A 70,457-nucleotide genomic window follows, 5' to 3' on the forward strand; every position below is an offset into this window, starting at 1 on the left:
TCAGTTTTAGAAATTGATTCTTAATATCTAACCTACATCTCTTGTTGCAATTTAAAGTTGTTACTTTTTATCTGATCTCCTGTGAACAAAGGTGGTATGTTTGGAGTGTTGTAGCCCTGGCAGCTCAGGAAATATGCAAGAGTAAAGGGATTATTTCACAATACCTTTTAATGTAAATGGAGTTAAGCATAAGTTATTGCTTTATCTAATATTTACTTTAGAGGGGATCTGCTGCTCTCCCAGACCTGCATAAGAACATTCTATGCCCAATAGCTTGTCTAACCTGTCTCTATAACTTACATTTGATCCAATAAAGAATATTAAAGACTAAAGCTTAAAGATTTTTAAAACTTTCTTTATTATGCATTTCACCAGAAAAATACAGCTGTAAAATGTCTGGAAAAGTTTATGTTTTGTTTGCAAAGTGTTGGGTATTTTACTAAACAGAATTGTAAACAACTGAGAAAGAAGTAATGTTGAGGACATATTGAGCAGGAGATAGTAATCCTTTTCCTCCCCACTGGTAACCTAAAATAACAAAAAAGATTATTTTAGAAAATTGTGAGCTACATCAAAGTGTTATGAGAAGTATTAAACCACTTATGTTGAAAATAATTTGGTATGTCTACAGGTGTGCTTTATTGCAAAGTAGACTCATTTGCTCCACAGTAAAACATCACCATCTACAGGTACACTACAACTAGGGCACAATAGACTAATTTACTCCAGCATAGGATAGTCCCGTCAGACAGAAATACTATTGTATGCTAGAGTAAATTAATGCACTTAAACACACGTGTAAATGGTAACATACAGATTAGTTTACTCTGGTTCAAATTGTGCTGGAATTTATTTAGTCACATTAATTACAGGTGTAGACATGTCCACTAGGCACATCTACATGAGATGCTACATTGCCACAGCAACAAGCTACTGTGCCATAGCTCATTGCTATAGTGATATAGCATCACCAGGCATGAACCATGACATGGATGCTACTGAGCAGTAGCAGCTAAAAATAACCATGGGGCAATGGCACTACGCAGTAACACTGGTTACTGCACATTCTAAAGCAAGTGATAAATGATTGCACAGTAACAACTGCACAGTTGGCCACAGTTTGATGCCTATTCTCAGGATCTCACTCACTTGAAAAAACAGCTCACAGGATTGACCTTATAGGCTCTTATGCTGCAAAGACTCAGGACCAGAGTCACCTTTACCCCATATGGCACATCCTCTTCAGGATTGGGACCAGAGGATTTTCAGGTTTTAAGTCACAAGCTTTCTTTGTCAGCTCTGTGATCAAAACATCCACATATAGCTACAGCTGTCCCAGGAGGTCAAGTTGCAGAAGAGATGTCCCCAAGTGCATCACAGTTATACCTCACTTGGTCCTAACACAGGCTTTCTCTCCACTCATGGTGCAGGGTGAAGATTCCAATTAGGCATGTTGCAGATTAATCTAAGAAAGCTATTGTATGACTATTGTATGGGCAGGTCTAGCATAGTGGTGCACAGCTTCTTTGCCTGGTGGGCCAGACTGGCAGTGCTCAGTTTGTCCGTGGGCCACATCCAGACAGTGCTCCCAATCTGGTGCCCAGGCAGGCGTGGCTGGCACCATCTGGCCATGTGGGGTGGACGGGCCAGGCCAGGCCCAGTGCAACCCTGAAGAAGAAAGGAGCTTGAACCAGCCCCATGGAGAGGGAAGGGGGCATGGCCAGGCCCAAACCCAGTCCTGTAGAGAGGGAAAGGAGCATGGCCTGGCCCTAGGGGGTCAGGGGGTGTAACCAGGTCCCAACCTGGCCCCACAGAGGAAAGGGGACATGGCCCAGCCCCAGAGAGAGGGAAGGGGGCATGGCCAGGCCCTGCAGGGTAAGAGGGCATGGTCAGTCCCCAACCCAGCCCTCCAGGGAGGGAAGAGAACGTGGCCTGGCCCCAATCCAGAAGCAGTTGGGTGTGGCCTAGCCCCATAGGAGAAGGGGGAATAGCTTGGTTCAAACTGGCCACACAGGGAACAGGATTTGGGGATTTGGCAGGGAGAAGGGTGCCTGTATGAATAGTCACTGCTCCCCCAGTGCTAAATTTCCAGACCCATGGGGAGATTCACAAGCTAGACACAATGGTTCCACAGGCTGCATTTGACCTGTGGATTTGAAGGTTGAGCACTCCTGGTCTAGCATGTTATGGATTGCATGAGGCAATCACCTCTGTAACATGTAACAGGTCTCCAGAAAAAAAAACATTGTAAAACACAACCTAGAAGGGGATGTGCTGTCTTTTGTAACCAAGGATCCCAGACTCCAAGATAAAAACAGTTCTAGGAAGGAACCAGTGCTACATCAAGCCATGATCCCATTTGCTCTGAGGAATTAAATGCATAGTCCATAAATAGTGGTGCTCCTACCTGCCATGCTTTAGCCTTCAATTCCTAAGATAGCTCTACTTTTCTCAATGAGGCATACACCCTGGGAAAAGAGAAGACAAATATTTGAGACAGACTATCAATGCTAGTAAATGACACAGGGCATTAGTACACATTCATGTGCTGCAGCACTGAGCACTTTTAAAAGTGCCCGGCACTGAAGCACATGCATTTGTATAAATGGCAAAATGCACATCAGTGCTGAGAAAATGGCAGCAGCACACTTTTGAACTAAAACACATTGAACGTGTCTTAATTCAAAAGCACACTGCTGCTATTTTCTGTGCGCTGACATGCATTTCGCCATTTATACAAATGGATGTGATGCAGCTAGCGCTGCATCAGCTCACATGCTCTGCAGACTCAATTTATCGAGTCTTCTACGACACATTGGATTTCTGGTGCATCAGAGCAGACAAAGATATGTGTATACATGCCCACAGTGTTTAGTTAAGAAGCTTCTATGTTCTCTAACTGTTGGAGTCTTGATGGCACACAAGGCCAAACCAGATGGTTCTAATGGTTCATGTACAAGAAGGTGCCTCACGTGTACATTAGTACACAGAGAAATAGAATCACTTTGTGGTAGCTGAACCCTTTCAATTAAATGCAGATATTGACATGTCCATGCATGCTTTCTTTGATCAAGACTAGGCCCTGTATTCATGAAAAAAGAAGAAATACCTCTTCTCCAAAGCAGGTATCATGGTCTTCTGCCTTGCAGCATTTATCCACCATACCAGAAAAACCTGCGGTGATTTTCTGCAGTTGTTCATCTGTTATCGTGGGCTTGCGTTTAACAAGGTTGATAAGCAAACTGGAATGAAAGCAAAACATAATGATATAGTTAATACCAGTTAGTCTGACTTGACTTGCTGGGATTCAGTGTCACATTTCCCTGAGGCCTGTGTTGATCCTGGATCTGACTCAAGTTATGAGAAATGCCTACAAGTGCATGTGGTCTTGGGTTTGAAAGTGAGTTTCCCCCTTGCTCAACATAGACGTGATCTATTGTCCAGTCAAGCTTATGGGATTTTTCTATTGACTGCAGTGAGACTTGGATGAGGCCCTGCATGTCAAATATGAGAAAACACAGAAACAGCTCAAAATAATCCTTGCTTTGTTGCTTCAGCTCTTATGGGCGTGTGTAGATGAAATGAGGGGCATATGTGCACAACACTTTAAAGTGGGTTAAATGATTTTGCACCACTTTAATGGCATTGGTATTTGCAGGTGTCAGTGATATATTGCGCATTAATTCCAGCCACTGTAGCACATTCAGTGGCGTAATGTGCTTTAAATGACTTTGGGACTCAGAAAACTAAAACACTTCCAAGGAGTTTTAGTTTGCTGCCCTACATCCACGGAGTGAAGCACCGGGCTCCGTGTGGCTCAGGGGCTGTGCAGGCAGCCTGGGAAGACAGGCTCCACAGAAGAAAAAAAAAAGCAGCAATCCTGATCTTTTTTTTTTCCCCTGGAGCCTGCCTGCCTGCATGAGCTGCTCAGGGACCCAGTCCTTCCCTCTGCAGCTGTGGTGTCCCCCCAGGACCGCCTGAGACGGGTGCCTGTGGGTGGATGCCACCTGAGGAGGGACACTGCTACCATGGAGGAAAGCACCAGCCTCCCCCCACCTTCCGCAGCCCAGGGACTGCTCCACCTGCCGGCAGCTCGCCCTCCCCTCCTCACCACCAGAGGCAGGTAAGACACAGGTGTGCATGACACAGGGGGTTACTTCACCCTAAATTGAAGCAGTGTGTTTTTAAAAACCCATCACTTCAATTTAGGGTGAAGTAAATCCCCGTTTCATCTACAAATACCTACAATTTCAGCCACACTGTTCAGTCTGCCACTTCTCCTGTTCACCTTCACTCACCCCTCCCCTCACCTTATTCTAGGTACAAAAGATACTCCTTGCATGGTTCTGTAAAGTCTCCATGGTTTTTAATTATTAAGAATGCATCCTATAAGCCACATTCCTGGGATGCCAGTAGAAAAATGGCTTGCTAAGAACCCCCTCTCTTTTTCCTATCTGCCTTGTACCATGCACTGGCTCAGACTGAGTCACTATGCCATTGTACTGAATGCTCTCTGCAGTAAAGTTCCTAACAGGCTGCAGGAGGCTAGAAAAGCAAACTTTTCACATCATATCTTCCCTACAAAGTGATCAGGGTTGCCAGAGTTGGCTATGGAAAAGAAAGCCTGAACATCTGGGAACAGCTCAGTGTAAACCAGCATTGTCTATGGATTACATCAACTGAAGATGTGAAATACTGAATGTTTACAACCATAGTGACAGTAGTTTCCAAGCAAATGCTTGTAATTACCTGCAAATGCTTCCTTGGTTTATCTAATACATTAGGGTTGTGCTCCTCCATTTCAGGATGTTAATTCTCACAAGATCTATAATGAATTAGAAAACAAAGGTCTTACCTATAGTCGTTTTTTTGCTTTACATCTTCAGGAGCAGAGCATAATTTCTCATCAAAGTTGAACACATTTGGGTTGAATGGTGGAGGTATATACTTTTCATCCACTCCCAGTTTGGTGAGGCACGGTCTCCTTTTAGAATAGGAGTCATCACAGCAATGTGCAACTTGGTCATTTATATGTGTTGTTTCCTGTTTCTTGCACATTTCCTGAATCAGAATGCTAAGCTGAATAGAGAAAAGAAAATCAACAAAGTAAGAGTCAAAACATTTTTTTATGGAAATAGGAATACCTGATCCCCACAGCCGAGTGGTATTCCACTTCCAAACACAGAAAGCATCAGTCTAGATTTCATTTGGTTTTGATTATGGAGAATGAAGGAAACAAGTAAGTTTTTTTTTTAAATGATATTGAAGTAATCTGCTGAAGAGCTCAACTTCATTGAAAACAGAGGTGGCTTCTGCTAATGGATGCAGGGGGCTAACTTAAGGCTTCTAGCTTTGAAAACAATGGTCCAGGTTCCAATGAAAAGTCTCAGGATTAATCTCCTCTTTAAGACAGAGGCAACTTTGAGGATAAAATGGCTGCTGTCTATGGGTTCAGCAGGTTTCATGGAAACTTGCAGGTGCAGTACAAAGAAAAAAACATCAAAAAGAAGGGAAAAAAGGAAGAAATCTACTCACAAGCCCCTCAGAACAAGGCATGTATTTGTCTTCAGGTTTCTGGCAGCACTTGACACCAATAGCTGTCATCCTGTGTCCAAGTTCAAGCATTGTTTCTGTGGATACTTGAGGCATTTTCTTGGTGTAGTGGAAAAGAAGCCTGAAATCACAAGATTCCACACTGAATGATTACTGTTGAACAAATTATTGGCAACAAGTTATGTAGCAAGGCTAGTTTCACCAAGTACAAAACAGTCTGTCCAAAGCTGTGCTAACTTTCCTCTGTTTCAGCAGGGAGAGCAGCAGCAATGAATCCCTTCTTAACAGGGTTTTTTTCTCTGCACCACCTCTTTTGTCCCAGTAGTGCAGTGTTGGTGCTTTCTAAAGTACCAGCTGAACATGTCTTCTGCCTTTTTCTGATCATCTGTGTCTGGAAAATGTCACCCTTACCAAATTGAACACATTCCCTTCTTATACACAAGGACACTTTTCAGAAACAACATACATTACTGTGAAGTTAAATTCTCCATCATGTGCAAGACGGTCACAGCGTGCCTTTATAAGGTCTTTAGTCTCCTGGATGTGTTCTTGGATAGCCGCTTCCTGCAAATAAACATATTCCTTATTAGCAGCATGTAACATAATGTGTCCCTGACAGCAGCACACCCAGGTCCTATGCAAACAAATATGCATCTAGTGTAGCCACTTATCTCTTCTATTTGTTCCGAAGTACAGTTCCAGCCCCCATAACTGCAGTAATTGAGAATCCTATCATATTTGAACATATTCATTTTTGGAACATCCCTGATTACACTAAGAACACAAGAAGAGCTACACTGGATTATTCCAATGGTCCGTTTAGCCCAATATCCTGCCCCTGACAGAAGAACAAATGGATGCTTTAGAAGGAGAGTCTTGAAGCAGGTATATCTAGAGTGGTCTACCCCCGTTCATCACCCTCCCTGGCATCCACCATCATTAGCTTAGAGATGCTAGAAGGAACATTTCTGACTGTTGTGCTCTGTCCTAGCCACTGAACCATTCTCCCTCTCAGGAACTGGCTTCTTCATTACTCAACAGTGCTTCACTTGTGTGTAGAGGAGCAATGCCAAAGTGAATCCTTTTTTACTTAAGATGTTACAGCATGCTGTTTTCTGTCTCTCTGAACATTCTCCTGAAGAAAATATTAGGTGCAAAAATATTTGTGAAAAGTTAGCAGGGCAGTCCCTGGAAGGGGGTGGGGGTGGGGAGTGTGAATCGGGGAGACAGCCCTGGGCCCCGCACTTTGGGGGGCCCCATGGTCAATGCCACATAGGCCCCACTGTGGCCACACACCACCACTGCTGAGTGCTGCTGGCTCTGCCACTGCCGCTGAGCACTTCCAGCTCCAGCCGCTCGCCAACCCCCCACCCATGGGCTCCACACAGGCTGGTATGCCCCAGGCCCCGCACCCCTAGAGATGGCTCTGAGAGTAAGCATAAGGTTCATAAATGTGACTGATACAAGCTGATGGGCTTCACCTGAATAAATCTTTTTTAAACCTTTTTTTCCCCAGAATTTCCCAGCACTAAGTAAAATCCAGGTTTGTTTTCTCTTGCAAAACCAATTACTTCTGTTAGCCTCTAAAGGACTGAAATGCTTTGATTTCAGGGCCAGATCCTGTTCCATCTGTTAGGTGCCTAATTTTGATCCTATTTAAGCTTATTCAATGTACATGTATCAGTCAAAAAAATCCAGAAAGAACCTACACACATTTTCTTTAAGTCTTTCAGAGACTCAAGGGTGAAGTACAATCACATGTTGGCAGCTAAGTTCATTTACATGCCTAAGAGGCAGAATAGGTGTTAAACCAAAATTGCTTTGTGCCCCTAACAGACAACACAATAGACTGAAGTGTCACGCCTGCCAAGGCCCCTGCTGTAGCAGGGAACTGATTAAGTAAGGTTAGTGTCACAAATTCAACTTAAAACTTGGGTTGAAGTTGCATGTTGCACTTAGACCATACTAAGGGCAACTAAAATGTGAGCATCTGGACATTAAGGCTTGTTAGCTCATTCTAAGTGCTCTCCAAGCATCTCAAAGTTACCTCACTACAGGTGAGGGTTAACTCTGAGCCAAGCTACCTAGTTGAGAGTAGGCTCACTTCAGTCTGCTCCATGGAGATAAAATGATTAATATGCAGTCCACCAGCATCCCAGGACACACCACTCCCAGCTCTCTCCTCTTACCCCACCCTTCACCCCCCCCACACACACAACAGTGACAGAGCCAAGGCATCCTGGCTCCTAGCCACACCCCTGTTTGCTAGTCCTCTAGTAGCAAGAAACAGCACTAACACTTAATGTGCAACTGTTCACAACATGTTCTTAACTTTAACACTATTTAACATCCCACAGATTTAGTAAGGTCAAAGTATAAACTTCACCCTTATTACTAAGTGCAGTTAAAATATGAGCAGATGCATGCTCAAGCAGTTTAGCATATGTTCAATGTTCTTTTGGCATTGCAAAGATGTTACCTTTCAGAAGAGGGTTATCTCCTAACACAGACTAACTTTAATACGTCATTACATTCCAATGATCTGCAACTCTTACAAGTGAATGTAGGGCGCCATCAAAACACATCCTAGCTTTAATACATCACAACATTCCAAGGAATGGGTGATACCACCCTGAGAGATGCCAAAATGATCCTTGTAAAATGTTGCAATCAAAGTTTAAAAAAACCCCAAGATTCCTGCATCAGACATCATGTTACACACTTTTATGCAGGACCTCATACGTATGAGTCCTGAATTTTGCCAGGGCCTGCATTTGCCAACACAATGGAATTATTGGATGTAGTATGACTTCTCTATCTCTGGGTCAAAAGATAGTTCTTTCTCCATAGTCAATGAATCTTTGTCCTTTGTCCTCAGTAACAAAGATGGCAATGGTACCTCTTCCATGGGAATCCCAGCTTTTCCCATAGATTAATACACAATAGATTCTTTAAAAATGGAATCTCATTAAAATTCCCCTGATCTGACTCCATTCATCATAACTCAAGACATTTCAACACTCTATTATACTATATGTGGAGAAACAGTGGAACCTACCACTTTAGCATAACATTCAGAAGGATTTTCAGTTTTGCAGCACTTTTCCAGGGTGTCTTCATATAGCTTAGCAATCCTCAGACATGTCTGAGTAGAGAACTCTGGGTGCCTTCTTGAATATTCATAGAGAAACCTGCAACGATTGAATACTGCCAGCATTAGAGCTGAAGAATAAAATTGCCATGGCTTCCCTAATGAATAACATAGCAATGAGCATAGAGACAAATCATGACTGTTGTTCTGATGGAAACAGGTCAGGTAAACCCTGAGGTTTGGAATGGGTTTCCTTGCCTTAGTAGGACATCTTTACCATTGCAGAGCCTATAAATGATTGATTGCAGGAGGGGCAACAACCAAAGAAAAAAAACACTTCCTAAATAGGATGTTATAGCACAAGCACATAGCAGCCCTGAATATAATGCTATCTCATACCAGTGGCAAGTGGCGGAAAGCCACTGATGTGCTACCTGCCATACTCCACTAGAAAGATATGAGGAGTTAACACTGGGAATTAGAGTATAGGAAAAGGAAGGAAACAAAACAGAGGAGATCTTGACCTCTCCACGGGCAGGTCTAAAAAAATCTTCCCAAGATGTACTCTACTGGCCAGATTCTCCTCTGGCATAAAATGGCATCACTACATAGAGGATACCAGGCGATTTACAGCAGCAGAATATTAGTCAGATAAAATTAATCTACTTGCTGTCTGTCTTTAAAATCTATTATTACAACAAGAGCAACAACAGCAACAATAACAAGTACAAGAATAACAATAACATGAAGAATAATAATAATAACAACAATAACAGTAACAATAATAAATCTACTTATTATATTACATACTCTGCCAGGAAGGCATCATGTCCTGCCTCCAAGCATTTGCACACGTCTGGGTTGTGTATGTACTTGTCACCTATCGGGGGTAAGTCTGCAGGTTTGTCATCAAAATCTGCTTCAATGATACACTGGCTTCGCTCTACCACTGGTTTCTCACAGCAGTGATGTATTTTACTGGAGATCGCCTCTTCTTTGGAGCAGATGTAAGTCATGAGTTCAGCCTGCAGAAGATGCAATGAAGCACCAGTTAAAAGGTGTTGATTGGCCATCCCCCCCTATTATTTTTGCTATATTTTGGAAGCATGAGTCAGTGCTGCTCTTCACCCATTTTCTAGAGAACTGGCTGACTGCCTAAAGAAAGAAAGGGTTTTTTCAGGATGTTGTAATCAGCACTCCACTAGACAGAAAGCAGCCTAAAATAGGCAGAGCCAAAGCAATGCCAGTCTTCCTCCCAGCAGTAGGCCCTTTGGTCTATCAGAGCCATGGCACTTCTGTCATTCTTCATGGCCCAACCTGGGGAAGGTTGTCCCCATTCCTTAGTTTTAGCATGTTAGTGAGGGGTGACTAGAAAACCTCAAATTCCCTGTCTTTGTCACAGCCACATTCCCCTGACAGCCCCTGATTTCTCTGCACTGCAGAATGTGGCCAGATGCAAAAGCCCCACAAGAACAGAAAGGCAGTCTTGGACACTGCATGCAAGTGGACAGACATCTTGAGAGTACCCTTGTGGTCAGTACTGCAGTCCTTAACCTGGTGAGTTGTTCCATCGAGCTGAAGGGCACCTATTTTGTGATAATTTTTAGTTCAGTCCTGGGAGACCTCTTGAGGATTTGGGCAAACCAGGGTTTGCATTATGTGGGAGCTTGAAGGGGGGACTGAGCCCCTCCATAAGAGATGAGAGTCCCTCTGTAAGATTTGAAAATCATAACCTGGGGAGGATCTCCAATTTTATTAGGGCATTGTGATAATCAGCATGATATTTTTGCAGACCACTCCCCCACCCTACCCAAGAGTCAAAGTGTAATTCAAAACCTGGGGCTAAGGAATTTTGTTTTCTCTATATCTGACATTCAAAAAATAGCAGAGCACTCCTAAATCCCCTTCCTCCCTATCTGCATGACTGAATCTGAAGTGCAGCACTGCAAAACAGAGGTTAGGGTCAAGAATTTTCTGCTACTGGCTGGCTAGAAACTCCAAATACATTGCAGCATTGCAAAACATTTGTGTGGTTTCCATTTATGCCTGTTTCTGTTTTGAGGTCCATTTGTGTGTGTCTGTGGCTTTAATTTTTAACCTACATGGTCTACCTATTACCCTAATTAATATGGTGATTTTGAGCTTCGAAAAAAACCTTAAGCAAGCAAATAAATTCGAAGTCATAATGAATGTGTCATAATTCCTTAAGGGCTATATTTCTAGTTGGTACTTGAGAAATATCCCCAACCAGTCCCTGTGGGAAACATTTAGGCTTAGGAGGCTGTGAAGAAAACTATAATGACCTGTAGATTACTATAAAACTGGAATGTATAACCCATAATTTTTTGCTATAAGTGATGGAATGCCTCTGGAAACCTGGATTCTAGAGCTGGCTTTGTTTCTCTTTGCTCTCTGTGGTCAGCTTTTACTAACATTCACCATCAACAAAGAATGTATATTTTGGAGCGGGGGGGAAAAGGTTGCATAGGGCAGTACGCCTAAACTACACCACAGTTTTATTACATACTGATGCAACCATTTGATGCATTCCCATGTGGCACTTCTACCTCCCACTTTTAAAACACCTAAAAATAAGTTTGTCCATATCTGATATTTCTTTGATGTTTCTTCAGGTTTTAGAACTACCAGCCCATTTTGTTAAAAAAAAAAATAATGGCAAAAACACTTACTCTGCATGGAAAACCAAACTTTGTGGGTCTGAAAAACCATCCAAGTTTATAGGCATCTTGAAATAAATTACTAAGTGCTGACTTCTGGCTGGTACCATGCTCCTTGCCCCCACCTTCCCCCATGAGTTGCTTCATCAAGCTGAAGGGTACATATTGGATGCATCTACATGTGCACATTTAATGTGCATTAACCTGATTTAAGGCACATTAAGGGCATGCATCTACACACGTGAACCTTAAAAATGGTGATTTAAGACTATTTAAACCTAAATTTGATACCTGCATAAAGCAGGCATCAAATTTATGCACAAACAGTTAAATCACATTAGCAAATGGGATGACACACTAATGGACAATAATGCAGTGTGTGCCCATTGACTTGAGACTAACTTTAGTCCCAAGTCAATCCACACACCCTCGTTAATGCTCAATAGCATGTCTACACATTCGCTAATGTGATTTAACTGTTCGTGCATAAATTTGATACTTGCTTTATGCAAGTGCATATCAACATGTGCCAATATCACATAATGCACATTAGGCAAATGAAAATGAAAGGTGTATAAAAGCATGTGTAGACATTCCCATTGAGTATGTGTGTAAAAGCATGTGTAGACATTCCCACTGAGTGAGGAATTTAGAATCAGTGCTAGGCAGCTGTTGAGAATTAGGGCTGAGAAATTATGATTTGATTCTTGAATATGAAGTATAGCACTGCATAGAGAGATATGGGGCAAGAGTTTTCTGCTATTGGCTTTTGAAAACCTCCCAGCACACTGCAACATCACAAGACACGTCTGTGAACTGCATGCCTACCTACTTCAGTTCCAGGATCAACTTTTGCATACCTATCACAGCCTTCATTTCCACCTGTTTCCCTAATCAATCCCTGTTTCCCTAATCATTGTCCACCTGTTTCCCTAATCAATATGATGATTTTGAGCTTCAAAAACCTAGGCAGATAGGTTATACTCCAAGTCATAACTAACATCTAACCATTCCTAAAGACTATATCCTAAGTTAGTGCTTAAGAAATATTTCCAACCACGTTTCCTGGGGAATGTGTAGGCATTAAGCTGTGAGAGTAGAGTGTGTGATAGAAAATATAACTCTTCTGAGTTCTTTCTCAAATATACGAATGCCAAGAAAATATATAATTTACCCTGTCATCCATGCACTCCACCATGTCACCATCGCAGCACTCTTTGTAGATTCCCTTGAGATCTTGTACAATTTTGTGAACCTCTGCAAATGGAGCCTTTGGATATTTTTGGCTAATGAAGGCTAGCCGCCTAGAAAGAAGGGAAGAAGAAGGGAAAAGAGTATTTGTGAAGCTTAGTAAAAAAAATCTGACATTTAGGCTAGTCTGTAATACTCAGGAACAGGCAATTTTTTCATTAGTTGGACTCTTGAAAGCTGTCAGTCTCTCTCAAAAAGATGCTCTAGATACATCTTACTATGTTGGGCTACTCACTAGATAAAATCAATGTCTTGCATTTATGCAGGGGATCAGACAAGAAAACTGTACTGATCAGTTCTTAATGTATAACAGGCAAGGGCTGTAGCTGAACTATTATTATCCAAGGAACATGCCTCTGAAGCATTGATTCTGGAATAAATGATACAATCACATGTATTACTGCAACCTAGTATCTAGAGCTGGCTTCATCTGTCTTTACTCCCAGTGGTCAGCTTTGTACTAATGATCACCATCAACCAACAAAGATTATGCATGTTTACCTTTGCATAGTGCAGTGCACAAAAACAAAGCCACAAATAAAAGCAAAGCCACAAATAAAGATCTTGCCCATATTTGGCAAAGCCTGGAATGGCCTAATCCTTATGCAGGGTTTGAGAAGGCTTCTGGCCGTTATGTACTCTGCCAGGAAGTTACCATGTCCTGCCTCAAAGTGTTTGCACACTTCTTGCAATTTTTGCAATTCCTTGGGCAAAAAACCAGGTCACTTTTAAATATGAGGCTGATCTTCAAACCCTGTGGATGCAAGTGACTGACTTATATAGACAGAGGTAAACATTTTGTCAGTGCCCAGGGATACTGATGTAAATTGTTATGCTACAAGTTCTATGTTTTCTGTAGCAATAGAAATGTAGCAAAACCACTCCAACTTTTCATTCCGGGTCTAAGTTAGGGCAGCTCAGTTTACTTTACAATGCCAAGGTCATGTGGCTGTAACTAGTTACAGGATAACATCTGAGGTGTGCTCCCATGTGGTGCTTCCTCCTCCCAGTTTTAAAGCACTTAAGAGGTATATTTGTCCATAACCTGACACTCTGATGTATCTTCAGGCTTTAGGACTAACAGCCTACAGGTTTCCCTCACTTTATGCAGGTTCTGTATGTGCAAATACACTCTTATTCCATGACACTTTTTATACCAAAAATTCATTATATGCAAGGTAAATTCACTCTTATGAGATCAGTGTGGTGGAAGCCCACAGTCAGCTCCTTTGTGTGGTACATTGTGGGAGTGATGCACATCAAAATATAGTCTCCTGTGTGGATCTGTGCTTCTCATCCATTGTCTGCGACATGTGTTTGTGTAGTTGCCATCCTCATTATGGTAACATTCACAACCACCCTGTGCTTGTGTGTAATGTCTGCTGTTGGTGAGCTCCAAAATTCTCATGTAAAAATAGTAGAAATGGGTCTATGGGTCAGTACAGTTGAGGTCTTGAAATATATCCCCAGGAGCAACGGGTAGGGGGTACACAAGGGTGCACATGCACCCCCTGAGCGTAGCAGTGCACCCCCTACAAAAATCACTGCAATTGCCACTGGCCACCACTGATGCTGCCAGTGGCATCTGCTGGGGGTTGCCGATCCCTGTTTGGTGCTCCCCCACACCACCAACAGCGCTGGTGGCATCTGCGGGAGCTCCTGCTTACCGCCACTGTGTTCCTGCCGCCACTGCCATGCTACCACTACCACCATTCCCCCCCAGCTGCTGGGGGCACACATCGTTTATGTATATCCCTATGTGTTACATTGTAAAGTGGGTTCCCACCTTAATGCTGTTTTGCGTTATGTGCCGTTTTCCAGGAACATGTACAACATAAAGCAAGGAAAACCTGTATTTTGTTATAAAATAATGGCAAGGACACTTACTCTGCCTGGAAAACTCTCTCCCCAAACTTCTTTAAGATTCCACAAGCGTATACCTGCCGTGAATTCAGTTTTTTGGCTTTTTCCTTTATGGCAGACATCTATGGTAAAAAGAAACAATTTGTCAAAAAAAAGTCACACTCGATAGATTAGAAAACAAGAAACAGGAAGCTCCAGTCTACAAATACAAAGGACTGTTCCCTAGTAAAACTGTGAAGAGGCAAGCAAAGTAAGGGGTCCTGATGCAACCATTAGCCACTTACAGTCCAGCAGTTAATTTTGATTCAAATATTTAGGGCCCAGAATGGCTGCCCTCCCTCTTGCTAAGTTGTACCTTGCTGTGTACCAATTGATTTCACTGAACTACACAGCCTTTGCTTGCAGAGTCACCAAATGGTGGTTCATCAGAAGCCATGGGGACTGAGCACAAATGAAGGGACAATGTGGCCCAGAATGTTTTAAAAGTAGGTGACAGATGGAGACCCTTCAGTTATTTTATGACTATTTCACAAATAATGATATGTCCAAGTAAGTAATGTGCAAGAACACCACAATTTCTGCATAATTTGGGAATAACTTCCTTTGTTTTTGTATGAAGCAACGATTTCTTATGGTGAGAACTCTCATTGGATTAACTGCATAGTTGAGACAGAATTATACAAGCTTTAGAATACAACACATACTTCTTCAGGTCTTTTTTGTATATAATTATTTTACATACTGGTATTTTCTCATTCTTCTGAAATGCCTCAAAACCTGTGGTATTTCGAGTGATATGTGTTGGGGGTGGGAGGAAATCTGGGAAACACTGTAATTTTTACCTTAGAAGCTGTTATACAGTCAGGAGGCACATTTTATTTTAAAATTACTAAAGTTAATTAGACATTGTCCTTTCAAGACTGCCTTCTGATCTTACCAAGGTCAGGGTTAAGTGGCTGGAAAATTTCACTTTTCACATAGAAAATCTGAGTACCTTTTCATCCAAGCAAGTACCAATGTCAGTCTCTGCACAACAGGCTTCAACTGCATGCTCATAGTCAGCACCCAGGGCAAGAATTGCAGGGGCATAAAGGAAAGGTGCTTTTCTTGCAACCCTATAGAGGTAACTGTAATTCAAAGAAAATACAAAGCCAGGTGTTTCAGTAACAGCAATAAATGTCCTCAACTCTATGCAAGGCTTCTGTTTTGTTTATTTATTAGATTCATAGTCTTCCCTTCCCCAAAAGGCTCAGGATGGCCTAAAATAGTGAATGTGCAGTGTCTAGGTTTTTAAAATGTGTGTGTGAACATGTGTGTGTACATGTGTGTGTACACACACACACACTCTTACATACATTCTAAAAGCCTAGACACCGCACATTTATTATTTTAATATATATTAGAAACACAGCAATCTAGACATAGAAATCTAGTGTGGTATCTACCAATAGTGTGTGTTGTGCTACATCTGAATATCTCCAAAGAAGAATTCACTAATGGAGATTATTGGATGAATTCCTTATATATTTGGCCACATCAATACTATGAGAATTAGATTTGTATTTTTATTTTTTTTAAATCGCTGATATTTTCTAATTGGATGAAACCTGCCTAGTTTTGTTGTTGCCACCCCTTGCTTTCTTTCTTTTTTACCTCTTTTTTCTGTCCTTTCCAGTGACAAAGTGAAAAAATTAAAAGAAAATGGAAACTGGAAAAAAAAAGGAATGCTGGAAAAGTAGAAATGTAAACATTACTGGGTTTGGGTTTCAGGCCTTTACCAAAAAAAAAAAATCTTAAAAAAAAAATCCAGAAAATGTGTATATGAAGAAACATATGGTTTTCTTTGCAAAAAATTCAAATAAAAAAACCAAACCATTATAACATCTAGTGGAAATGTCATCACAAGTTCAAACTTTGAACAATTTTTCCAGCTCCTTTGACACAAGTGTATACAATATGTATGTGTGTAGCTGTTTCCACACTTAAGTTGGCAACATTTTGGCCATGTAATTCTGTGTGTCTACATGTCCGATGAATCTTGGGGAGTACCTCTGTTTAGTATGATTAATAATCTGCATCTTTAATAAAAATCAGTTTCCTTACTGTTCCAAGAATGACTGTTTGTTGTCTGTGAAATCCTTGCACAATACAGCAGGCTCAGGTCTCTGATATGGCTGAATGAATGGTGGATTGTTTATTTTGAATGTTAGGAAGCACTCATTTCTTTCAGGGTCATCTTTAGCACAACAGTCAGCCATCGACCCGTACATATCACGAAGAGCCGGTACGCCACAGATCTCATCCAAGAAAATGGCAGGCTACAGTGAGAGGAGTAGAAAACAAACATGGCCAAGAGTCACCATTAAGGTTGGTTATGGAAAGCATAATGTATCATAATACTTAGGGTCGGAAGAGACCTAAACAGATCATCAGGTCCAACCCCCATCATCAGGTCCGACCCCCTGTGGATGCCTGGGTGCAGCTGTGGCTATAGCAGCAGTCAGTGTGCTATATTTGCAGTTCAACTGGGCCATTGACAGAATGGCTGTCAGGGTTAGTGGGAATATCCCCCAGAAAGTTCTGGAAATTTACTGGCTCTATCATTTACTGGAGACAGACCAGCCTGACTGGTCCATCACCTTGCCAGGGACATTTGGGGGCAGGATTATGTGCCTTTAAAAGGTCATGGCCCAGCCAAGATAGAGGCATCCTAAGGATACACACTATGATCAGACCCCCTTTTTCCAGGCTGGTGCAAAACATTAAGTCTAGCCTGTGTCCCACCCTGTATGTCAATCCAGTTATATTCTGGGATAGCCCCACAGTTGCCATAGACTCCATGAAGTCCCATTCCAGGCCTGACAGGCCAGCCTCAATGTGAATGTTGAAGTCACTCAAGACAGTAAGTCTGGGTGTTCTCAATACCACTTCCAAGGCCAGATTCGCTAGTTTAGTCAGGGGATCTGTTGCGCAGAGGGCTGATTGATACACTAACAGAATCCCTGACTTATCCCTGGTTCCAAACACAAGGTAGGATCCCCTGCATTGAACAAGTCAGGCACCAGACACCTTTTACATGCAAGAGTTTCTATATAGACCACTGCCACCCCAGCTTCACTGCTATACCTTCCCCTACCTAGCACTACCCTGCTAGGCACAACTGATACCCCCAAAAGGTCCCTTCCTATGCTCACCATCTTCTGCCTGCTCTTGGTAATTTCCACCCAGTTGCCAGGGCTGACAACAGGCTCTAAATTATGATCCCACCAGGGAAAAAGATTGTTTGGGGAGATGTCCTTAGCCAGGCACACTAGGACACAGATTGAGCAGGGAAGCAAGCAGGGAAAAATTCCATCCCACCCTACCCATTCCCAAATTTAGGCACATGGGCCAAAGTCATATAAAGCTAAAATCAGCAGGCCTCTATCAATTCCAATAGTCACACTACGAATTGACATAAGTCCATCAATTTAAACCAGGGATGTGAAAGACATGGTCCACGGGCCAGATATACCCTGTAGAGCCCTATAATTTGGCCATAAGTCTCAGACTGACCCCACACATTGCATACAGCATATGATGCTAGTTTGGTATATGCCACATTTGGTGCACATAGCTGGACCCAGTGTGCAAAACCAGTCTAGCATAGACACTTTATGCAGCATGCCCTGTGCCAACTCCATGCATGAGCCCTGGACTGGAGCCAGCATGTGCTGCATGCAGTATGCAGGGCTGGTCCAGGGCATGCATGCACTACATGAGTTGCTTGCATTGGACTGACCTTGTGTGCTGGTCCAGTGCATGGGACATGTCTGTGGGCCTGATCCGTAGGGCTGGATAAATTTGACAGTTGATTCTGATATCTACATTCTCCCATTCTTTATGATCAGTAGAGGTCTGCTATTACTTAAACTTAATAGGACATATACCATCTCAAGTTCGCCTCAGACTACCAGTTCCACTGAAATCAGTGTAAGTTCTCAGGTGTATCTATGACAGGATGTGGTCTATATTTGAATAACAATACAGGAAACCTTCTAAAAAATTGTTGTGATCCCTTGTACTCAATTTGCCAGTTGGAAATAGCCAGAATATAGTCCCAAACATGCCCCTCACATCCTTAGGCATACGACTAATACTGAGTAGGCCTCCAGGTAAGTTAGGTTTTTCTAAATATCTCTAAATTCTTAAATATCTTTGTAAAGCTAGATAGCAGGCACTTTCTGAAAATTTTTACCTGAGGGTCTTAAGTTCCACTACTGCCCTCCATCTCCAACCGGATCGGAGGCAGCTTCCCAGCAGCCAGGACAAGTTCTACCTGCCCCACTCGGGGCCAGCCCAATCTCCCCCAGCTGGGATGGAGCTGAAACAGCTCCCACTCTGCCCTCCAGAGCTCTGGGCTAAGCCCCCATATTCCCTGACAACCAAGGGCTGGCACTTAGGGGAGCCAGGAGCTCCCTCTGGCTGCTGCAGGTGGGCAGAGCAAAGCAGGAGCAGCCCTAGACTGGACTGCTGGGCTCAATTTGTTCCTAACAGGGGCACATGTATAGACATGCACCAGGGAGCACTTTAATGATCCTGAATTTTCTGCAGAAAAAAATCAGGCACATTAATTGCGTGTGTAGACACACCCAGTGTTTCCTTACAGTCAGACCTATACTTCATGTGCCAGTGTCCATTTCTAGGCTCCTAAATATCTTTAAAAATCTGGCCCTTAGTGACTTAAGACCCTATGCCTTAGAGGAAGTCAATGGAAAATAGGCTGCTAAATTGTGTAAGCATTTTGAAATTCTCTACTCTTAGAATATGGTATTTAAGAATATCCACCTGAAAGGCAATTTGGCTGACAGCATCAAAGACTGAGCACCTTAAGGGTTTATAGTGATAAGAAAAGAAGGTTCTACTTTGCTGTTTAAAGTAAACTATTTCCTGCTGTAACATACTATGAGACAAATACTGTAACTCTGGATATTTTGCCTACCAGTGATTTTGTGCATTCTGCGGCATCCTCATTGTCTACACATTTGTGTGCAAGGTCAACGACATCCTTTACCAGTTTAGCTAGTTCATCAAAAGGACACTTCTGGAGGTACTGAGCAAATGTGATCAGGGCACTGAAATATAAAACATAATTTTTAAAGGTGAAGATAACAAAGAAACATCTTTTTTCATTTTACACAGTTGCCTTTGGATTCAGAGATTTTGTTTTGATCCATGGCAATCAAAACTGCGAGAGAACCCTTCATTGAAATTACTGAGCAAAGTTAGTGAGAGCCAATTATTCCAAAGGAAGAACGCTATGACCAAAAATCTGATTCAAATGGCATTTATGCCTAAAATGAATAACCTCAATATCATAATTCTGCAACCTATATTCTTTCTCATCCCTTCCCTTCCAAGTCTAAGTTTTAGTTTAATTTCTTTGTGAGGACCATCATATAGGGTATAATCACCTCAGATTCGTGACTTGTCCTCAGTGGGTAAATCTACATGAGACACTACTGTCCAGTCACTACTGCGCATTTATTATTTGTTTTAGCAAGTACTAAATAAATGCACAGTAACTGGATTTACTGCACAGTAGTGCTGGTAAACATCTTTTAAGTGACACCACTTGTGCAGTAGCCTAATAATACTGTGCAGTAGCATATTAGCACTGTCTGTGTTGTGATGCACTACTACACAGTATTTTTCGACTACTGTGTAGTCAGTATCTTGTGTAGGTGTGCCTGGCGTTATCCTTCCCCTTGCATCCAGCACACTTGCAGTTACCGTAAGTTTAGGTATTAGTGTCATGGTTAAAAGTAATTGATAGTAGAACATTAACACCTAAAGGAGTTTCTGTAGTAGCTCTCTGAGATCTTTAGTTATCGCCACCATTCCTAAAACCACTAGGCAACTTGGTTTGTCCCAGTAGTGTCCTTTGAATGAGACACCATTTGGCACACAAAGGTTATTGAATCTGCACTACTTCTAGGCCATATTTGCTTGGGGTGGTCGGACTTGGGTGTGGTTTGGTTCCCTCTTACCTAGCCAGTTGTCCTACAGTTCACTCCTAAGCATCTCTTAAGGGTAGGACTGCAACTGCTTCAAGGCTCAAGCACGTCCTGAGTCTGCCTTATCTGGCTGTATATAACACTTCGTTTTCTTTTTTGTAGAGTCCATATGTCTTTTAATTAGCCCACATTGTATTTCCCGCTAACCAGCAGCTTATTTTCGGTGCGAAGACAAATGTAAGGTTATTATATCATTCATCTTAAAGGTTCACTTACACTTCTTTAAAAGTCGTTTCCTTTAAATCGCTGAAGCGGTGGGCAATTTCACTCTTGTGTTCTAGGTAACAAAAAAAAAGAACAATATGTATCAGCTTTACATTTGCTGTGTGTAGATTCCTCCTGCTACAGCGAATCTATTTGGGCATATGAAGGAGTGTTTAGAAAAATGTTCAGACTTGACCTAACTCTTAGACTCAAGAGAAATGTTCCTATTGACTTCAGCAGGAGACAACTATAGCTGAAGTCTTATAATCCCTTGCTTTAGTTTTTTTGTTTTTGTCTAGGGCTCTCCATGCTGCTTTTCTGATAACCCTTCTTTCCCAAGCCTTTCTTTGGGTTACCTTGATTTTTCCTTCATCTCAGGTGGCCCACCTAACTCAGTTTCCAATGATTACTATGGCCTTTTTCATATGCTTATCTAGCCAAAGTTAGTCTGTCTCACCATCAATATATTCTGGTTTAATAGTTAACTGCCAAAATGTGTTCCTGTTTCAAGTATAAGACAAACAAACTGGATCTCAGATACCATGAACCATTAGCAAATTTGGAGTTTCAGTTATAATGACTGCACTGCTGTGAATATTGAAGATGAACTCAGATGGTCCCAGTCTGATCTTTAGGAAAACCTTGTTGATTGTTTGAGTTTTTTTAATTTGCATACCTAAAATTAAAGAGGTCCATTGGCTTAGATTCATGCTCTACTGGACACATATCATTTGCATCTGCTGCAAAAGGTAGGGGTCATATTCAAGCTTTCAATCTGTAATTAAGATACCTAATAATGCAAGGCTTGTTGATCCAGGAGTAGCTTAGTAGGCTTTGCAAAGTGACTGAATACATAGAAAAATTAAATAATTTTATTTTCACTGAAATTTTTATCAGATAACTTGGACATTTCATTGACCAAGGGATGGATAGAGGAGCTAGTTTTGGGTAAAAACAAAAACATCTGACCAAATGTTTCAGTCAAAATCTTTCAGCTTTTGGGTTCTCAATTCTTCCAAAGGGGAATAAAAAGCTCTCTAGGAAGGCAGTCTCCTCCGGTAAAATTTAACTAAACTCAAAATCTCAAGAAAGCTGTGATGGAAAATTCTTGGCCAGCCATACTCGGTGCCCAAATTGAGATTTAGACAGAGTATTAGGAAAGAAAGGAACAGCGGCTCTAGTTTTATGTATAATTTAAAGAAAAAAGGTTTTTTGGCAGGAAAGTGCATTTCCTTGTTCCATTCTTTAGAAGTTATTTAGGGGAAAACACTATATGTTGATCACACATTCAATTAATGGTGTGATAGAAACCAGCCGCAAAGTTAGTACACATTTTTTGTGGAATAACTTTGTGGCTTATTCCATGTTTTATGATACCATTAATTGCTTTAAAGTGCAGCTAGGTTAAAACTTAAGATGTGATTAACTTGTTAAACATGTCTCAAAAGTGGAAGGGACTATAATTCATCTCATATCAGCACTGACCAAGCCCACTATTTTCAATAGATTAAGTTATTCTCCAGAAGGTTATGCTTTCAAGCCTTAACCTGAAAAGTTTCTGCCTTCAGAAATTAAAATTTTCAAAGTCTTTTAAAGTCAGAGTTTCTCCATAAACTTCAATGGATTTTAGAGCAATCATTTAAAACTAAGTTATGAAATTCTGCAAAATTGAATCCAAAAGTCTTGGGAGCAATACTACAAAGCTTGCAAGGACACAGCATTAAAGCAAGTAGTTAGCACAGATCTTTCTTACCTGCCTCTCGAGCAGATCTTTTCAGATTCCTAGATGTAGCAGAACTGAAGAGAAAAATTAAAGAAATTAATGCCACCCACTTCATGGTTGCAGAATTTGGTGGGGGAAGGATTGTGCAGGAATGCTAGAAAGATTGCAAGAAAGGTGTTCATTTATATACTCTTCTCTGTCCAGACCTGTAAACGATTAACCATACAATAATCACTTGTAGATTTCCATTTGATCTGAATATTACAAAACTGGGAATATTTTTGCCAAAAATTAATTTGATATCATTATTTACTTATTTGGACTTGATCTGAATCTTTTTCTTCTAAAAAGGCCTTGCAAATTCATGAACCTTCTATCACCCCAAAAAATAAAGTTTTGTGTAAATTACCTTATCAGATTACAACCAAGGGATTTCATTAAAATATTATTTAGTTTACTCTCATTGCCATGCTTTTTATGGCCAATATTTGTTCAAGTGATCTGAACTGCTAGCTGTAGGACTTCAGTCAAGGGATCTCTGTCAGCAAAGCAGGACTGATAATGTTCACATTGGGCGCATCTACATGAGACACTACTGCATAATAGTTACTGCTTATTTCTTTAATACTTGTATAAGCAAGTACTGAATAAGTTCACAGTAACCAGAGTTACTGTGCAGTAGCAGTAGCCGATGCCTTTTACGTGATGCTACTGCACAGTAGCCTAATACTACCGTGTGGTAGCGTCTTGGCGTGGTTTTTGCCACATGACACTACTGCGCAGTATTCTCTTTGTTAAAGTGTTTCAGTTAACCAGCTTGAGTACCAACAACAGAGTATGAATTATGATCAATGAATAGTTTTCACACAGGCTGTGAAGACCACAGGAGCAGAAAATTATGTGCTCAAAACAGTCAGTGAATTCTGACAAATAACTACTATGGAGCCAAAGATATAAATGTAATTTAGCATAGTTCCAAGGTGAGGAATACTGTGATTTACACTAGTTGAGAGTCTGGATAGTATTTTTTTTTTTAAAAAGGGATCTACTGAAGAATGGAAGAGGGCAACATTCATCACAAATATTATTGTCAACAAAGAAGTCTGACTAGTCTGAACCATGAGATTTCATAGGTGATTTACCAGTGAGTGTCACCTCTTAGACTTCTTCTAATTAAGTGGCATTGTAACAGGAAATCATTTCATTTTAGCTGCTAAAAGAAAACTAAATCTCTGGAGGAAACACCCTTTTCTAATGGCAGGATGCAAACAGCTGTAAATTGCATGACTGTATGGCCAACCTGCAAGCTCTGTGTAATTCCAGTGACATACAATCAATGCATCTTCCCCATCCAAGTGTTTGCCCCTGCCCTGTATCCTTTCCTTATTCACCATAGCCTGAGGATATAGATATATGACACAGTTACTATGGAATAATTTCCCCCAGAGTTTAACCCTTAGAATTTAATATAGTAAGATGTACACACATACAGTCAACTCTCTACCTGGGCACTGGGTCACAGAGAAGATAGTTTACATTCAGCAAAGGACTGCCCCAGACTAAAATAGACTTAAATGAAAGACACATCACAGGTTCTACACTTTTTTCAACAGGTAACTTACTACATAATACTTCTGGAGTGATCCAGGAATTATGTAAGACGAAAGAATTTTTGTGGGTGATATCTTTTACCAGAACAACTACACCTTTCAGATAGACTTAAACGAGCGTTGAATGAGGCCTGGTGAAGAATGCATTCAAAAGCTTGTCTAAGTCTATCTCAGCCATGCAGCTGGTCCAATAAAAGATGTCACCTACAAAAATCTTTGCCTTAATACACAGTAGGAATTCAAGTGACTTACCACATAGTAGTGCTACATAGTAGGGCTGTGTGTCACATACCTCCTCCACTTTTACTACGTAGCAAAGTCAATGTACTACATAGTAAATGCATCAGGTGTCTGCACCCTCGGACTCTGAGGGACCCCTCATCCTGTAACCTTTTCAGCCCTTGACCTACCTCCTTGCTTCTGTTCTCTCTTGGCTGATTCTTTTGCTCCAGTCTCACTCACTCCAAACCTCACTTCTTTCATTGAGCTAGTTTCTTTAATTTACATATGGTAGACTGCAGTTTAAAAAAATGTTTTTATCTCCAACTATTTTCCCAATTCCCTCCTCCCCTTTGCTTCAAGCCTCTCTGAAAATGAGGTTTCTTCCCTCTAACTCAAACTGCAGTCCTGTAAATCATCTTAACTCCCATGTAGTCTACTCCGCCACCACTTTATTCCACTCACAAATTGTTCTTACGGACCTGGTTAGAAAGAAGCCTCAGCTACTGGCAGGCAATTCTATAGTTGTCAGCTATTAGGCTTATTGTTCTCTTCTATGAAACACCTGTTTCTGGAAACAGTCAGTCAGGACACTGAACTAGGTGGGCCATGGATCTGATCTGGTGGGAGTACCTATGACCTTCTGTTCTTTAGTTTTCTGTAATATTTTCTTATCATGCTCTTATAATTTTCTGTGAATATTTCTGTCAGTGAAATTAGAACAGCCATGGCTAGTGACTGCAAAGCAGTCAAACAGTTGAAATGACTTGGTATTAAAATTCTAACAGACTTTGCTGTGAAGTTATCTGTGCAACTCTGCTCCCTGATCTCCTTACCCTTTCCTCTTGTACATCCATCACACTAAAACAGAGGCAGGCAAAATACAGCCCGCAGGCCGAATCCAGCCTGCCAAACACTTTCATCTGGCCTGTGGGGCTCCCTAAAAAATTGTGCCCCACCCAGTCCTTCCACCCACGAAGGTGGGAACAAGGTGTCCACGTGTACACCCACCCCCCAAACACACCCTATTGCCTTGCTCCCACCCTCATGGGTGGAAGAGGCCCGCCTGGCCAGCACGCAGTTTGCTAGGGGAGCTGCTGCTGCTGCATCCCCCAGGGACCTGTTCCGCTTCCCCGGTCTCCTGCTGGCTCCGGGCAGCAGGCAGGGAAGCAGTGGGGGTGGGGGTGGGGCTGCAGCTGGGAGGGAGCCCAGAGTGTGGGGCTGGGGCTGGCAGCAGCAGGGAACCCATGCTCAGGGGGCAGCAGCAGCATGGAGTTGGGGTGGGCAGCATGAGGGCATAAGGGAGAGTAGGGGAGATGTGGGATCTTCCTATACTCCCCCATATCACACAACCCTGGCAGGCCATGGCAGTGCCAGAAGCAGCAGGTGGGGCACTCAGGGCTCAGGTGCCCAGTGGGGCACGGCTTTGGCCAATGCTACTCATCGGGGTAAGGGGCACAGCCTCCCCTGGACTGTCTGTATTGTTGGTGCTCCCTGCCACTCACATGCAGCCCCTGCACTTGCACAGCACAGGAGGGAAGCCCCACATGCTGGAGCCAGGTGCCTTCCCTGCTGGGGCTGCACAGCACAGGAGAGAAGCCCCGTGGGCTGGGGCTACCTGCCTTCCCTGCCACCCAGGGGAAGGCACCTGGGGCTTCCCTCCCATGCACCGCAGCCCTGGGGAGGAAGGCAATGGGCTCCAGCCTGCGGGACTTCTCTCCTGTGCTGCATAGCCCCAGCGCAGAAGGCACCTGGCGCCAGCATGTGGGGCTTCCCTCCTGTGCTGTGTGAGCACAGGGGCTGTGCGTGAGTGGTAGGGAGCACTGGGGATACAGACAGCCTGGGGGAGGCTGCACCCCTTGCTGAGATGTGCAGCTCTGGCCAGAGTCCCACCCTGCTGGGCACCTGCGCCTTGACCGACCCGTCTGCTGTTGCATCATGGTGGGGGAGTGTGGGGGGTTCCCCACACACCCCCAACCTTCCTCATACCCACACCCTGCCCCCACATAAACACAACCCCCCCACACACTCGCTCGTCCTACCACCCCACCCCATACAAACCCACACCACACCCACCACACAGACACACCCACACTCACCATACCTACCCGCCCACCACAATATACAAAACCAAGAATTTATTTTTGAGTTATTATGCAATCACTTCTATATACACTACACAAACACAAATCATGACAAAAATATTTTTTGTAATAAAATTAAAATATAGTAGGTGTTTGACTTTTAGTGTATGTTTTTTTCCTCTGGCAACTCCCCCCCACCCCCAGGAGTATTTGGGTGGGGTAAAGGGAGGGACTTCCGGTGGCAAAGGTCAGGGGTTAGGGGTGGGACTTCTGATCCCAAGATGGTGACAAGGGGGTGGGGCAACTGTCAAGGGGCAGGGCTACCCATGTGGCCATGGATAGCTCACCAAAACTCATTAAGTGGCACTCCACCCAAAATAATTTCCTGCCCCTGCACTAAAATCATGCTTGTACAATGTAATTCCATCTTCAACCACCATATCTCTATTGGCTTTTTGTTTCTTCTAAGGTCCTTCAAGCACTTTGTTTTGATTTTAATGGTCCAGCTCTTTCCTCATTCTACTTTTTTTCTACAGTCTCTTCCCTTTGTGTACGCATTCAGGACACCTTTGCCATACCTTTTTTTTTTTTAGGATCACATTTATCACCCACCAAGCAATCTCTCCTTTCTTTTATATTTCTCTTCACACACCATTAAATGAGGCATACCTCACCTCCAGCACACACGTATTCAGGCTGGTGTAATCCCCTAATGAATGTATTTCAAAATTTTCAATCTATACATGATTTGCCAAAGATTTGAGCAAGGAGGGATGCAAGTGCTGAAGTGTCAGCTCAAGCTGAAGCAACTCATGCTTTTTGTCTTCCCAAGTCCCTGGTTCAGTTCCCAGTGCCGGTCAAGATTGTAGGAACCTGTGGAACCTGAAGGGAAGAACACACATTTTACGCGGGAAATTTTGGGAAGAAATGTCAGATAACCAGGTTGTGGGTCCATGCCTGGATTGCTTGCTGCAATGGCAACTCCTCTGCACATAGTTCTTTGAACACAGATTCAGTGAGGTTAGAGAAAAAATGAACCCCTCTTATTATATTACCATACAGGTAATGAATAAGGCCTGTCCAGGATTTGGACCATGGTGGGTGTCAGATGTATGAGGCCACCTTCCTTTCAGCAGAGGTACGTGTGTGTTACTGGGTCTTCTCTGTGCTGATGCAGTGGAGATAGGAGGTGTTTTCATCCCTTGATTGACAAGCAGAAGCCTCAACTTTACTTCCTGGTGTGCTGGCCAAGAGTGTGGCTGTCACATTGGCATATTTCAGTCTATTATTTTGTAAAGTTTCCATCATGTTGTTGGTGCCTCCCCATGAATCTGGCTTATGCTTAACTTGAAGCATATGAATGGTCCTGTTGAAGCTAATGAATCTACTTATAGGCTTAACAGTAATATTTTCATGGGGCTTCAGTGCTACCTAAGTGATAGGACTTCACTGCTACCTGGGTGATTTCAGTGAAGCATGTGCTTAAGTATTTTACAGGATAAGGATCTATGGGTGCTTGTACAGGTGCAGGGACATTGCTCCAACGTGCTATAATTATAGTGCATCAGAGCAGACTCAATTGAATCTGCTGGAGTGTGCTATCACACTCCAGCAGCCTCCGCATCTCATGTATTCAGTGTCCTTATGCTTCAAAATGGCAGCAGGGGCACTTTAACTAAAGTTCATTCAACGAGCTTTAGTTAAAGCGTCCCACTGCCATCTTGAAGCACAGGACACTGAATACATGAGTCACTGCAGGCACTTTAATTAGAGTGGCTCTCAGAGCCACTCTAATTAAAGCACTCCTTCCCTCCACCCGCAAAGCATGTGTAACAGGCCTGTGTGAAGTGGCCAGTATTCGATTTGGATTCAGAGTCAGCTAATTCGGGGGACAGTGATTCGATTTGGTGATTTGAATCACTGTCCCAAATTGATTTGGCCAAATCGGATTCAAAAGGTTTGGCACTGATTTGGTGTGATTCGGCCATAGATTATAATGGGGAATCACTAAAATACCTATAACTTTGTCATTTTTTTTTCAGAATTGGATGAAAACAACAGGGATGATAGCCCCTTCTAGGAGCATAAATCCTGCCAAGTTTCAAGGAGATAGGTGCAGGGGTTTCTCTGAAAGTGCACCTCAAGCTTTTGAAAGCAAAATACATGTTGTGGGTGTTAAGGCAGAGTGAGCTGAAAACAGCAGGGACGGTAGCCCCTTCTGAGGGCATGAAGCCTGCTAAGTTTCAAGGAGATAGGTGCAGGGGCTTCCGTGAAAGTGCACCTCAAACTGTTGAAAGCAAAACTCATGTCACTTGTGTGTGTTAACTGGGTTTCTGGTTGTAGCCATGTTGGTCTAAGGAACAGGCAGGCAAGGTTCTTTGAGTAGATATGATATCTTTTATTAGACCAACTGAATAGTTGGAGAAATATATCTTGGCAAGCTTTAGGATTTAAAAACCCTTCTTCAGACTGAGGAAGCATCTGCAGTTGGTGTGTGCTCTTCTTGGATGGAATGAATAGTAAAGAGGCCAGAGGCTGGGCTGCAGGCAAGAAAGCCAGTCAGTGAAAATGTCAGGGGGTGAGAGACAGGATCAGAGGGGGTCAGGGAAGGGTGATGTAGCAGGTAAAAGTGGAGAGGTACCTGGGGAGTCAGATGTCAGGCAGGTTATAGTATGTCATAAATCCAACGTCTGAGGTGAAGTGTAAGGCCACCTGTGGACCTGCCTTGTGCAGCTCCTCCCTCAAGTACTCCCTGTATGCCTCATACCGGGAGGGCACCACTGTCCTGCTGAAGGTGGTACATGCGGTCACATGGTATGATGGGACCACGAGTGCCATGAGCTGCCTGAACCCTGGACGCTCAACAAAGGAGAAGGGCTGGCCATCCAGAGCAAGCATCTCCCCAATGCTCTGGGTGACCTCTCTCACCATTGCAACACGCCCCACTTTGTCTGCGGCTTTCCCCCACCGGTCCAGGGTGGCCTGCCTTTGCTTTGTGGAGATGGGAGCTTTGGAGCAAGAGTGGGACTTCTTTTTAGGCATGCTCCCACTAGTGCCAGGCTGAAGAGGAACAAGGGCAAGGGGGTGCTGCCTCCTGAGAGGTAGCACCATTGCCTTGGTGGAGAAGTGTTTCATCTCCATGCCCTGGCTAATCAGCCTTTGGCAGTGCTAGCAGGTAGCATACCTGGGATCATCTGCCAACTCATAATGATCCCACACTACACTACTCCCCCTCTTCTGGGTTGAGGGTGGGGATCTTGCCTTATCCCTCTCCTCAGGAAGCAGAGGCACAACAACAGGGAAAGCTGAGTCACCTGCCCCCACAGCCTCCCCTGAGGTGCCTTTCAGAGAAGGAGACCTGCCCCTAGGGGAACTTTGAGGGGTGTGGAGCACAAACTCAAATTCCCCCTCTTTCCCTAGAATTTGCCTGGCTATGGCACTCAGGTTCCCTGCTTCCAGATCCAGCTCCTCCTCTGGCACTGGGAGACTTATGCTGGGAGCTGAAATTGGGGTGGAGGAGACTATCATGCTGTTGCTGGTGCCTATTTCTGGTATTAGTGGAATTGGTACAGATGCAGGGACAGGCACTGCTCCCACCTCCTAGCTCCCAGTGGCAGCAGAGAACTCATTGCTGCCAGGAAAGATGGTACGTCTATTTTTGAGGGTGGGGGGAACTTGCAGGTCTCCCCCTACCCCCTCTAGCCCCTCTCCCTCCCCCCAAACGCCCTGCCCCAGGAGTGTGAGAAACCCCAGTGCCATTGATTCACCAGCCTTAAATGTCTTGCAAACCTTACCAAAAAGGGCCCCAAACACTTCACCTGGAATCCTTCTGTCTTCTCCTCGCTCAGCCTGTCGCATATGATCAGTGTGATCCTGCCCTCCATGAGGTGAAGCCAGACCAGGTTGCCCTGCATCTCATCTATATATACATTTTTTGGAAGATGCCAGGACTTGTGACAAAAACACCTGGTTCCAATCCTGAGGCGGGGGATGTAATTAACATGTGGATCCTTTGTGGGCTGTATCATAGATTCATAGATTCATAGATGCTAGGGAATCTATGAATCTATGATACAGCCCACAAAGGATCCACATGTTAATTACATTCCCCCCCCCACCCCCCTCAGGATTGGAACCAGGTGTTTTTGTCACAAGTCCTAGCATCTTCCAAAAAATGTATATATAGATGAGATGCAGGGCAACCTGGTCTGGCTTCACCTCATGGAGGGCAGGATCACACTGATCATATACGACAGGCTGAGCGAGGAGAAGACAGAAGGATTCCAGGTGAAGTGTCTGGAGTATATACACATACTGAGCAGTGCTGAGCTGTAGGGTCACTGTGGCTTGAAATGTGTTTAAATTTCCTGGGGCCCAGCCCAATGAACTCTATGGTAAATCATGAGCCATTGGCTTTTAACTAAGATTATGCATAGTAGAACGATCTCCAGATCTACTACTAGAAATTGGTAGTGGAGGATGGAGATACATGGCCAAAGCCACCTGGCACAAAGACACATGACACAGAATCTTTCAACTTCACCCTAACAGGGAAGGGGGTGGCGACAGCGATGAAGAGGAAGAGACAAATGGAACTGAGGACAGCAACAGCAGCACCGGATCTTCCAGCGGAAGCTGGAGTGACAGTGACATGGACGACAGGTGAACTGAGTATGTGACCCTGCAAGTGGGGTGGGAATGAAAGGAAGAGGTTGCCTGATCTGAGAGACCAGAGTTTGTTTGTGTGTGTACCATATGAAGCAGATATTACAACAGGTCCAGGTGGCCAGTGAGCCTTTGAATGGGTGTGCGGGCTGCACAGGTGTGGTTTTTGTAATGGGTTAAGGTTTTCTTTGTGGGGTGATACTCAGAGTGTAGATATATATAAACTCATATATACATAGACATATATTTTTACCAAAAAAGTATAGTTTGTACTTCATATAAATAGAGATGTCTACATGCACTATTAACATGCAGCAATTAAATATGGAGCTTATTGTTCTGCAGTTTATTGCTCCTAGAAAGTTTTTGGGCACCCAGTTTACCTGTGAGCCTGAACTGCAGCAGCCCCAGCTGACAGCAGGCCCAGGAGATCAGCCTGCCAGACCAGGGCTGTTGCAACAGGGCTCAGTGTGCTGCAGAATGGCTGGCTAGGGCCCAAGGGTGCTTCAGTGCAGGGCTAGCCAGAAGGCAGCCCCCACAATGAAGCACCCTTGTGCCCCAGTCAGCAGGTCAGTGCCTACACGTGCACTGCTGTGCATGAAAAAACTCTGCAGCAGGGTAGTACTTGTATTTACCTGCTGCAGAGTTTTTGTCATAGATAGACCCTTCTCTCCCTTAGGACATGGAAGTGTGGGGCATGGAATAATAAAATTAATTGTAAATACAAGTACTGCTCTGCTGCAGAGTTTATTAGTTTTGTGCAACCTAACATGGGCGCATGTGTAGATGCTGAGACATTTACTGTGCAGTTATTAGTCAATGCTCCTAATAATGCAGCCCAGTATGCCACTAGCCTTCTTCACAAGGGCACCCTGTTGGCTCGTATTCAGCTTATTGTCCACTGTAACCTCCAGGTACTTTTCTGCAGAGCTGCTGCTTAGCCAGTCAGTCCCCAACCTGTACCAGTGCACCAGCCTGTGATCAAAATTTATGGTGATCAAAGACAATAAATTCAATACTGGGAAAACTGGGGGTGAGTGGTATCAGTGTTAACAACCTAGGTGCATGATGACACATTCATTTTGGCAGATGTGTTAAAAAGCCTTATGGGCCTAAGGACTCACCTCCACAAGGCCCTGTGGGCTGGGTGACCCACCTTTCACTGGCCAACTCCTCTGCATGACATCGTGTTCTAGGGGATGAGGAATGTGAGCTGCTATCAATGGCTTCAAGTTATACAGAAAAAGGCAGGCTTTTATGCAAAAGCTATTTTATGTCCCTGAATTAGGCAAGAAATCCTCCCTGGCTCTCAGCATCCCCTCCCTTCCCTTTGTTTTCTGCAGCACTGCTCCTCTTCTCCTTTCCCCTCTCTTTCCCCTGCTCACCCTCTCTACTTATGCCTCTGGGGAGACCCAGACATTACTGCCACTGTCCCACTCCTGCCCCTCTCCAGACACTAAGCATAGAGGGTGAGGAAGGGGATGCTGAGGGACTGTTTCAAGGACTTAAAACAGTCTCTGGCTGCTGTTCCTGTGGCATGGCCTAGACACCTCAGGGGACCCAAGTGTTTAGACCTGTGACAAATTGGAGCCACCAAGCTGTACTGTGGAAAAGGCGGTGTGACCATGCAGGAAAGCTGGTCTGTAATTAAAGCCCAGACTTGTGGGGTAGGACTGAGTTCTTTACATGGTTCTGACAAGTTTTCTGTGGGACCCTGCATATGGCACTTAAGACTTGGTCCTCCAAGATGTCGACTGCTTCATCATGACAAGGCCAACCAGCCTCATCATCCTGCTGAAGTCAATGAGGATGGAGAATGCATACCTTTGCTCCAGAAAAACTCAGCAGGTTGCCCTGCAGAGGAGGTACTTTCCCATCTGTAAAAGGGCAATAGTCCTGATTCTCCATTAAAAAGCACTCTGAGGGATGTACATGCCTTGTATTATTCACAAGCTCTATTCCAAAATGGTTTTTAAAGATGAGGAGAGTAACATCTTTTTATCACATTGACATTAAGCACCACAAACTCTCTCTGTTAGCTATTGCATCCTGAAATCAGTTTGGAACTTTCCCCTGCAGCTTTGTGCAGTGTTAGCAAGAATATGCTCCTGTTCACCTTGTGTAAATATTTAAGTTTGTAAATGCAGGGTCCATGTTTATTTCCAGATATCATCTGTTGTCTGTCCCGTAGTTTGCGCCAACATTTCATATGACTGTTGAAAGAGAGGCTTAGGCTCCAACATTGATATTTGCTTTAAAGATATTAAATATTCTAACCAACTCACTATTGCCCAATACATTTGCACAGCTTTGAACAGCTGGGACTAAATTTCCAATGCAGGTGTCCTAATTTTGCATGCATGATAGTGGCAGTTGCACTTTAAAATGGATGCATTTGCATACACATATAATTCTAAATTGGTGAAAACTACATGTGAAACCCTTGTTTGCATTCTGAGACTGCTGTTCCATTGCTGTCATAGGCCCAGGATAGCCTGCCTGCTTTGTAGGGCCTACAGACTGGCCAGGTCCTTCTTCTATTCAGGTAGCCAAGTTTGTGTCTGGTGTAGATTTATAAGCTCCCACATTTATGGGGTTTTAAATCTAGGGTGGATTTGGATCTAGATGGTTCATCAATTCCTTACAGTGATAATCATCTAATCAAAAACCCAAGTTTCAATGTTCTAATTAATGCTTCTCAGCAGCAGTTTAAGGATGTGCCTGGGCACCCTGGGCAAAGTGGAAGTGGCAACTTTCAGTTGCTTCAACAAGTGCAAATGTGAACATGTGGCTGCCAGGAACACCTGTTTTTTTTTCATGCCTGCCCCCCAAGTTGGCTCCCAAGGCTTATCACCCCCGCCTACTTATGCCACCTAGTTATATCACTACTAATTATTGCCACTCTTTAAACCAGGCAAAATGAAGGACCCAAGGACCTACAGTACCTTTAGGCACACCTCAGTACCTGGGAAGTTACTGAAGCCTAGCCTAAAGGAAGTCCATTTACAAGCATCTGGATTATGAAAGGCTGATCACAAGCAGTGAGCATGGATTTGCTCAGAATAAATAATACCAAACAAAACTGATCTCCTTCTTCAACAAAGTAACTGTTTGGGTGGATGAAGAGAATGCTGTAGCTGAAGTGTTTCTGGACTTCAGCCAGGCTTTTGACAAAATCCCACATGACCTTCTCATAAACAAATTGCAGAAAGATGGGCTAGACAAAACTACTGTTAGGTGGATAGACAACTGGCTCAATAGCTGCAAGCAAAGGGTAATTATAAATGGATCCATATTAGGATGGCAGGAGGTTTGAAGAGGAGTCCCAAAGGGGTCTGTCCTGAGCACAGTGCTCTTCAATATGTTTATTAATGATTTGCAGCTTCACAAGCAAACTTACAGATGACATGAAACTGGGAAGGACTATGAAAACATTGGAAGGCAGGAATGCAATTCAGAAGGATCTTGACAGGTTGGAAAGCTGGGCTGGAGCTAACAGGATAAAGTTCAATGCTAAAGTTCAAGGATGTTCAAATACAAGATGCTACATCTTGAGAAGAATAATCAAAAACAGAAATACAGAGATACAGAGTGCATGACACCTGGCTGAATAGCAGCACTATGGAGAAGGATCTGAAAGTCTTGGTAGATCACAGACTCAGTATGAGTCTGCAACCTGATGCAGCTGCACAAAAGGCAAATTCAGTTTTGGGCAGCATCAGTAGGATCTTGGGGGTCAGACTTGATGATCTGCTCAGGTCCTTTCTGACCCTACCAACTATGAAACTATGACACAAGTAAGGCCTTATGCACAAAAGCTCAATTGTGGGGCTAATTATACTGCAATGTAATTACCTATTTTCTCAGTTAAGCACCTTAAGGTATGGAAATATCAATGCACCAGTAAGCTGCACCAACACACAGTATCTTCAATGGAAATAAACCTCTCTGAGAGTTCTCAGCTTAGACCTTCCAGCTGACCAAGAAAAACTAGGTTACAGAGATGTTTATGTTGCTTAGCAGAGCTTCTTTCTCTTCTAGAACAGGCAGATTGGCAGCCAAAATCCATCTGAGGATCAAAAAAACACATGGGGCCAAACAAGCTGCAACTCCACAGAAAGCAAGCAGAAATGAAGACAGAACCACTGTCCTCCCACTCTGCTGTGTTTGCTTTGAAAAGGCAGAGGTTATCCAACCCTTCTCCAGCAGTCAATGCCATGATCATTAGGTGTAAGACACAGGAATACCAGTACTCTGCACTGGTTAGGCCTCATCTGGAATACTGTGTGTAGTTTGGGGCTCCACATTTGAAAAGGACATAAATAAGAGAGGGGCAAGAGGCAGGAGACAAAAATGATAAAAGGATTGGAAAGCAAGCCATATGAGGAACAGTTGACAGAAATAGGCATGTTCAGCTTGCAGGAAAAGTGCATAAGAAGACGTATGCTAGTAGTTTTCAAATAGCTGAAGAGCTGCGACAAAGGAGAGGGAAAGTACCTTTTCTCTCTTGCTGCAGAGAACAGAACATGGACAAGGAGCTTGAGGCTTCAGCAAAGTAGGCTTAGATTGGATATCAGGAAAAACTCATTCACTGTTAGAGCATGGAGGTAATGGAATAGGCTGCCTAGAGAAGTTGTGGATTCTGTATTATTGGAGCTGATCAAGAAGTGGTTGGATAAGCATTGGTCAGGGACCATCAAGGAGTATCTATGCTTGTGTTCTATTATGGGTATTTCCCATATTTCTGGCCTTTTGTGGTTGCCACATGGGATCAGGAAGGATCTTTTCCCCCCTCCCGTTGCTACATGTATCAGGGAGAGGGGTTTTCAGTTTCCTCAGGCACTGGGTGTTGGCTATACCCAAGGCTGCGGACTTTGACTGGGGTGTGCCAATGCTCCTCCTGGGACTTACACCCAGAGGCTCCTAGTTAGAGGGCCTTGCCTCTCAGGGTCAGGTTGATCATCACATTTGGTGTCAAGAAGGAATTTTACCCCATAGTCAGATTGGTATGGACTGTGGAGTGTTTTGCCTGTCTCTATAGTAGGGGGCATAGCCCTCTTCCTTGGATCTTTCAAGCATACTTTAACAACCCTTGCAACAGTAGGACATTGACCACTGTTGTCCTCCTGCTTTACCTGTAACAGGTTAGCCTGTAATGCCTTGTGGCTGTGTCAGGGTTGACTGTGTTGTTTTACTAATAGGTTACACAATGGGTTTGTATTGGGTGTTTTGGATAAGAATGATACTGCCTCTGGCAGGAGGTTGGAATAGAAGACCTCAGAAGGATCCTTTCATCCCTTCTTTTCTATGATTCTGTGATATAAGTGGTGTATGTCTCCAGAGTCACCAGTGTTGTCAGGGCAGACTCCCTCAATGCTATTATTTGATTCCATTAGTGTTGTTCAGGGGTTAGTTGTTACCAGTCATGTCAGGATTCCCTGGTTTGGATGGTCTGTGTGTGCACTGTCAGGATACCATTTGTGATGCTGTGCCATTAACAACCTAATTGTTACAAGAAAGAGACTGCAGGTTCCAGTTCTTAGTGACAAAGAGCTCAGACAGGTTTATTGTCTACAAGCAAGGCTAGGCACTAACATGACTAGCCAGTCCATGGTTCTAGCTGGATTATTTGCAGGCATAGGACAGCCAATTCCTAAGCCCAGTACAAAGTATTAAGTCTTCTCGGGCCCCTTTTCATACACTGACCAAAACAGCTTCATGATTACAGCATACCCATCCTATTTCTCACCAACTACTAAAATATCAACCACATCCTACTTCTCACCAGTCAGTGTACCCTCCTCACCAGATAGAGACCCCTGCTTGCCAGATCACTCTGATTTTGTTTTGGTATTTTGTACTGGTCTTACCAATTCACTGTCTGTTAGACTTGGAGGCTCCTCGAAAACTAATGAGCTACTTTTCCACCACATCTGTGCAAGCCATATATGATATGCCTAATGTTGTACTCATCGGCCTGCTTGGTTTGATGCTGTTAGCAGGGCCTGTATATGATGCATATATATACTGATCAATGGCTATATTGATCCAGACTCCAGCGAGGCCTACAAATGGAAGTCATGAAACACTGACCACTGGCTAAGTGCAGTAGATCCTCACTGACAGATTGGGGAAGATCAATCCATAATGCTGTCTTTCTATATTACTTCCTCATCTTAGCTGAAAAGTAAATACTGTCCTTTTGCAAACAATCCAAAAGGTTTTCAGCTGTCCAAACATGAGTTTTATTGTTGTCTTTCTTTTTAAAATTCAAATTATTATAAAGGTTATTTAAAGAGTCACACACTTGTTTCTTTGCAGGCCTAGGGGCTTCTTGCAGCTCTCCAGCCCACCTCCAAGTGTATTGCGTGGCACTCTCCTATCCCCTTACTACAAGTATTCTGCTTTTCAGCAGTCAAGAGTGTTGGAACTGATCAGATGTGGCATTCAAAATTACCACCTGACAGGGCAAGTAAAAAATATCTTTAGTCTGAGTGTGGAGAATTTTATTCTCAGCTTGGCTAACTGCTGTATCAAAAAAGAAAAAAAGGTTAAAAGGAAAAGGCAGTATCATAGCAAGGGAGGGAGGAGCAGGGTGACCGCCCTGGGTGTTGAAGCAAAGGGGTACCAACAAGCAAGTTATAAGTCTTTATTTTCTTATAAATATTTTGAAAAATGTTGGCTGATGTGGCCGATAATGTCAGCAATAAATTTTGCGTGCATGCACACAGCCGCAGCATGCACACGGCCAGCCCTGCAGCTTGAAGAGCAGCATTTGGCTGATGAGTCTGTTGGGGGGAAGGGGTGAGGGGAGGGGAGGGAAGGGGCATAGAGTGGTGGGGGGAGATTGAGGCCCCCAGTGAGGGAGGAGAGGGGCTGGGGCAGGTGCTGCCCAGACAGGACAGTGCACAAGACAGAGCCACGAGTGGCTCATCCAGGGGGGTGCTGAGGGGAGGGGTGGCTCTCACCACTGCATGCACCCCCGGGCAAGCATGGGGGGTCATGCCCCCTGGATCTGTGTGCAAGGTGAGGGTGGGCTGCCCCCCAGTTTTATTTTCTAAATAATTTGGTTTTAATCCTCAATAAGTTTCCAAATGAGCAATGGAGTTTTTGTACACATGAGCAGTTACAGTTTATTTCTTTTTAGGTAGAGTATGTTTGTTGGGCTTATCAGTTTGGTTTACTAATGTTTGGTTTACATGTAAAACAAGTCAAACAACTGAAACAGTAGATATGTTGTCTTCTATTTGAATAGAGATGGACTCTGAGATATGGAATATGCTAGAAAAGTTCTTCTGACTAGAAAACATTAGATGTGAATAGACTAGTTCGTTTGATTGCTCTAGCCATTAGACTTCAGTAAGGCACCAGCTCCTTAGATACTTCAGTCATTATTCCTTTGTGAAAGAGAGTTGCTGTATGTTCCATGAGCTGGGATATTCCCATGTGCCTTAGGGAGTCAGGTACCCATTTCCCATACACTCATTAGACACCTATAGGATATTATGAGTGTCTATCTGCATCAAATGCCTACATACATTGTAAATCCTGACACGTCAAAACCTGAACCCAGGCCAGAGGGCCAAAATAGGCACATCTAGGCGAGTGTCAGGGTGTTGTGTGCAGAAGACAAGATGATAGCTCTCTCAGACTATGAAGCAACTCCAGAAAACCTGCTGTAACCCACCAGCTGGAAGTGGGGGCCTGTGCTTCCCGCCATCCGCCCCCAGATGAAGAAGGGAAAGATGGAAGGACCTGCATAGCAAATAGCCATCTGACCCTGCCCCTAATTTCCTCAGCGTGGCCCCTTACTCCCAACCTGAAGCTCCCCACCCCATCAGGTGCCTCTCACTCCCAACCCACAGCCCCCTGCCTCTCAATCCCAACCTGCAGCCCCCTGGCCCCGTCAGTGCCCCTCACCATTGACCTACAGCCACTGGCCCTGCTGGTGCCTCTCACTCCCAACCTACAGCCCCCTGGCCCTGCTGGTGCTAATCTCTCCCAACCCACAGCTCCCTGGCTCTGCATGTCCTTGTTGAAGTGTGGCACCCAGCACTGGATGCAGTACTCCAGCTTCGACCGCACCAATGTTTCATAGTTTCATAGTGCTTAGGGTCTTAAGGGGCCTAAACAGATCATCAGGTCTGACCCCCTACCCCGTGCAGGAATGGGTGCCGTGGTCATATCATCCCAGCCAAACATCTGTCCAGGCTTCTCTTGAAGACCCCCAAGGTAGGAGAGAGTACCACCTCACTTGGGAGCCCATTCCAGAGCCTGGCAGCCCTAACTGTAAAGTAATGCCTCCTGATGTACAGCCTGAACCTTCTCTCTAACAATTTGTTGCCATTATTCCTAGTAACCCTGGGTGCTGCCCAGGGGAACAGAGCCTCCCGCAATTTCCACTGGACCCCCGCCGGTGAGTTTGTAAATGTCCACCAGATCCCTTCTCAGCCTTCTCTTGTGGAGGCTGAATAGGTTCAGGCCCAATAGCCTCTCCTCATAGGGCCTGCCCCGCTGCCCCTTCATCATGTGAGTAGCCCTCCTCTGGACCCTCTCAATGCTAGCCACATTCCTCTTGAAGTGCAGCGCCCAGAACTGGACGCAGTACTCCAACTGTGGCCTGACCAATGCCACATAGAGGGGAAGGATCACCTCCCTGAACCTGTTTGTGATGCATCTGTAGATGCACGACAAGGTGCGGTTAGCCTTACTGACCACTTCCTCACATTGGCGGCTCATGTCCATCCTGGAGTCAACAATGACTCCAAGATCCCTTTCTGCCACCATGTTGACAAGAAGGGGTGTTTCCCAGACTATAGGTGTGTTACTGGTTCCTTCTCCCTAGATGCAGTACCCTGCACTTGTCTGCGCTGAATTCCATCCTATTCTTATCCACCCATCTCTGCAGCCTGTCTAGATCTAGCTGGATTCTGTCCCTCCCTCCAGCATGCCTACCTCACCCCATAACTTGGTGTCATCAGAAGATATGGACAGAGTGCATTCCACACCCACATCCAGATCACTGATAAAGATGTTGAACAGTACAGGCCCCAAGACAGAGCCCTGGGAGACTCCACTGCCCACATCCCTCCAGGTCAAAAACAACCCATCCACCACCACTCTCTGGGTGCGACCATCTAGCCAGTTTGCTACCCATCTGACTGTGTAGACATCAGTGCTGCAGTCACCAAGTTTTTTTAAGAGAATGTGGTGGGAAACTGTGTCAAAGGCCTTCTTAAAGTCCAGGAATACAACATCCACCCCGACACCTTCATCCAGGGACTATGTGACCTGATCATAAAAAGAAACCAGGTTAGTCAGGCAGGACCTGCCCTCAGTGAACCCATGTTGGTTGCCCCTGAGCATTACCTCCCCTGCTGGGCCCTTGCAGATGTGCTCCTTGATAATTTTCTCAAAGGTCTTCCCAAGGACTGAGGTAAGACTGACTGGCCTATAAGAGCCAGGGTCCTCCTTTCTCCCCTTTTTGTAAATGGGGACCACATTGGCCTTTTCCAATCCTCTGGTACCTGGCCAGTGCCCCCACGAGCACTCATACAGCTGTGCCAGGGGCCCTGCTATGACCTCTGCCAATTCCCTCAGCACCCTCGGGTGAGGAGCATCTGGACCTACTGATTTAAACATGTCCAGTCCCTCCAAAAGTTCCCTAACTAGGTTATCCCTGACCCTAGGCATGGCGGTGCCTCCCCTGGGTCTGTCCACAATTCTAGTGGGGGAAATATCCCGGTCCCTGTTCAGGAATATGGAGGCAAAGTATTCATTAAAGAGGTCAGCTTTTTCATTTGCTGCAATCACCAGATTGCCAAGCCCATCCTGTAGGGGCACCACGTTACCCAGTGCCTTCTTCTTACTTCCTATGTAGTTGAAAAAGGACTTTTTGTTATCCCTAATTCTGGTTGCTAGCCCTAGCTCCATCTCAGCCTTGATCTTCCTAACCACCTCCCTGCAGTCCCAAGCAACAGAGGTGTAATCCTCCTTGGTGATAGCCCCTTGCTTCCACTGTTTGTACACCTCCTTTTTTGCCCCCAGGCATCCCTGGATGCCTTTGCTGAGCCATGGGGGCTTCTTTGCACTCCTTTTCCCCTTGGTGTGCAATGGGACTGACTCCCTTTGAGCTTGGAGAATCATCTCCTTGAGGAACAACCACCCATCTTGGACTCCCATCTCATTGAAGCTCCAAGACCCCAATACCTCTTCTACTAACCTTCTTAGCTTAAAGAAGTCAGCCCTCCTAAAGTTGAGGACCTCTCCCTTGCTGCTTGCTTTCACCACCCTGCGCTGGATAGTAAATTCCAGCAGGCAATGATCACTGTTGCTCAGGTGGTCGAGTACCCACAGACCCCTCACCAGGTCATTGCCTGTGGCAAGGACCAAGTCCAGTAAGGCATTTCCCCTGGGTTAGGTGGAGGTCCTGTATCCCAGCTAGGAACCTACATGAGTGGTCAGACCTGGCTGATTGCTCCTCCCAGAAGATGTCTGGGTAGTTTAGGTCACCCATGACAACCATATCCCTTGACTTTACAGCCTCCGTGAGCTGGCCTGAGAATTCCAGGTCCAGCTCATCCCCCTGGTGAGGTAGTCTGTAGTAGACACCCACTATCAAGTCCCTTTCCCCATGCCCCTCTTGCATTTTTACCCAAAGCACCTCATTTTGCCCCTCCCCCAACCCCATCTTGATCATTGAGGATGTGTATTGCTCTTTGATGTATAGCGCTACATCCCGCCCCCCCTCTTTTCCCTGCTCTGTCTCACCTGTACAGCCTGTATCCCTGGATGTCCACTGCCCAGTCATGGGTAGAATCCCACCAGGTTTCTGTGAGCCCCACTAGGTCTGGGTTTTTGCTAGCTAGCAGGAGGGTGAGTTCCTCCTGCTTATTCCCCATGCTTCAAGCATTTGCGTAGAGGCATTTGAGGCCTCCTGTAGGTGCCCGTGCCACCCCCTTGTTCCTAAGTCTGCCCTGGCCCCTGTCACTTACCTGAGTACTACTTGTGTGCCTCACTTGGCTTGATGGAGAAGTGTCCTCGTATTCCTCTGCATCCCCGTCCCCAGACAAGCCTAGTTTAAAGCCCACTTTAATGTCGAGTAAAGTGGGAGAATTACTCCTTTGATTTTACTGGAGATGCATTGATTGATGCATGCCAGAGTTTATTGGCCGTAGTGGTTATGGCGCCACACTGCCGACTCATATTCATGCTGAGGTCCATTGTTCCCCCAGATCCCTTTCATCTGTAGTGCTGATCAGGTTAGTGTTGCCCAGCCTGTAGGTGTGCTGGGGTTCTTCCTTCCCAGATGCAGCACCTTGCATTTCTCTATGTTGAACCTTATCTGGTTCTGTTCTGCCCCACATGCCAGCCTGTCTAGGTCTGCTTGTATCTGCAGCCTATCTGTAGATGTGTCCGCACAACTCCATATCTTGGTATCATCCATGAATTTGGCCAATGGGCTTTTCACCCCCTCATCCAGGTTGTTGATGAAGGTGTTGAACAGCACTGGGCCAAGTACCAATCCCTGGGGTATGCTGCTGCCCACATCTCGCCAGGATGACACCGATCCATTTATTTGGACTTTCTGTGTCCTACCCCGCTAGCAGTTTCGCACCCACTTGACAGTCCCACAGTTGAGCCTGATATCTTCCAGTTTTCTGATCAGTACCTCATGGGATACCAGATCAAAGGCTTTCTGGAAGTTGAGGTATATGATGTCAACCGCTTTTGTCTCGTCCAGGTGACAAGTCACCTGATCATAGAAAGAAATGAGGTTGGTCAGAGAAGACCTGCCTGCGATGAAGCTATTCTAGCTGTCATTCAGTATCATGCCTTCTGCAAGTTTGCTACATATAGCCTCTTTGATTAATGTTTCTAGGATTTTCCCTGGAATAGAAGTTAAGCTAACTGGCCTGTAGTTTCCCAGCTCCTCACGCTTCCCCTTCTTGAAGATGGGCACAACATTGGCCCTCTTCAAGTACTCTGGGATTTCTCCAGACACCCATGATTTTTGAAAGACCTTTGTCAGGGGCTCTGCAATTACTTCAGCCAACTCTTGCAGCACTCTTGGGTGGAGTTCATCCAGTCCTGCTGATTTATATAAGTCTAACTTGTTTAGTTGATCATACGCCAGTTCTATGGTGGAGGATAGGGCTGGATGCAGCCTGCCTCCTGTGAGCTTGTGGCTCCCTGCCCTGCTATCTTCCCCTCTCCCCTGCCCCCAGAGGGCTCCCCAGCCCAGCAGGTGAGACCTGGTGCAGAAGGGACCACTGCACCACCATGGCCACCAAACTGAGGCACTCTCTGCCTGCCTGGCAGCAGTGGGGGCATAACTCCAAGACACTGCTGCTGCTGCACCTCTCCTGGGAGGCCATGAAAGTGCGGCACTCCCTCCTGAGCTGGGTCCCACCTGCTGGGCTTCAAAGGCAGCTCCTGCCTGAAGCTGGTCCAGCCCCATTGCAGCCCTGCACCCCATTATGGGCTCAGAAATCTTGTGACCCCAACCACTGATGTTGTAACCCCAACTGTGGCTGCAGCACACAGTTTGGGAACCACTGTACTAAAGGATCTTATACTGGGAATTGGTTATCAGAATACCCTTGAAACTTTCATTTGAGATAGCAAAAGGAAGCCCATAATCTGATTACATCCCTGATATTTTTATCCCTATGCATATCAGCATGCAGATAACTTAATACCAGCTCGCTCTCTCACTCCCTTTTTTAATTAATAACACTGCATTTGCTTTGAAACAAAAGTGATTTCTTCTGGGTTTGGAAAGGTTGTTCTTTCATACCTTAAAATTATCAGTTTTCCATAGAGGCTAAGTGTGGAGCCACTGTAAGTTTTTTTGTGACAACAAAAAAGAGTGTCTTGTACCTAACTCTTCTGGTGATGTAGTATGTTTAGATGGTTCCAATACCTGTCAGTGGCTTACTGGTTTATGTTACTTCCTTATGTTACTTCTTAGTCCTTTTAAACAGTGCATATTTTACCATACTCCACATCCATGTCCTCCATGTTTTCTGATAGCTCTTCATTGCATTTGTGAACACCATGAAATACATACCCATTCACTGGTATAGCAGGGACAATTTATTTGTTTGACAAGGTTTTAGCTTTTCAGGTAAAGTAGGTTTTGACTTTTGTCATTCTTCCTTTTTTCTGTTACTTTTTGTGCCACTTGCAGTTAAAATTATATTGAGTCTATAACTACCAAAGTATACGTGCATCTTGACATTGAGTGTTGTACCTGACTACAAGTGTTGCTTTCTGTGGGAGCGTTTCCATATTCAAGAATGCCTTGCCATATATTTTCATTGTTTTTCTGTAGCCTTTTTTAATAAAGGTTTGGTCATTTTAACTGCCTCTTCATCCTTGCTATTGACTACTTGTGACTGATGATGTGATGTGATTGAATTCCCATTCCTGGGTAAACTGCATAAACTCACCACAAATAAATTGGTGTCTGTTGTACAAATCTACAGAGTTTGGGATGATATAACGGCTGAAATGCTTCATTACCGTAGCTATAATGGGCACTACAAACAACGTCTGAGTAGCAGTTCTATGACCAACAGTCTACAATAATTAGCTAGTTTGTGTGGTTTATGGTGACAGTGTCCTTTCTTACTTTGTTCCTAGCTTACCTGGAAACATTCTGTATTTTCATGTTGCCTTTTATGGCATTTTTAGACATGCATCACATATATCACATGCACTCCCAGACAGGTATCAAAACTACTCAACAGGACTGTGCTGTCTTTCATTGTCTGGTTAGTATACTTCATCTCTGGATTCCCAGACACCTGCTTCTGTTCCACAACAGCTCCAATCTATTCTTGAGATAATGTTTCTATTCTTAGTGATCTGAGTCTGATGATTTGATTGCTTGTGCCTATGGTACAATTAGGAATGCTCATCTCATCTCCAAAGTCCCAATATTCTTGAGAAGTAGGTGGGCCTTGTCCCAGGGGGGCTGACCAACCAACCTGAAGGAATGATAGATGCAACATTTCTAAAGCTTTGCCTTGCATAGATTCCTTCTACTCCAGGCCTTGAAACTGGCACAAAACTGACCTGGTTGGTCCTTTCTATCAGGCTGAGAATCTCATTCTTGTACAGTTGCCATATTTTCATTCTGTAAGACTGCTATGGATGAGAATCCAGCTATGTGTGTCTCAGTCCCTTTCTTATTGTGTATATCTAAGTTATAGCATGGCTTATTGATGTCTGGAACTGCCTGCAGGGACTTTTCACAAAATAGCTGCTAGTAATTTTTAGTTACTCACTGTCCTAATGGTTTCCTGCCTTTGAACATACTGGTCTAGCCTGTCTCTCCAAATGACTATCAAAAGATGTTCCTTTTCTGTTTGGATGTATCTTTGTTTTGTTGGCAATAATGCCCTTGGTGTGAAAGATGACTGTAAAAGTGATGCCCTAAGTCCTATCTCACTGGAAAAAAAATTGTATGGTTGCCATTTCATTACACTGTAATATTTCAGGTACTTGAGACATCTAATGGCTGTATCATATTGTGGTAACCCTATCTACACTGCATTTTTGCACAGTAATTGTCTAAGTGTCAGACACGTGTCAGAGACACTTGGAAGTAATGTTATCATATAAGGTTGATAAATCTTAAGGGTTTTGGGGCAGTCTTTGTATAGCTTTTAGTTTTGGGGGATCAGGATGCAACCTTTCCAGGATCAGCAAGTATCCCATGTATGATGTTCCAGTCAGTTGTAAACTTATGGTATGTTGGTTTTATTTTTATATTTTACTCTTCATTCTTTCTGGCAAACAAGTGAGACTGTGGTAATGATCAGCCCCAGCTTCCTCCATCCAGTCTCCACATCCAGAATGTCATTAGTATCACACCGACCTCCTGATCTCTATGAGCTCTGCAGCACGGACATTTTCCAGTGCAGGTTTGATTGATCCCAAGTGGCATTCTTAACCAGCCATATCTACAGATAACTTCTGCTGATCCAGGTAATGTATCTTCAGTTGGTACGCATGGGATATTACTGTATGTACTTGAATCTAAGACTACCCTGAATTTAAGATGACCCCCTAATAATTAGATTCTATATATGGCAAATATATAAACCTGTTATAATCTTCCAGGTATAGGGTCTAATTATTGGAGGGTTGTCTTGAATTTGGACCCCCTACACACCCTGGGAAGGGAAAGCAGTAGCTGGGAGGTCAGGTGGTTAGGAGAATCTGGTAGCCCCCTTGGTCTCGACACTCCCTTATTCCCCCTGCAACCTTCCTGCCACCAGCATCCCTCCATCCCCAGCTCTCCACAGTCTCTGCCTCTTCCCCCCACTTCCCACACTCTCTGCCTCCTTCCTCCTACCCTACCTTACTGTCAGATGTTGCTTGCACTCTATTCCCTCCCCAGAGCACAGCATGTGAAAGTTTAACCCTTACTGGGCCACACAGCAACATCAGTGCTGCTGATTGACTAGGCAGGGGGTGGGATTTCCATGTGGTCTGTGCCTGGGAGTGAATCTAGCCTAAGCTGGAGCCAAGCTGTGTCTAAGAGTGAGGGTTGTGGGGAGGGGGCTGCAGGAAAGCAAAAGCTGCAGAAGGCACATGGATGTGGGACAGGAAACTGGTATGGATCTGACTCTGGTCCTAACCCAGGCTCAGGGCCAGAGTCAGAGCCATAGCAGGTGTTCCCTCCCTTCTGTTCCCCCTTCCCTCTGCTTTGTATATGAATCTAAGATGACGGGCTTTTTCCTCCATGCTGACTCGGGGGGAGGAGGGGACCTCACTGTAGATTCAAGTAAATGTGTTAAGTCCCTGTTAGCGCTTCAAATTGTGTGCACATGTGCAAGTACTCAACTTGCCTGCTTTTTGATTGCTACTACCTTGATTATCCAACCTGTGGGTTTTGTGACTTTAGCAATGGAGCCTTTTTTCCAACTTTTTTCTTCATTGCTCCCCCAGTTCTTTTTCTGGTAATGCAATGGGACCTGTGTGATTCTAATGGTGTTCCAGTGGGATTGGATGATCTATTTCCAGGTATAATACAGTAGTGTAACTAAGGCAGGGTGGCCAGGACAGCAGCGCCAGGCAGTGACTTGAGTAGAGGGGGGATGGGGAGGGAGTGGATAATACGTGAAGATGATATTCTAGTCTTCCAAAAATAACTGGGCAATCTTTTCAAGGTTTTGCTGTATGGATGCCACATTATATACAGGTTTCCCATGCTTTATGCTGTATATGTGTTCCTGGAAAACGGTGCATAACTCGAATTTGCATAAACGGAACCCACTTTACAATGTAACAAGTAGGGATAGGTTCCAAGACCACAACTGTACTGACTCCCAGACCCATTTCCACCACTTGTACAAGACAATTTTGGTACTCACCAACAGCAGACAGTACACACAAGCACAGGGCACTATCATAATGGAGATGGCAACTACAGAAACACGTGTCGCAGACAACGAGCAAGGAGCAGAGATCCACACAGGAGATTATATTTTGGTGTGTGTCAGGGCGGCACATAGGGGGTGCACACGTATGCACATGCACCCCCTGAACATGGTGACGCACCCCCTACAAAAAGGTGCCGTCGACACTGTCAGCGCTGCTTGCAGGCAGTCACTGCTTGATACCCCATCGCCAGGACCGCGGGCAGTGTCTGTGCATGGTCCACGATTGCCGCTGGCTGCTCCCAATACTGCAGCAACTGCCCACCGCCCCACCGCCGACAGTGCCAGCGGCATCTGCGGGAGCTCCACACTTACTGCCGCCACCAGCGCAACCATGCCCCCCCAGCCACCAGGGGCACGGGACACTCATGGTGCATGTCACTCCCACAATGCACTGCACAAAGCAGCTGACTGCAGGATTCTACCACACCAATCACATAAGAGTGAATTTACCTTGCATATAACGATTTTTTGTTATTAAAAAGGGTCAACACATAAGAACAATTACTTACATATCGAACCTGCACAAAGCGAGGAAAACCTGTATTGTTTGCTTTGGATATGATTGTTGATTGACTGTATGTCAATTGTATGATCTCTTTGTCCAAGTCTTATCTCTTGGTTCATGAATTCACTTTTAAACTCTAAGAGATGGCTTCTGTATTGTTCATACTATCCATACTGGGTCATTTTAACAGCAGAGTCGCTTGCAGATCAAAGGAAGTGATTCTTCTAATCCATTCAGCCATAGTGGGGCCTCATATGGAGTATTGTGCCTAGGTTTGGGCACCACACTTCAAGAAGGATGTGGACAGTTTGGAATGGGTCCAGTGCAAAGTAACAAAAATGATTAGCAGCCTGGGAGGCAAGACTTAGGAGGAAAGGCTGAAAGAACTAGGATTATTTGGACTTGAGAAGAGTGAAGGGGGATTTGATAACATGAAGGGCAATGACAGAGAGGATGGAAATGGTCTGTAACCATAGGGGACAGGATAGAAACAGTGGCCTCAAGCTTCAGCAGGGGAAATTTAGGTTGGAGATTAGGAGGAACTTTCTAACTATGAAGGTAGTCAAGAAGTGCAACAGGCTACCTAGAGAAATTGTGAAATCTCCATCCTTGGAATTTTTCAAAAACAGATTAGACAGATACTTGGCTGGAATTCTTTAGACAGAAATGATCCTGCCTTTAGCAGGAACCAGGACTAGGTGATCTTGTGATGTCCCTTCCACCCCAACTTTCTTATAATCCTATGACCTGAAGTGTCAGTCCGCATACTTTTCCTTAGTGTTCTTCTTATAAGTGGTATAGTGCTAGCATCATTGTATTAATGTCACCTGGCTGTGCTCAACTGTGATTTTGGTTTCCTTTCTTACATAGTCCTGAGGTAGTCTTTAAAGGCTAGGCCATTCACTGATGCTGCTCTGCATATTTGGCTTTAGTTTCCTTTGTGTGTGCTGCTGCTTTATCTTTGCATACTAACAAGATCAGTTTGGCTGGTTTGCCTTCTGTTAATATAACTTATTATATTAACACAAGATTCAGTTTGGCTGGTTTGCCTTCTGTTAATATAATTTATTTTATTCATTTTTTTTTATTTATATATCATCCTGCCCAACAAAATACAAGGCAGCTTACAGAAAGAGGATAGAATAACTTAGAGTACAGGGGAATGAGCAAGGGGAAAACACACACACACACACACACACACACACACAAACTTAAAAGGAAAACTAGAGCATAACATAAAACAGAACCCCCATAACTAATATCCCAGGCTAGATTTCTTTGCTAAGCACCTGTCCAAATATAAAGGTCTTATAGCGCTTCCAAAACATGTCCAGGCTCAGGCTCTGGCAGGCCTCAAGAGAGAGGGATTTCTAGAGCTAGAGAGCAATGACCAAGGACTACCTCCCACACATTTTTGCCAAGAGTACTTGACAAACTGATAGTATTTGCAGGAGGTTGCTTTTGGCTGACCTTAGGGATCATGACAGGGTGTAAGAGAGAAGGCAGTCCCTGCAATACAAACAGCACAGATTATTTAGGGACGTATAGGTCAAAACCAGCTCCTTGCATTATACTCAGAATGCTATTAGGAGCCAGTGCAGACTCTGGAGCACTAGAATTATGTCAGGCCACTGTGTTCTACATTGGCTGCAGCCTCTGAACTTCAAAGGCAATCCTATGTACAGTACATTTCAGTAGTCCAGCCTCAAGATAACTCAGGCATGGATGATAGTGGCCAGATCTGAATCTGAATTCATGTGCAAAATCTAACCCTCTGAGTCACCACTAGATTCTTATGTACGATCCAGTTCTTGCCTGCTCATTGTTGTCACAACTGCTGCTTATGGCCTCTTATGTATGATAGCCCCTACATCATTATGGTTTCCCCATAAGATCCATAGCTTTACCTTAGCATTCTGTTTTATCTCTTTCTTTGTATATGTGCATTTGATTTTTGCCTATATATTGATGTATTTCTCCTTGTATTTTCATGTTTTCTATGTACAACTTTGTGCATTCTCTTGTGTTTGCTTCACTTATGATCTTCATTTGGATGTGAGTTTGTTCACTCATTTTTCGCACTCCCATAGCTTTTGATGGCAGAGCAGGTATGGTGTCTCTCTATGTTGCCAGAGACTTGAGTTCAAGCCCTGCCCTAAATGCGTTCCAAAGCCCACCCTAACCTGACACAATTGTAAGTGGGTACCAAGTCATTTGGGCCGGGGAGTCAAAGGTGGCCAGGTGTACTGTTAGCTACCTTGTGTGGCACTGACTACAGAAACTGGTGTACTTCAGCCATATTAACTTTGGAAGGACCTTTCACCTACATAGCCTGTGGTAGAGTTGCTGTAAATTCCCTGCACCTTCTCATTTGAGCTGCATAGTTCATCCCTTTTAGTTCATCATTAATTAACTCATAAAATGTGATAATTGCATGAGGCAGCCAATTTGCTCCATTTGGCAGTAAACATCTATTGTTTCTCCAAACCCTTGACTATGATTGTTGAAAAGATAGTCTTTGTGGATGACATTTTTGAGGCCTGAAAGTGAACAATATCTGAGTATTTCTGGGATTTTACCTGGGTCCTCCCAGGCTCCCAGAAGTTTACAGATCCAGTTGCTGTACCCTGGCAGCCTTTGCCCATTGCACCCTAATAATGTGGCTGCTTTTATTTTGTTATCGTTTTACCTGGCTGCATAAAAAATTTGTAGTTTTTTCCATTCTAATATAAAGAATGTTCAGGTGCTAAATCTGTCCTACTTCATGTCTATCTGCTTGGGAGCAGGAATCTGGAAATCTGTTATAACTTTGTGATTGTTTTATTTTTGGATTTTGGATTTGTGGGTTGTTTTGTACATCAGCATGAACTGAGTCACTTCTGACACACATTCAGTGTTGAAGCACAACAGAGAATCAAGACAGTGGGGCATTCAGACCTTATTCCTTTGCATCTCAGGAAGCACTTCCTGCATGTCAGAGTCTCATAACTGTACTACTAGCATCTCCTGCTAGGAGGCTATTCATTGTAAAACACAAATGAAACCAGCAGCATAGAGGGCTCTATTCCTTGTAGCACCCCCTCCCGCTCCCTTCCAAAACCTTAGGCCCCTGAGAACCTTCTCCCACTGTCTGGGGATCTTCCATACCTGGGGAGAGTTGAGCTGAATTAATGCCTTGTGCAGGGCTTAAATAGTTCATAGAACCATGTGTGGGTTCTCCTCACTGGGATGTATTTCACCTATACAGCCAGACTATGATAGGACCTTATACAAACACACAATATTGGGATGGGAGAATACAATGTGGAAGGATGTGAACAAAGTTATTTCACAGTTACAGTTTAAGCACTAGCTCTGGGCATCCCTGAGAGCACAGTATGCTACAGGGGAATCAGGACATGCAGAAAGATGGTGGAGCTAAAGTCATACATCCCAGAGCACTGGCCTGCAGAGCACATCAGCTGCAGCCAGCTCCATCCTAAAACATGTGGCCTTTCACATCTAGTGATTTGTGGAGGCACTGTTTTCTGCAACTGTAAATGCCATTTATTTACTGAAATTCTGAAAATGTACAATATTCACTTGCTACCTCTCTGATAATGAGCCAAGAGAACTCACTCTCATGAACCCACAAATGAAGCTTTTTGTAAGCAATAGTTATACAATTACACAGGAAGTAAATGCACCACAGATAGGCCCAACAAACATTAGACTATTTCAACATTTTTGTTCTGGCCTCTGAAGCAAAGTCCAGTTAGTCAAACTTCATGTGTACTTTTCAGTCTCAAAATCAATTGATTTTAAACAACTGAAATCTCTTCAAATAGCATTCAAATAGATAACGTCCATTAGGTTATCTCTGAACAGTTCTTAGGTCCAGTCTTCCCTTGAAAAGTCCATTTGCCTCGCAGTGACGTGACCAAAGTATAATGATCCTTTGGTCATTTGCAGCACTAAGATCCAGGGTTTGGAGGTTGTTTTTTTTGGTCTGGCGGCCTTGTTTCATAGTTTGTGTTCAATTTAAATATCAGTGTAAGACCCGCTAAAATGTAGAACATACTATACTTGTATTAGAGCTCATATACTCAAAAGCAGCCCACTATATAAGGAATGCAGCCTACGATATCAGACTAGGGTTTGAAAACTCTGGCTAAATGACTACTGATTCTAGATGCCCAGTGTGAGGCTCCTTTAAGGAGCCAAGTTTTCACATAAAGGATACTTTGCAGTTGTTGAGAATCAGAAAATGTCAGAAACATGCCAAAATGGTGGCTCCCAGAAAAACTCTCTCTGTATTTAGCAAATAGATTTGACTAAACAAGGTATTAGAGTCCAAGTGATTTCCTTATTCAAGAAGTAGGAAGGAGGTGCCAGATAATCATGTTAAAGGGATACTTAAAACATAATAGTTATTCAGGGGCACTGAACAAGAAAATTGATTTGCTAGAACATAGGGAACCAAGGCCCAGTTAGAGCTTGCCTCAGCTCTTGGTTTTATGCAGGGTATGGGCCAGTCCTGAAAAAACTGGGCCTGTCTTGATACTGCAGACAAGCATCAGGTCCTTGGCATGAGGAAATCTTTGTGGTGGAGCTGCCTTGGAGCTGTGGACTCTGGAAGCCCATGGCAGGGAGTCTTGGTCTGAGAGCCCTGACGAGGTTTCTAGGCTCCAGAGCTGAGATCTAAGGGTTCATGTACATGCCACGATTTTTGCCCTTTCATGCACTGCAACTGCATATCTGTTTGCATAAGTGGGATTTCCCGATGCTTTAAAAGTCTTTCTTGTACATTAAACTAAAACTCCTTGGATGTAGTATAGTTTGGCTCGTCAGGAGTTAAAGCATCACATCCATGGATTTGTTGCATGCAAACACAAAGGCACTCAAAGACGTGTAATGAGCCTCTTTGTCCATCAGATGGCACAGTGACTTTTTTGTAGTTCACCCCTTTGAATTGATTTCACTTTCGAATTGCTTCCCCTTTTTCTTTTCTTGTGTGCCTGCTCCCTGCTTCCACAGCTGCGTGGCAGGGCACAGGCATCGGGTGGGTTGGGAGCCAAGGGGGCAGCACTGGATCATCCTGCTCTCCTGTAGCACCAGCCAGGGACCCAGCTTAATTCATTTGAAAACCTACTGAGTGTAAAAACAGATACAACACTCCAAAATAAACAAGTTTAAATTTTATAAACCTATTCAATTTAATGAGGATTAAAACCTGTGGTATGTACAGGAGCCCTAAGTGCCAATTAAAGTCAAGTCATTCCAATTCTTTGCTTCATGGCAGTGATCCTGATAGCTTTGGCATGGCTAGTTATCCCAGAGTCACAGACTCTAGAAGTATGACAATCTAAAGTCCTGGAGCAGCCCATCTGATGCCTGACCCTGACCCTTTGCCTTCCACAGAATATTCAGAAATCCAGACATGGTTCCACAGGATCCCTGAATTGACTGAACTATGGAAGCCTTGGGCAAAATGTTATTCTGGATTCAATACGTTGGCATTTCCCAAAGAAACTGTGTCATCAGAAGATTTCTGACCAGTTTTACTGACACAATTTTGTTATTTAGCTAAAACTATCAGTGAAGCCATTTTCAAACATCTCATCCCTGGACTGACCCTGCTCTGGTCTAAGTAAAAGGTAACATTGCTATTGGGTGGAAAATTAGGACAGTACCAGTGCTTTTGAAAACCGCAGTTCCAAAGCCATGTGTGTAGCGTGTGTAACCCTCAATATTCAGGCATGAAAGCAGTTCAAGAAAAAAGAAATATTACTGTCTGGGAACCAGTGAGGCCACAAATATCTTTTTAACTACCTAACCCTGATCTTTATCCAAAAAAAACCCAGATTATCCTGGCCAATGAATTACAACAGTAGCACTCAACTTTGATCCACAGGGACAAGTGCCTGTTTTTTGGACACATCTACATCATATCCAAGGTTCAAAATACAGGGTGGGGGGAGAGGGAGGCTCGAGGGGACTGAGAGATAAGAGCCCCCAGTCTACCCCATGCCTTTCTAAACAGCTCAGGCAGCGATGGCTCCTTCTGGCTTCTGGATGCCATCACTGCAGGCCCCCTAAGAGTCGGAGTGTAATTTGAACCCTGATCACATCCCCAGCAGTCCCAGGGAGTTGCTCTTGAGCATGTCCCCCCACCTGTTCCTCCTCATGTATATCAAGAAACGAGGTGGATATCCACTCTGAGGACACCCTTCACTGCTGCTTTCAGACAGATTAGAGACAGAAGTCTTGAGAGCAACTATAGGGGCATTCCTGGAGAAGCTTCACTGTCTTATTTCCAGGGTTGGTATATATGAGTAAGAGCCAGTAGATGGGATGAGCACCCCCAGCAAAGTTGAGGAAGTGATGCAGACATGCTCTTAGGGTGCCTACAGATGTCCAGGGCTCTGCTTTAATTCATGGTGCTTTATGTAAAGCACCATGAGTTAGACCCCCCCACACACCCAAAGGATGACCTGTTGGGTTGAAAGAGGATTGAGTCTGCCTGCACCAGCCCTGGCCACCAGTCAGAGGAGGCTGCTGAACCACCCCTCTCTCCAGCCCTGCCCCCCCTCCCCCTCCCCCCAGCTCCAAGGCTGTCAGTAAAAGAAGAAGGAGGAAGGGAGCAGCGTGGAATTGCTGGCTGGGCTTTGTCCAGCCTGAGCTGGAGGGTAGGGGGAACATAGCCTCCTCACCTCATGCACCCCCACCCAGCTAACACTGCTAGGGTATTGTGGGGAAGCCAAGCCAGGCCTGCAAGGTAAGGGGGCTCCAGTCCACCCCCTCCGCCCTCTAGCAAGGCTGGGCAAAGCAGCCGACAGCTGCTGTTGCTACTCTCAAGAGGCCTGACCAGAGTTGGGTGGGAGGAAATGAACAGAGCTCCCTCACCTTGCAGGCCTGGCCCGGCTCCCCACAGTATGCCAGCAGGTGTAGGGGTGGCCAATGAGAGAAGGGGGCTCTGTCCCCGTCCCCCCACCCCACTCCCACTCAGGCCCACCAACCCAGCCCTCAGCTCAGTGCTGTTCCTTTCCCTTTCCCTTCCCAACTGACAACCCCACCATGAAAATTTAACCCTTCAGGCAACACAAGTTTCTTAAGGTGCTTTGCTTAAGAGCACCTTAATCTAATACCTGACTTGACGAGGGTTAATTTTTTGTATGATCAGCCATTTAAAAAATGCTCTGCATCTGTGCACATTTGTTACATCACAGCTGTAGATCATTTTCAGGGATACAATTGTACAAAAAATGTAACTTGTGTAAGCACCCTTAATGTGGTTAATTTGTACAGTCTGAACAAGGCTGAGTTTTCCTCCATATGAAAAAATAACAGCAGCACTAAGCCAAATGGTGGTCTCAGGATGTAGGCTCACACAGCCCTACTGCACTTCATGGGAGTTGTGTATGTATCTCTTGAGTACACAGTTCTATCACCTTTCACCTATCACCTCTTGGCCCACTAATACGATCACCTTTGTTATATCAACCTACAAGCTTTTGATTCAGCTCTGGAAACAGAGGGGAAAATTCTCTCATTGTATGACAGTCGGGGAGTTTTGCTATTGAATTCAGTGGACCTGTGCCATATGCCAGCAAAGCATTTGGTCCTAAAATTATTAAGAGGTAAAAGGATAGATGAATTGAGTTACATGTAAGAGATGAAGTGACTGAAATATATTTAAAATAGCTTCTTATTACCTTGTTGTTGTTGTTGTTGTTGTTAAAATAAAGAGTGTGAAAGGCACCTAAAGCATTTGAAAGACACCAGCACCCAGAAAGCAGAAGAATTATTTGGGTTAGTGTAAGCAGACGTAATGGGATAAAATAAATTAAAGAAACATTTAGGCTTCACTTCAGAAAAAATCTTTTTGCAGTTCGATTTATGAGACAGAAATAGTCTGCTAGGACAGCGTTTCTCAACCCAGGGGTCATGACCCTAAAGTCAGCCACAAGAATATATGAAAGGGTTGCAAACTTTTAAAATGGATCATAGTTTGCATACATTTTTGACAAAAATAGATGCTGCTTGTGCTTCACCATATGTTAATGCTGTGCGTACTAATAAATTGACTTGGGTTTTCCATTTGCCATGGAAAAATGCAGATTTTCTTCTTTAAAAGAGAAAAACATGGGAAAATGTGGGTTTCCCCTTGCAGGCTGGCAGAGTTCCAACCTGCAAGGAGCTGCTTGGGCCTGGGAGGAGCAGGAGGAGGGTGACCAGGCAGGGGATGCCATGTGCATGTACACATGCATACATGCATGAGGCAGCTAGGCAGCATGGAAAGCAGCTTCTGCAGCTCTCCACAGGTAAGTCTATAGGGTGGAGGGGCATAGGCGATGTGTCAGGTGGGCAGAGGAGGCACAGGCAACACATCAGGGGGAGTACATGACTCCCCAGATTTGTGCGCCCACAGCAGGAACAGGGCTGGTCAGACCAGCATGGGCAGGAACTATGCCATCTGTCCTACAACAATCCCCCTGGCTGCATCCAGACTAGCGCAGCCATGCAGGATGCGGCACCACAAACACGTCTGCAGTGCCACATACTGCACATTCAGATGTTCTCTGCACTGCAAGGAAGTACTGCCCATATGTGCACTACTCTGCTTTTTTCTTCCATGGAAAAAAAAGCGGAGCACCGCACACATAAGTACCACTCATAAGCAAAGCTGGGCCAGCTGGAGCCATGCTCCACATGGCAGAATCGCCACTGCTGCAGCCCGGGGAGACTTCCAGGACCCCAGGTAAGGCTGCTGGGGCCAGCCCAAGTGCTGACCCCAGCCCCTCCCACCTCATCCAGGGCAACTTGCCATGCACCAAAGCACACATGGTATGGGTGTTCCCAGGGAACAACTAACAGTTGGCACAAAATGCACCGCTGCTATTTGCTCCTATTAGTTGTTTGAGAAGGTTGTCTGTGCAGTTTTAAGAATAGTTTAGACCAGGGGTGTCAAAGATATGATCTGCAGGCTGAAAGAGGCCTGTAGAGCCACTTCACCTAGCATGCATGGCTGGTAGAGGGGTGGTCCTGCTGCTGATTTCCCAGGGACAGAGTCCCAGTGGGCATGCAGATTGGTAGCAGGGGATGAGCAATAGCTGAGTTAACCTTCCCACACCACAACTCACCCCACTGCCACTGCTGCTGACACTTCTGGATTGGACTAGCTCAGTGGTGCTCAACTTTTTGGTGCCACAGGACAGAAAAGTGGTGCAAGGCTGGTCTTTGGGCCAGATCAGATCCTATGCACCAGAATCAGGCCTGTGCTGCTTTGCTCAGCCTTATACCCCCTGATCAGGGCACATGCTGCCAGATTGTGACCCCATGTCATGGGATTGGGCCCCATGCCACCAGACTGGGGCTTTGTGCTGCTTCCCTGGGGCCTGTGCCACTGGATTGAGTCTGAGTGCTGCCTCCCTTGGCCCCCTGCTGCCACTCAGAATCCACTACACTGCAGGATCAGGTCCTGTACCACCACTAGGTAGCCTCTGTGTGCCTGAATTGGGCCCTGGGCACAAATTTAGCATATTATCTGGCCCATGAGGATTCCCATGGGTCCAGAAATATGGCAGTAGAGGAGCAGAAATTGCTACCACTTTTCCTCTGCTGACAAATTGTTGGACTCATGGGCCACGTGCACACAAGCATGGATGTTTGGTTCCCTGGGGACATTGTTCCAAAATATCAAGAATGCCATCATTTGCTACAGGTAAAGCAGGGGAATGAGGGCATACAGGGCAGAAAGTAGTTTGTAGGGTGCTTAGCCCCAAAGAGGCAAAGCTGTTTAGACACATGACTCCCATTGGTATCAAATAGGTGGCAAGTACCTTTATGGAAGTGGTCCTTTGCAGCTCACTGAAGCTGTCTGGGGTGTGCCCCTAGGTCTCATTTGCTTGGATGTCTACAGCTAGATAGGTAAGGGTGAAGAACTTAAAATGTTCTAATCATTGCTTCACAGCACAGTTAAACAGTTAGTTAGGCCTGACAGCTGGTGTTTGCCTGCTACACAGCAGGGAGCTCAAGATTGTTATAGCTTCCAGTGCCAGTGAGAGTGAAGGCAGACCATGGACACAGTAAACACCAGTTGGATAGTCCTCTCCCCAAGAGCTGTTGCTGCATCCAAACCACAAATTTAGCATACTGTCTGACTCAGAGGCTCCCAATGGGTCCAGAAATACGGCAGTAAAGGCATAGCAATTGTTGACACCACTCCCCTGCTGCCAAATTTTTGGGCCTCATGGGCCCCCTCTAAGTTGGTACTTGGGATTGGTTCCTCACTTCCTCTCCCCGCATTACACTACTGTTTTTTTCCTAGGCCTTGCTCCACCCACCAAACATAAGTTATGAACCTGCACCAGTATTCTCATTACTACAGGATCAATGTCCTCTGCGTTTCCTACCCTACTGATTGCTTTTTACCTTATACTTATTCAAGCAACAATCCAAAGACTTACTCAGATTGCATGCCAGTGTAATGCAGTACTACATCAGGTTCATTTCATAGATTTCATAGATTTCATAGACATTAGGGCTGGAAGGGACCTTGGAAGATCATCGAGTCCAGCCCCCCGCCCAAAGGGCAGGACGTCAGCTGGGGTCATAGGATCCCAGCAAGATAAGCATCCAGTTTCATCTTGAAGGTGTTCAATGAAGGCACTTGAACAACCTCCGGCGGCAGGCTGTTCCAGACCTTGGGGGCTCGGACAGTAAAGAAATTCTTCCTTATGTCCAGCCTGAAACGATCTTGTAGTAGTTTGTGACCATTCGTCCTCGTCATCCCTTGGGGCGCTCTGGTGAACAAACGTTCCCCTAGATACTGGTGATCACCCCTGATAAACTTGTAGGTGGCCATCAGATCACCCCTGAGCCTGCGCTTTTCCAGGCTAAAGAGCCCCAGGGCTCTCAGCCTGTCATCGTAGGGTCTGCTTCCCTGACCCCTGATCATGCGCGTGGCTCTTCTCTGGACTCTCTCAAGCTTCTCCACATCCTTTTTGAATTGTGGAGCCCAAAACTGGACGCAGTACTCCATTTCCTGAGCACTGGATTCTGAGTAGAAACTTGAGCCATAGTGGATATATGGTCCCATTTTTAGTGGAACTGCTAAGTCAGAGAATCAGAGGAACAAACAGGAAAAAAAGAAAAAGTCTGGTGTGGTGTCTAGTTTAAAGCAGAGCTTTTATGGTGGTTTTGGACTGGAATTTCCTTTGATTAGTGTTAGGAAAACACATATTTCTCTGAAGGGATCTCTAGTTGCCATATAGTCCTAGAACAAGTGTGGAAGCCCATATCTAGCAACCTTTGCTATTTTAGTGATAAGACATATTTTTATCTGTTTCCATGGTATTACCAATGGAACTTTGAACTGATTTTTTGTTTTGAAAATGTAGAGTTATGGTACCTGCATGTAACAAAAACAACCCCCACTGACATGGACTTCGGTTGTTTAAAGTTACTTTGCCACCCAGAAATGGAAAACTCCACTCACATGTTGGTTATCAGCCCCAGCATACAACATGCAGCCTTTGCAAAAAAAAGAAATGAAAAGAAAAAACCAACAAACATTGGAGTGTAGAAATCTTGACAGATATAAAGCACTGACTAGTCTTGGCAGGGAATTTCTGTGGGGTGTTTGGTTTATATTTTTTTTTACTCCTTTTTTGTTCCAAGGAAAGAATGATTTATTTTCCCCGGCCACGTTTTCTGCAAAAAGGTGTTATTGATAAGCTATGTTGCTCCTTCCCCTGATCAAGGGATATAGTCATTCCTTTCACTCATTTCTAGGACAATGTCAGATTCAAAAAGAGGCGAGCTGGAGATTCACTGAGGATCTTTCCCCACCCCTGCAATTATAGTTCACAGGTACAAACAGGTGCAGGCACAGATGATGCCTTGAGTGTCAAGGGTTTGTTCTCTTTTCTCAGAAGCATTTGTTGTTGGACAAGGCTTGGGATTTTGACTGGCATTTGTTGATTCTCCAGCTGGGACTTAGAAACCCAGAGGTTCATGGCTAGAGGGACTTCCTACTCTTCTTAGTGTCACACTGATAGCCACAGCCAGGATCAAAGTGGAATTTTACCGTACAGTTGTAGGGGCATGGTCTCTTGCAGGGTGTGGTGAGGAGGGGTTGCCTTCCTCAGTAGTAGGGGACATGGTTCTCTTCTCAGCATATTTTAACAAATTACTTCCTGCCCTTGGCAGTGCTCTCATCTCCATACTTTACCTGTGACAGGTTAAAGGGTGTTTTTAATGTTTCAGGTGAGTACCTGGTAGATGTGCATAAGGGTAGTTCTTGAAGATTTTAAGAGTAGATTAGGCCAGTGGTTTTCAACCTTTTTAAGTTCATTGCATTCCTCATTAGACTTAAGGCATGCCTTGCTAGAGTTAAGTCACTCCTTGGAAAAGTCAAGGTTTCACTTTTTTGCTACAGAAAAATAATAGAGCAATTCTTCTGTTGCAAATAACTCAGAAATTCTAACCTGGTTTTAACTGTTTTTAATGCTGTGGATTTCTTTTTTAAATTTCTGGCTTTATTTTGTGACTCATGGGTAGGTTTTTGCATACCTGACAATGGTAATGTCACATGGCACCCTACTACACCCTTAAAATGATCTCATGGTAACCCAGATTGCCACAGCAGCCTAGTTGAGACTCACTGGATTAAGTAAACACTTATCTAGAATGTTTTAGACAGGGAAGATCATACCTTGAGCAAAGGCTTGGGCTAGATGATCTTCTGAGTTTCCTTCCAGCCCTATGTTTCTATGATTTTGTAATTCTAATTGCATTCACACACATGGGCCGTAATACCTGTACAGCTTTAGCTGGGGATTGTGAAGGTGCAATGGTTGGTTAGAAAATGACTCCTGTTCATCAAAAATGTGCTCAATGACATACACATGAGCAGCCTTATTGAAGTCAACTGAACTATTCATATGTATAAAATGAAGCAACTGTGGAGTGCTGTTGTAGGGCCCATTAGTTTGGAGGTTGAAGAACATAAATTAAAGAGAGGTGGATGTGTTCAAGAAGAGGCTGGATAGCCATTGGTGGGGAATGATCTAGGTATAGATTCATAGATTCATAGAAGTAGGGTCGGAAGGGACCTTGTAGATCTTCTAGTGCAACCCCCTGAACTGGGCAGGAGATAAAACTGGGCTCAAATGACTCCAGCTAGGTAAACATCAAGCCTCCTCTCATATAGTTATGCCTATGTTCTACTATGGGTATTTCCTTTGCTTCTGGGCTTTGCTAGTTGCCCCCACCCGCTACCCCTGCCCCTGTTTCTGCTATATGTCAGTGTGTTTTTAAACCTGCCTCAAGCATTGGGTGGTGGCTACAGCCAAGGCTGGGGATTTTGACTGGGGTGTGCCAATGCTTCTGCTGGGCCCAAAGCCAGAGGTTCCTAGCTTGAGGGCCTCCCCCCACATTCAGGGTCAGACTGATCATCATGTTTGGAATCAGGAAAGAATTTTACCCCATGATCAGGTTAATATGGACTGTGGGGGGTTTTGCCTTCCTCTGTAGCAGGGGACATGCCCCTCTACCCCGAGTTTCTTGAGCATATATTGACAAGCTTTTTTAGAAGCAGGACATTGGCTACTGTGGTTCCCCTGCTTTACCTGTGGCAAGTTAAGGTCTTATGTCTGTTGTATCAGGGTTGATGGTAGTATTACAGCTTTTGAATTATGGATTATATAAGATGGTTTGAAAACGGATGAGCTTGCCATAGGCAGGGGGTTGTACTAGATGACTTCTGGATGCCCTTCCAGCCCTACTTCTCTATGAGTCTATAAGCTATGAAAATGTTTTCCTGCATCCTTCCCCAAGGTGATAGTAACCCTGCTCTGAGTACCATAGTTAGGGTCTCTACTAGAAATACAAGGCAAAAATAATTTAATGGCAGCTTATTAGACTGGTAAAATGCCATACTCTGGCTGTCAGCCAGGCTCTGGGCAGCTGGCTCAGTGCCACTGCTGCCCCAGCCTCCCCTACCCCTAACATTACTTTCAATTTCACAGATGCCAAGAGTTCATTTCAGTCAACAGCTGCCAGGACTCCCAGTCTACAGCTCCAGGCCAGCCCTATCATGGAGAGCTGCACTGGACTGGGGGCCAATGGTTTTCCAAACTCTCAGGCTAAATGTCTCCCAGTCTCCCCACTCAGCAGCAGGCAAGGAACCCTAACAGCCCCAGCTAATTCAGAATTCTCTAGGTCAGGGGTTTTCAACCTTTTTTAGTAAGTGTACCCCTGGCAGCTGGGGGGAGTGGATGGTACGCAGCTGGATGTGGAGCCAGGGTACACTTACTAAAAAAAGGAGCGGAGAGGCAGCAGCACGGGGAAGTGGGAAGTGGTGGCACGGGGTGATGGAAAGCTTCCCCCTGGTCGGCCAGCCAGCACCTGCACAGCCCACAGAGGAGCGCTGCTGCCTTCACCATCCCCCAGCCCTGCTCCTGGGAGGCAGCAGTACTCCATCCCTGCCCACCCACGTGTACCACCTAGGGCCCTCCAAGTACCCCTGGGGTACGTGTACCCCTGGCTAACAACCCCTGCTCTAGGTTACCAGGCTCTGTGCTGCAGATCTGGGTGAAAGCCCCAATTCCAGCTGGTGTGTGATAGAACAGGGCTGTCCAACTGGCAGGCCATGAGGGGTCAACATGGTGCTGCAGGCCCTGGCAGCTGTCTCTCCCACTCACACGTGGCAGGGGAGGTCCTGGGGGGCTTTGCACTGCCAGTACAGCTTGCACACAGAGGGGCCATGCACTGCCAGTGCAGAACACAGAGTATTCTAGGAAGGGAGTGGGGGAAAACCCCACAAAGCATGTGTTAAGAGCAGGGATCTGGGTTTTCCATTTCCCTTGGAAAAATGGAAAAAAAAATACATTTCCCCTTTTACCTCTCAAAATGTGGATTTTTCATTTTAATGGAGAAATACATGTATTTTGCACTTTTGCAAAGAGCTGTCTGCAGGCTGACAGAGTTTCATCCTGCAGCAAGGGGCTGGGAGGGAGGCAGGGGACTCCATGTGCATGTATATGGCTGCCAGGCAGCCTGGAAAGCAGGTCCCACAGGTAAGTCTGGCAGGGGGAGATGGGACTGAGGCAGAGAGAGAGACAGACAGACAGAGAATGATTGCTGGGGGACAGGGATTCACAAATTCAGACATGTTCAGGGACCAACATACACATAAGCCCTGTAGATAGTAGGGGCACCAGGAGAGCCACTCTTGTGGGAGCTGAGGGAAGAGTTCTCCATCAGTGGGACAGGAAGATGAGGACCTCAGTAGGACTCAGGTCCCTATATACTACCACCAGGAGCATGGGGAACAAGCGGGAGGAACTACCCCTCCTACTCTCCAGTGGGCATTATGATCTAGTAGGGATTACGGAGACCTGGGGGGACTCCTCACATGACTGGAGCATAGCTATAGAGAGCTACACCCTGCATAGAAGGGACCAGGTGGGGAAGAAAGGTGGAGGCATTGCTCTCTATGCGAATGAGTAGTACACATCCTTGGAGACTGACATCAGCTCCAAAAATTAACAGCTCAAAACCTTCTGGTAACTGACTTAAATATAGAGGGAAGTCTGAGCAACAGTGACCGTGAAGCCATCTTATTCACTGTTCAACGAAGGCAGACAAATCAGATAGCAGGATTGAAGTCTTTGACTTCAAAAATACAAATTTCAACAAACTTAGGACACTAGTAGGGGAAGTGCTGCAGGACCAGGGACTGAAGGTGAAAGGTGTGCACGACGAATGGTTGTTCCTTAAGGACATGATCCTTGAAGCACAAAGGAAGTCCATTCCCATGAGGAGAAAAAAGGTACCAGAGGGGCTAGAAAGTCCTCTTGACTAAACAGGAAAATCACGGTCCTCTTAAGAAAGAAGAAAGAGGCTTATAAATAATGAAAGCTTGGGGCAGGCCCCAAGGAGGACTATTTCATGATGGCCCTCATTTTCAGGGAACAGATAAGAAAGGTTAAAGCAGTGACCGAACTTAGATTATCAATGGGACTCAAAGACAACAAGACATCCTTCTTTAGGTACATAGGGAACAGGAGGAAAACAAATGGGACTGTGGGGCCATTGCTCAACAACTCAGGAGAGCTGGTTATTGACACCCAGGAGAAAGCTGAACTCCTGAATGACTACTTCACCTCAGTCTTTCACTGGACCAAGGGGAAAACAATGCCAGGTAGAATACAGGATGAGCACGGTAGGAATAATCACCTTCCTACTATTGCCATAGAATTGGTGTATGACCGATTAAAAAAATTAGACATATACAAGTTAGCAGGACTGGATGATCTTCATCCGAGAGTGCTGAAGGACCTGGCTGAAGTAATTGCAGAACCCCTGGCAAAACTCTTCCACAACTCATGGGGCTCTGGAGAAGTTCCTGAGGACTAGAAGATGGCCAGTGTTGTGCCCATCCACAAGAAGGACAGGTGGGAGGACCTGGGTAACTATAGGCCAATCAGCCTAACTTTCATCCTTGGGAAAATCCTAGAAAAGTTAGTCGAGGAGTCTATCTGCGATAAGCTTACAGAAGGTAAGAGTCTGAATGACAGCCAGCATGGCTTCGTCACAGGCAGGTCTTGCCTTACCAACCTCATCTCCTATGATCAGGTAACTCGCCACCTGGACATGAGAGACCAGGTTGACACTGTATACCTAAACTTCCAATTGGCCTTTGATGTAGTATCCCACAATGTCCTTGCAAGAAAATTGGAGGATTGTGGGCTTAACTCAGAAACAGTCAGGTGGGTGAGAAACTTGCTGCAGGATAGGACCCAGAGAGTCATAGTGAATGGATCTGTGTCATCCTGGTGAGAAGTAGGCAGCAGTGTCCCGCAGGGTCGATGCTTTGTCCAGTATTTTTCAACATCTTTATTAACGATTTGGAACTGGAGGTGAAGAGCTCACTGGCCAAGTTCACAGATGACACCAAGTTATGGGGAAGCGTGGTCACACTTGAAGATAAGCTATAGATACAGATGGACCTAGACAGACTAGGAAGTTGAGCAGACCAGAATCTGATAAAGTTCAATGCTGAGAAATGTAAAGAGCTCCAACTCGGGATGAGCAACCCCCAACACACCTACAGGCTTGGCGGCACCAAGCTGACTAGCACCACGAATGAAAGGGACCCGTGGGTAATAATAAACCACAGTATGAATATGAGCTGACAGTGTGATGCTGTAGCCAGTAGGGCAAATAATACTCTGGCATGCATCAGTCGATGCATCTCCAGCAAAACCAAGGAGGTGATTCTTCCGCTCTACTCGGCACTGGTGAGACCGCAGCCAGAGTACTGCAATCAGTTCTTCGCACCACACTTTAACAAGGACACAGACAAGCTTGAGAGAGTCCAGAGAAGAGCCACCCATGTGATCAGAGTCTTAAAAGGCAAGCCACATGAGGAAAGGCTGAGGGATCTGGGACGCTTCAGGCTGAAGAAAAGGAAGCTGAGAGGGGACCTGGTAGCAGCTTACCACTGCACTAGGGGAGTACATCAAGGGCTTGGTGAGCAACTGTTCACCAGGGCACCCAAGGGGAAAACTAGGAATAATGGCCACAAACTCCTGGAAGACCAATTCAGGCTTAACATTAGGAAAAACTTCTTCACAGCCAGGGTGTCCAGACAGTGGAATAAGCTCTCTCCAGAGGTGGTGCAATCACCTACCCTGGAAATCTTCAAGAGGAGACTGGATAGTCATCTTGCTGGGGTCAAGATCTGATGATCTTCCAAGGTCCCTTTTGGCCTTACAATCTAATAATCTATGAGTTGGGCAGGGCTGGAGCTGCTACCCAGCCAGGTAGTGCATGGGGCTTGGGGCCCAGGGACAGAATGCATGGCCACAGGGCCCCAGCAGGGAGTGGAACAGAGTTGTGGGTGGTTCATCTGGGAGGCAGGGAGGTGAGGCTGTCTCTCTGCCATTGTGCACACTCCTGAGGGGGACAGGGGGCTCAGTGTCCCCTACATATGTGCATGGCATGGGGACAGGGGCTTCCTGCCCTGCTGCCTTTCCCCAGAGCCTACACAACACAACAGGTGGCACCTGGCATGGCAGGGCAGCTCCTGGGCACAGCGAGATCTGCATCACCCTGGCAAGGTGTCCTCTTCCCACCCACAAGCAGTGGGGACAATGGTGCAGAGTTGTGCCTCTCACTGCTGTGGGGTGGGAAAGGGGGCATGTTGCCAGGGCAGTGTGGAGTTTGCAGCAGCAAAGAGCTTCCCTGCATGGCCCCACTCTGCCCTGCCATGCCAGGTCCCACCAGCAGCAAATGGGGAGCTGGCAGCAGACAGCCTGCACCCCCTAACCCTGCACACAGGTCTGGGGGGCACAGGCCCCCCCTGCCACACCAGGAGTGTACACAGTGGTGAGGAGCCAGCCCCACCTCGAGCCTACAGCAAGCAGCCCTCCCCCACTCTCCCACAGGCTCCGATCTGGCTGTGCCACCCATGGGCTCCATGAAGCTGGGCTCCATGATCCGCTACACTGCAGCAACTGCTGCCTCCCACAGGCAGCAGCTGGGGCTCAGGTGCTGCTGCAGGGGGCAGGGGGCTGTGGACCCAGGTCCCTGACCCTATAGCCCTAGCAGCTGTGGGCCACCTCTAGAAGGGCTGGTGGGAAGGAGGCTGTGGGGGGGAGTGAGAGGCACCAGCAGGGCCAGGAGGAGCTCTGCAGGGTGAGTGAGGGGCACCAGCGGGGCTAGGGGGCTGTGGGTCATCATGAGTGAGGGGCACTATCAGGGCCAGGGGGCTGTGGGCTGGGAATGAGAGGAGGGGCCGAGGGGCTTTGGGAGGAGTGAGGGGCACTAGCAGGGGGCTGTGGGTGAAGAGTCAGGGGTACTGGCAGGGCTAAGAGACTGTAGCTAAGGAGTAAAGGGCCTGGACCTGCATTCTGTGAACTAAGCGGGCAGGAGAAGCTTTGATTTTCCATGATAAAAAACCCAAAATAAAATATCAAAATGTATAGGAATTTAGAATTTATTTTATTATAGTGATTGAGGCATTGGTAGGTGTGCGGGCCAGGAGCGGTCCGAGGCCCTCGGGGGCTTTCACGGCAGGCTGTGGCCAGCAGCCCTGGCACGCGGGTCAGAGAATGCAGGCTGGCGGACTAGAATTAGGCACGGACGCATAGCGGTTGATTAAAGATTATTTTACTTACACCGAAGATGGTCGCGGTGCAGGCAGGAAAACTTGCTTGAGTTGTGGTTACAGACAGAAAAGAAGAGAGGCGGACAAGAGTTCCTTCCACGCAAACCTCTAGCCCAATCCGGTTGAAGGCTCTAAACACGCGAGTCCGTCGTGTCAACCGAAGAAAACAACTCGGAGAAAAGTGCTCTGGATTCACTCACACGAAGTTTGCTAGGCTCCATGGAACTTGCGCGCAGGGAAGGGGTTCATCGAGGGATCACGCTCGGCGACGGGGAGAGGCCAGAGGTTGATCAGACCCCTATAGCCTTCTTAAGGTACACACTGGGTCCGATAGGCTCCGCAGCGCTTAGAGACCTTCACGAGACTTGAAGTTCTCCTCCTCCAGATGGTTGTGGAGTCCTCCCTTGCGGGGTTCTCCTTGGAGTTCTCCAACTTGGGCGGAAACCGCTCAAGCCTCTTATACGGCTAGCAAGCCAATCACTAGCCGCCACGTAGGAATAATTTAGAATTGGCCAATAGTGGGACACAAATTTGCATGCGAATGGCGGGAACTCCTTTGCACCGTGCATTTCTCTTTGCAACTAAGAAATGCACCTTGCAAAGAAAGCTCCTCGTGGCGGGAAATAATTTAGCAGTGCCGAAGCACACACAAACAAAATCACACCCTTGGGTTGTGACAGTAGGCTTCCAAATTTTTTTTTAAATTGTAAATATATAAATAAAACATTTTTTTTCAACTGATATGGAGATATGTATAGTGGCATTTCAATTTAATCATGGATTTGGGAGTTTTTACCAGAGAATTTGTGATTTTTTTTTTTTATCAGAGAAAACCAAGATCCGTGGTTATGAGCAGTGTGCAGCTCAAGGGCCCCAAGCTGGCACCACCTGCAGCCCCATAGCGACACTGAAGCTGGACAACCCTGTGATATCATATATAAACCCCCATGCAGTCCAGATGTATTTAAATGAGCAGTCTTGTTATTTCCCTGACTTGGAACTAAGCTGCCAGTTAGTGACCGCTGCTATAAGAAACAGCAGTCAAGGCAGAATGAGAGCAGCAAGGGGAGCAATTGCAGTCTTTTTCTAGTCAAGGGGTAAGATTGAGAAATGCAATAGAAAGAACTTTTTGGTGGGGAAAGATTGTCAATGAAGGAAGAGGGAGAAGCATCCTGGAAAGAAGTGAGAGCTAGCGAGGAATGGTCCTCAGATACTTAACAGGGATGGCCTGTGCTGAATCCTAGGAGATACTGTGGGCATATGTACACCTAGATCCCCTCCCTGCAGCAGACAAAATGATAGGCCTGAAGGAAAAGAGGCCAAAGACTAAACCAGGGAGGGGAGGGGCCGAGGGCCAACCATCTGGACTTAACATCATAACTTAAAACTTCCTATTACCTTAAGAGAAGTTTGGCCCCTTACAGCTGGTCTTCGTGGCATCAGCAATGCATCTTAGTGAAGGTGGGACTGGACACGTGCCACCCACACTAGCCTCCTGATGTGCTCCAGAGCCAGAAGTTCACTACTGAGGCTGTTCTAGACTTGTCCCTGCTTCCTGCTCTCAGCCCTGCTAGAGATGGGGTGGGGGGGAATCTACAATTGGGTGCTAGAGATGAGTCCAGAGCAATTGTATGGGTGAGCCTCCAGCTCTGTGCACTCAGGTGGATGGGATGGCCCCTAATATCTGTTGCTGACATGCTGGAAACAAGTCCTTATTTATAAAAATGGAAGGGATCATGGGTGACCAAAAGCCTGTTATGCCAGACTTGATCATGTGATAGTGCCATGGATATTCAGGGAACCTCTTACACATATGTCTTCTAGGCTCCCAACTCCACAGGATGGATACATATCAGTGCGTCTCTGGTGCTAAGACCTTAGAAGCCCTTCAGTTCCCAAACCAACGACAGTCTGCATGGCCAAGAAGTCCTGGAGACACAGATCCTGAAAACCCAGGCTTCTCAGCCATCCCCTGGACAGCAGGCAGGTTTTGCTCAGCATTGTCTCGTAATTGGACAAAGGTTTGTCAACTTGTATGGTTCCATAAATCATTAAAGATTCTACTAGGTGCAGATGATTTCTGGTTCACAGAATCCCTATGCAAGTTCTTTGTGCTTATGGAGACCATGAAGTCATGAAGTGGAAATAATGTCACATACCTTAAGTGATCAGTTTCACCAGACAGAAGTTTCTGTGGTGTATGTGAAAAGCACGTTACAGCAAGCAGCTCATGAATGCTTCATAGCTCAAATTATGTTCACATATCAATGGTTTAAATAATTTCAAGTAAACAAATGCATCTGAATTTAACTGTGTTTACATACAAGATGGAAACAAAAAAAGAAACATTACATTTTTCAAACAGTTTTCCATGAATAGTTCACCCATCTAGTCCCTTTGTAGATATCAAGATATTATTTTAAATTTGGCATCAAAGGAGTAATCTACATAGGTGCTTTCATATATGAGAAACCTCTCTGGGGGAAATTTCTTTGTTCGCTTTAGAAAGTTACAAATCTTGTATTTGTACAGGGAGATTGGACCAAGTGACCCTCAGAGGTCCTTTCCAATCCTGTGATTCTAACAGCATCCAGTACTGAGTTTTAGCATGTTTCTGAGCCTCCCTCCATATGTTAATTAAAACACAATTGGAATATTCAGCCAGAACAAGGGGGCCCTCTACTGGTATAATAGTTTTTCTGCACAGAAAAAAAGTTAAAATAACCTAAATCCGAAAGCATTTATACTCTGGATTTGGTACTGAGAAAAATTCACTATCAGCTGCTGAAGGCAAGGAAGGACTTTTACAGCCAGCGAGAGGCATAGTTTCCATAGGTTGTTTTCATTTAATAGTCATGCTTTCTGGGTCCTTTGTATATATTTCACTTGCACTGACTTAGGGTTTTATAATGCTATTGTGACTGCTATCATCTCAATGGTGTAACTTTCTTTAACTGTCCCTGACAGCACTTAAAAAGATCAGAGTCCCAATCTCCACTGTAACATTCAATGACACTGGAGTAGCACAGCCCCAGCTCCACAAAGCAGAGTCCTAAAGCACTTGTGAGGATTTGCCCATGTACATGTGATGAAACATAATGAAAAATTTAGCTATTTATCTATCATAATAGCATCACCATATATACATGCACATGGTTTTGTTGTGTCAAACTGTCACGGAGCTTGCCAACTTAGACCACCTCTGATGTATTTTTGTTTTATCGTGGATAATTGTCTCTTTGTTGACCAAAAAATCCATCATGTGTACATGTCACATACGTAAACTGATGCATTGACATGTGTCCTGAGACCCCTTCCCCGTGAGGTACTGCTGCAATT

General features: G+C 45.0%; 1 protein-coding gene across 1 annotated transcript; it reads right to left on the minus strand.

Moving 5' to 3' along the window:
* Window positions 1–334: 334 nt before the first annotated feature.
* On the minus strand, window positions 335–22,582 carry LOC102573967 (albumin). Its single transcript, XM_006265651.4, has 15 exons — window positions 22,450–22,582; window positions 20,709–20,769; window positions 19,418–19,550; window positions 16,540–16,754; window positions 15,431–15,563; window positions 14,461–14,558; window positions 12,497–12,626; window positions 9,455–9,669; window positions 8,612–8,744; window positions 6,020–6,117; window positions 5,536–5,674; window positions 4,856–5,079; window positions 3,110–3,242; window positions 2,408–2,468; window positions 335–528 (listed from the first exon to the last, which is right to left on the minus strand). The coding sequence occupies exons 1-14, from the start codon at window positions 22,532–22,534 to the stop codon at window positions 2,418–2,420; spliced, it is 1,848 nt and encodes a 615-aa protein (XP_006265713.1). The 5' UTR covers window positions 22,535–22,582; the 3' UTR covers window positions 335–528; window positions 2,408–2,417.
* Between the last annotated feature and the right edge of the window lie 47,875 nt (window positions 22,583–70,457).

This window comes from Alligator mississippiensis, chromosome 2 (assembly GCF_030867095.1).
Source record: "Alligator mississippiensis isolate rAllMis1 chromosome 2, rAllMis1, whole genome shotgun sequence".
NCBI classification, from domain to species: Eukaryota; Metazoa; Chordata; order Crocodylia; family Alligatoridae; genus Alligator; species Alligator mississippiensis.

Coding starts and splice junctions, on each gene's coding strand:
- LOC102573967 (XM_006265651.4), bottom strand. CDS start 22,534: ATGAAGTGGGTGGCATTAATTTCTTTAATTTTTCTCTTCAGTTCTGCT. Junction 19,551..20,708: donor GAAACGACTTTTAAAGAAGT/GTAAGTGAACCT, acceptor TTTATATTTCAG/TGCCCTGATCACATTTGCTC. Junction 14,559..15,430: donor GTACTTGCTTGGATGAAAAG/GTACTCAGATTT, acceptor TTTTTACCATAG/ATGTCTGCCATAAAGGAAAA.